The sequence below is a fragment of the Cibotium barometz genome, chromosome 8, assembly GCF_041138505.1.
Source record: "Cibotium barometz isolate CiBa-2024 chromosome 8, ASM4113850v1, whole genome shotgun sequence".
Classification (NCBI taxonomy): domain Eukaryota; kingdom Viridiplantae; phylum Streptophyta; class Polypodiopsida; order Cyatheales; family Cibotiaceae; genus Cibotium; species Cibotium barometz.
Window position 1 is genome coordinate 26,604,172 of NC_141053.1, and position 72,089 is coordinate 26,676,260.

A 72,089-nucleotide genomic window follows, 5' to 3' on the forward strand; every position below is an offset into this window, starting at 1 on the left:
CTTCAAAGGAGATACATAAGCTTCAGGGTAGAGGTTTCAGATTCATGCCAACCGAAAAAAAGATGGAATGGCCCAGCTACTTCTCTCTCTATAAGAGAGAAGCATGGTGTTGCTGCAATGGAGATGTGGTTAGTTACAAATTCAGTTGATGTAATAACAGTAATGCAATGGGAGCCTCTAGGATCAATTCCAAGATACTTAACACAAGAGCTCATCGCACTTTTGAGGACGCAAGGTCTTAAAAGAAGAGAAGGATGGCCAAACTAAGATAAGAACAATGATAAAAGAACTCATACACAATATGGTACTTAGCAGAGCAGACACGTTGCTTTTTAATTGATTACACAAGAATCAAGCTCTCTATTGCTTGTCAAGATGAGAGGACAATAATTACCACCACATTTTGGTTTAATGCTTGTGCTTGTTCTACCCACCTCCATGTTCCACCGTCGTCTATGAAGCTCTTACCCTTGCACCTGCTTTGATACTTTAGTGAAATGTTTAATTCCACCCTATCTTTTCTCACCTTGAAAACTGAGCTCTTTTCGGGATTGATTTGCACGCATGCTATAATTTTACATTGCAAGTTTTTGAACTACAGAGGGTGATTAATACTTAAAAAATTGTTTATTATAAGGGTCACAACATGAAACAAGTGGTGCTGACATTGTACCCTAGCTTACAAAATTGTAGGATTCCATAGCGCACTGAGCAATTGCCGGATGACCCTATCAGGGAGTGGCATACGAAAGCGAAAGTGTCCAACAATAAGCTCAATGCAAAACCCTACCAGAATATGTAATCTGATTTATTCTGTCGCCCACTAGCTCATTGCAAGGTTTAAGACCACACTTTGCAGCTATTGGAACAAAAATAACTTCTTGTTTGTAGGCTGTAGGAATAAGAAATCACACAAGCATAAGCTACTGCTCTCCAGGAAGCATAGTATCTTCTGGAAGATCACAGAAACCATTGTCCTGCAAATACAAAAACAGTTCATACATCAGAACACTACACAAAACCCAAAAATTGCTCCACTCTCCCTCTATCCCAACCAGCAAACAAATCACGTTGTATGGAGGAATTATGGAAGCAAACCTACATTTCAAGTGAGTTTAGAAAAACACTTGCATGTAACATAACGGTTCTGCAATAGCTGGCACAACTCTGGACAGAAAAACAGCAAAATGAACATTTCCAGACTAGGCATCCGTCTGGACAAGTAAGACAGGATGAGATGCGGGGCATGCATGATAACATTGGAACTAGGTAGTAAGAGTGGAGCAGAATGGGCAGGAAGCCTTCAAGCATGGTCACACCACAGGGCAGGCGAGGTGGCAACACAAGGTCAACAAGCAGCCTACATATCTACACACACTTATACTGCCAAACCGATCCACTTGGGCATTCAGCAAACATTGCTACCCCTCGGAGTCTTCAACGGCTATTTGTAGATTCAGCAAGGAATAGTGATGGCAGTTAATTGAACCATATCTATGATTAGGAGCACTGGTTACGCCTGGCATACACTAACTCCCTTTCACTGGTATCCCAATTCCTTAATCCCCCTCTATTCCCAAAGCTTCATTTCCCCTGCTTAATAAGGGCATTCTGACAAGCTTGCAGGGCTACTAAAGGTCATGCAACACCCACGAAAAATTGAAGAAACACAGACATTCCATATGTATCCATGTGTCTTCCACACATACGAGACTACAGAAGAGATAAATGATCCGACCCTTCCCCTAGCACACTTAAATGTACCACAAATATGTCGTGCCCATTGTAGTACACCAATTGAAGTCTGCTTTGAAATCTAAAGCCTACCTCACCAATCAAGTGAGCAACGCATCTTCGTTCAGCCAACAGTTCTTCCTCGGTCTGAAGGCAAAAAAATTAACAATTAGTGGTAAATGCTCAATGGCAAAACAAAGAGTTACAAAGCATGATGAATCCCACAGGTCACAATAAGATACCTTCTTAATGCGCTCAGCTAGCCAGTCATTAATTTGTAAATCTGGAACCACTTCATAGTCACCATCTCCCTGTAGAAAAAAAAGTCTCTCTCTCTCTCTCTCTCTCTCTCTCTCTCTCTGTGTGTGTGTGTGTGTGTGTGTGTGTGTGTGGAGAAAGATGCTGTAGCTTTTGTGAAACAAGGAAAAGCTTTATATTGTTGCTTTGTAGACTTTAAAAAGGCATTAGATACTGTCCCGTGAGACAATCTGTGGGAGAGAATGTAACACATAGGGGTGCCTTCAGATTTGAGAATAGCAATTGCTCAGTTATAAGAGAAGGCCATATGCCAACTTATTACTAGATCAGGCTTATTAGTTGATTTCCTCAATACTATGGGTGTCACGCAAGGTTGCCCACTATCTCCCACCCTCTTTGGCTTATGCATTGATTGCTTGGTAGACCTCACATGAAAAAACGGATCGAATGGGATTACATGGGCTGTCCGTAGGTGCCTTTTCCATCATGCTTCTATTGTATGCAAATGATGTTGTCCTCTTTGCACAAGAGGTGTAAGTACTACAGTATTTGCTGCACACATTACAAGAGTTTTGCAAAGTCAGTGGTCTCCCAGTAAACATAGCAAAGACCAAAATGATAGCTATTAGGACCATCCAGCCTCTGGAGCCTATTGAGTTTGTGCAGACTTTCAAATATCTTGGCATTGATATCCCATGTAATCATAGGTGGAGCAACGCCGTCTTGAGGCGGGACCAGAAAAATACTACCAGTTGGAGGATAACTGCAACAGAAGTGACACAAGAAGGCAAGTGCAAGCTATGCTTTTTAACGCATGTGTGACAAACAATACTATATGGAGTAGAAGTATGGGGAGGTAGCATTTCAGCATCCACTTGGAATGACATTAAAAATTCAAAAGATGTTCTTGCTGACTCGGAACAATAGACCAACACTTCAAATATACCAGACAGAGCATGAAAACACAGCAAAATAACCATAAACAACATAATAACACCGCACTGAGCCGGAACGGCCGGCCCCCCGTAGGAACTTCTTTATTGAGAGAGAAGCTTTTACAATAAACCAGGGTGCATAAAGCACCGGATTTTCCACAAAGCATAAAGCAAATCTCTTGCCTAGATCTCAGTCTAGAGCCAAGATACAAACATCTCCAGAAGTTGTCCAAAACTGTCCCAAAACAGTCCCAAAATCAGGCTAGGAAAAGTCCATAATAGTCCCAAAATAGAACCACAAATCAACCCTCAAGTACAGCTGTAAATCAGCCCCAGAAGAGTTCCAAAACAATTCCAAAAGAGCCCTCAGATGTGCTGCCGGATGGAGGGCAGTAGAGAGAGACAAAAAGCCTGATAAAGACAAATTGGCTAGCCTATAAATGATCAGAAGCAAACCAGCTAGCTTTGTATTAGCCCAAAAAGAAGTCGACCAACCCTATCAGGCTCTGGGAGAAAGCGACCAGCCACGTAGCTGCTCTGGAAGAAGATGACCAGTCTTGTAGAAGCTCTGGAAGAAAGTGACCAGCCTTGTAGGAGCTCTTGAAGAAAACGACCAGCCTTGTAGGAGCTCTGAAGCAAGTCGGTCTGCTGAAAAAAACAACAGCCTCGGGAGAGATGCACTAGCTTTTCCATAGAGTGTGTGGATCAAGCCAATTCCCACCAGAAATAACCCTGTCCCCTCAAAATATCAGTTCTAGCCTTGTTTAGCAACTCATGTAGCTTTTCTATGCATCAAGGCGCCCAAATTCTGGGTTTTGGCCGTTTATCATTAAAATAGTCAAGTTCTAGTGTGTACTCACTTATAAATTTGGCCAACCAACTTCAGTGAGTGTAGACACATGCTTATAAACCTTATAAATCCATATGAATGAATAACAATCCACAAAACTAATGTTCCGTGGTCCATCTTTGAACCTGAAAAAGTTGTATAAGCCTTCCAAACATATTGTGTGCGAAACCCTGGCCTAACATAGGTGTTTGCCACCCTATGTTCCTTAACAAAGCTTCCCTGCATCTATGGAAAAAGTATCACCATTTAGTCCCTTCACCAGTCTTGACCAGTGTTTCACACACTGAGCAGAACCAAGGTGTGAACGGGGATTTTCCCAAAGAAGAAAGCTGAAGCATTTGCTGACAAAGTTTGGTCTAAAAGATGGCCACACAGCATCAGTATCAAGGCATCAAAGTGACTTATAATGTTTATAAGTCTCTTTACATATCACTAAAGACGGGCTGGACATATTATTATTTTGGGCACCTACAGGTGGAAAAAGGAAGCTCCTACTTGAAACTTGGCCAACAGCCGTATATTTGCGCAACAGCCGTACAGAGGCTGTACAAGTTCACACGTGAAAATCAAGGGCTGTTTTTGGCTGTTTATGGGACAGTTTTTGAGACAATTTTTGGATGGCCTTTGGTGTCGTGTTTTGTCTTGTCTTGATGCTTTGTGGAAAATCCGGTGTTATATGCACCCGCACCCTGGTATCTTGTAAAAGCTTCTCTATCGGAATAAAGTTGTTCCTATTTAGGGCCGGCTGTTCCGGCTCAGTGCGGTGTTTTTATATTGTTTATGGTTCGTCCGATGTGTCTTCATGCAATGTCTGGTATTTGAAGTGTTGGTCTATCATTGTTCCAGGTGAATTCGTGGATATTTGGGACACAATTGGCTGTTGTGCCTGTGTCTACTTATTATCTGGCTTATGGACTTATGGATATTTGGGACACAGTTGGCTCTTGTGCTTGTGTCGGGTTATTACCAGAGTTGTTGACTACGGATATAGATAAAGTTTCTTTCTTGATACGGTTGGCTCTTGTGCCAGTATCTGACTTCGGATCGTGGATCTGGATTTATGGCTTTAATGCATGGATTATGAAATATTATGGATTGGCAGTGCATTTGCCATACTTGAAGGATATCTTAGTGGTATCAGATTTATACAATTGCGGACAACTACTTTATAAGACGGAGGGGATGCCACCATTTGGTCCCTTCACCAGTCTTGACCAATGTTTTACACACACTGAGCAGAACCAAGGCGTGAACGGGGATTTTTCCACAAAAGAAAGTTGAAGCATCTAACGACAAAGTTTGGCCTGAAAGATGGCCACATAGCATGAGTAGCATTGGTTTTCTTCATTAAAGTGACTTATAATGTTTATAAGTCGGTGTGTTCACATATCATAATTCATTAAAGACGGGCTGGACATAATATTATTTTGGGCATCTACAAGCGGACAAAAGGAGACACCTACTTGAAACTTGGCCAACAAGCTTGGGAAAAGTACAAAAGTTGATAGTTTGGACTAAAACTCGGAGTACAAGCCAAGAGAGCATAAAGTTGATATTTTGGGCTCAAACTTGGAGTCGTACAATGGTTTCTGGGCTGTTTTCAACAGGTCGACTCTTTCCATAGCTCCCATAAAGCTGGTCGGCTTATTCTAGAACTCCCACTTCTTCCAAGGCAGCCACATGGTTGGTCGCTTTCTCCCAAAGCCTGATAGGGCTGGTCGACTCATTTCTGGGCAGATATGGGATTGATTTGAGAGCTCTTCTGGGGCTGATTTGAGGCTCAGTTTTTGGGGCGGTTTTGGCATGGAATTCGGGACTGTTTTTGGCTGTGTACCAAGCTGATTGATGGATTGTTTATGAGCTGATTATGGGGCTGTTTTGAGACAATTTTTTCGGTTGTCTTTTTGTGGCGTGTTTGTATGTTGGCACTGGATGGTTATCTGGGCAAGATTTGTGCTAATGCTTTGTAGAAAACCTAGTGCTCACACCTTGGTATATTGTAAAAGCTTCTCGGTATATTGTAAAAGCTTCTGTGTGAATAAAGAAGTTCCTACAAGGGGCCAGCCGCGCCCGTCGTGCTACCATCACCGCCATTGGCTACAGGGGTAGCGCTAGTGCGTAGCCAACCGCTGCCGCTGGCTAGCCAGATGGCACGACTGCAACGCACACCACCTCTGATCTGCCTCCACCTAGTCTCACACTCTGCCTCCAGCCAGCCTCAAGGGTGGCACTACTGCCCGGATCCGCCAGCCTCAAGGGTGGCACTACTGCCCAGCCAACTGCCGCTGCTGGCTAGCCAGATGGCACAACTGCAACGCACACCACCTCTGATCTGCCTCCACCTAGTCTCACACTCTGCCTCCAGCCAGCTGGCGCCTGCGCCCTCTTTGCACTACTCAACCGGCTTTGAGGTCACCTCAGCTCACTGTCTGCCCACAGCTTCAACTCCAGCTCAGCCTTGTTCTCAGCTCACAGCTCAGCCTTGTTGTGCCTTGTGCGTTTAAGGAAAAGAGGGAAGAAGGTCAACTCACATCAGCATTCTGTTCACAAAGTACACAAATTTTTTGGGGCTTTCTTTTTCATACACTTTTCATCAAATTCAAAACCCTTGTGCTGAATATTTGGGATTCTTGTGTAAAGTGGAAGCATCCATAGGCACTCTTGTACCTGTGCATATCTAGGCACTGTTGTTTCTATGCTTCACTCCCAGAGTCTTGTGTTAGCTCATTCAAGTATACACCTTGTTTTTGGTATACTTCAGCGATCGCACCTTCAATCCCGTCATATCACGATGCCGTCTCTACACACTCTCGTAACTCTCTTTTTCTCTTATTTTCCCAAGAGCTCACATCAAGGGGGGGCTTTCCTGCTCCTAATTTCTCTTCAACTTCGGGAAATTCTGTACTACTGTAAGGATGTTGCAAAGAGCTACTTCCATTGAACTTTCCAGGTTTGGTGCATTCATGACAACTGAAGATCGGCTTGATGGTCCCAACTACTCATTATTGAGCTTCATGGTGAGGAGTTTATTGATTGCCAAGGGGCTATGGGAGATTGTCACGGAACAAGAGCCTTGTCCTGCAACACCAACTCATGGCACCTCCTCAACAGCATCAAAGGGGGACTCAAACTATGGCACAAGTTGTGTCAGGCATTGCACCACCACCTCTTGGACCCATTGAAGATCAAAGACGGTGGGATGCCTGTGATGCTCAAGCAATGGCTATGATTGCTCTTTCAGTCAAGCGATCAATTGTACCTCACATCCGATCTTGCAGTTCTGCAAGGGCTGCTTGGGTGGTCCTCGATTTTGAGTCCCATCCGAAGGATTTTGAGAGATCATGTTCCAGTCCTGTAATGAAGCACGAGTCAGGTCCTTGATACGGGAGCTGGACAACTTGACTATGAACGAAGGTGATTCCATTGCAGATCATCTTACCAAGGTAACAGACCTAAAAAAACAACTCCTAAATATAGACGAGGTAGTTGATAATAGAAAGTTAGGCACCACCACTCTTTACTCCTTGCTTGAGTCCTATCAGAGTTTCCAAACTTCTCTGAATCTCTCTATGAGAGGAGGAGGCAATCCTATATCCTTTGAGGAGCTGGTTGGATTACTTCTCCATGAGAAGCAGACAAATAAGATTAGATCCAGGGGTGATACAAGTAGAGGAGACCAAGCCTACTTCTCCAGGGACAAAGGCAAAGTGGACTTGTCACAGGGTGACACCAAGCAGAAGAAGGAAAGTGTCATGATTGCCACAAGCTAGGGCACTACATCGAAGAGTGTCGAAACAAGCTTGCAAAGCTGAAAGTTGATGAAGACTCTACAAACTCCGCTTCTTACCTCCGACGACAAGAAGCAGCAGCCAGAAGAAAAAGTAAACCTAGTCCAAGATGACTAGGCTTTGTAGCCACATTATTACTATGGGGGGGGAATGTTAAATATAAATAGTGATTAATGTGGGAACAAACATGTGGTAGGTAGTTGAGTAAACTAGCACTGAATGTAGGCCTTAAATAAAGTGGTTCCAATGTATGTCAACCACCACTAGTATGTATAAGTCTCTTGTGTGGGAACAACCTCTTAAAAGGCATATGCGGTGGCATTATATTTGGCATATGTGGCGGCATCATATTTGGCATATGTGGTGGCATCATCTCTAGCACATGCTTTAGAATATGTAATGGGGTCTCTCCTATAAAAGGACCTTATCTATAATAAATTTATGCTTTCCACTACATTGTTGTACTCTCTCAATCCCTTTGCCTTGTGCTGATTATCTTGTTGATCATCATCTCTCTCTCTCTCTCTCTCTTCTACCCACTAGCTGTGTGGTTGCACTCTAGGCATTTTTCAACATCAGAGGACATGACGGTCACCCACTCAGCCCCTGGGGACGAAAATGGCCTTCTACAAAGAACACCTTCTTCACTTGATGGAGAATAGCTTTATCACACACCCACGCTACTGGACACACATCTGTCATTTGGAGTGAGATGTACAATTGGCCATATCCGCACCTCATCCCACTAGTTGAGAGTAGAGACAACCAAATATGGGCCAGGGACGGCTACAACAAAGGATAGGATATATATACCTAGAAGAATCCAGGAACATATCTAAATTCACCTTATAAGAAAGTGCAATTTATAACCTCATGGTAGTCATCCACAAGACAATAAACCATCAACTCCATCATGCAAAGTATGGCAACATCCCCACTAATGTCATCAGTGCCCAATAGTGGGTGTAGAACTTGGTATCAATATATACTCCCACACACACACCCCACGCGCGCACGCACACACACACAAGAGCGAGCATACATTAATACAAAGGTTTGTGTACTGAGTTTCTGTCACAGCTTTGGAGATACAGGGCAGACTCAGCCATAATGAAGCCTAGTACAAAGGATCATATAAATAGAAAGAATTATTACAACCAAAAGGTAGTTGATAGGAAATATGAACCACTAAAGATAATGTCAGCTTTGCCATACAGAGGCCAAGGCGGAGCACTACATATGCCGATGTCCAGCATTTACTATGAGATCACGGGGGAGGTTCCATTGCCTATTCCAAGAAGGGTTTGGACCACTCTCCAGGACCATGGACTTCCCAGATCAAAGATTCCTCGGGCTCTTCCATCCGGAGCTTTGCAGACACGCGGAGAGTGCACACCACCTGGAAACACTCTTGGAAGCTTGGAAAATACACGAGCAAGCTTGGATGTAGAGTTGGAAAGGAGAGTGCAAAAAATATAGCCAAAAGGCCTCGTGAAGAGGGGCGCCTACCTCTAGAGAAGTGTTGCTAGGCGTTTCTGAAACGGCAGGCATTAAACAGGTTTCATGCTTGAAACGTTTCATAAAAGGTAAGAAACGGGTACAAAAAGGTTTCATACAAAATAGAAAAAGCATGTATATTTTTTACTTGAAATATACAAAAGAAAAAACTGTTGACATAACTTATAAGAGACCACATTGAATTCATTTCAATAAAAACAAATACATGTAAGATATGATGATATCACAAATCACGTGGGTGATGACTAAACAGAAATCAAAAGGATCACCACGTGGGTGATGAGTCATGACTCGAAATCCAAGATCAAAATAAATAACATGTCCAAAGTTCAAACTAAATAACATGTCCAAAGTAATGATGCTGGCAGATGCTAGCTGCTATCTGCATCCTCGTCCTCATCCTCATTTGCATCCTCATGCTCATCCTCATCTGCATCTTCTGCCTTTGCAGCCTCATCCTTAGGGTCACTGCCGGTAGCCGAGTCCTCAAATGCCTCATTCTCTAGAGGTACAGGTGCACCACTAGTACTAGCCTCTCGAGAAGATCGTGTAGTGCGAGCCGGAGCCATGATCTCCTAGAATAGATATCTCTCTCCTCTAGAGGAATGTCCGGAATCTCCTTGCACTTCATGATATCAATTTTATCTGGATTCACTTGGCGAGGTTGAATGGGATGACCCTTTTGCTCTAGCAATCGAAGATTGCAATGACAAAAGACAAGCCTCTCCAATTGTGTTGTGGAGAGTCTGTTTCTCTTTTTCGTGTCAAAAAGAGCCCATGTACTCCAATTCCTCTCACAAGGCCCTGAACTGCAATCCTGGGAGAGAACTCTCAATGCAATCCATCTCTACATTGTACAAAAAAGAATGTTAAGTTAGAGTCAAAAAGAGAGTAGCATTTGAATGTAGATTTTGAAAGAATAGGAGACAAAGATACAAGATTCAAGAATCAAGAACCTTACCAAGTTGGGTGTCCCAATACCGTATTTCTCCCACCAAGACACTTGCTCCAACTGTGTCTCCCTGAGCAATGCAGTAGCTCACCCAAACATATGGCTACCATTGCGGTAAATGAGAAGCTCATCCTTGAGCTTTCTCATAAGCTGTATATCACCTCCCAGTCCCACCAACTTGGTAATGTACTCGGTCCATCCTAACCCTAGCTCCTCATTCCTCCAAAGGGGATGCAAAATGTGAGCAACAGCATGGATTGGCCTATGAAACCAATCCCAACGCCGATTCCATATCTCCTTAATATCTTGAACTCTACATGTGACATACATAAGAGATCAAGATTTATAAAATAACTTATAGGAAGACTCAAGAGAAAGACTCAAAGACTAAAGTTAAAGCCCAAGGGTGAGCACCTGTCAGGCGACAAGGTAGTGCAATCATTGAGAGCTTCACCAATTCTGTCCATGAACTCATAAAGCAGCCCAATGGTACTCCCCTCCATGTCTGTGAGTCGAAGGACACTATACATGGGCTCAAGTGCCTTCACAAGTCCCTCTGCATCCTGCCACCAAGTATCTCTCATGACCATACGAGAGAATGCTATAGACTTGGGCTCATCCTTGTCCTCCCATGCTGTCCATTCACGACACACAACAGTGCGCAATAAGCCATGTCGCACTCTCACTAGTCTCTCCATCACAATAAACATATATGCAAACCGAGTTTTGGAGGGCTTTAGAAGCTCAAGATCACTATTGGCCCTGTACATGCTCAAAACCTTTGGCCTCTTTGTGACAAAGTTCACCATCCTAGATGCAGCTGAAAATACATGGCTCACCCAATCAAGTCTCCCCACATCCTCAATCATCAAGTCAAGGCTGTGCGCCGCACAAGGTGTCCACACAATCTTGGGGAACTCCTCCTCTAACATCTTGCCCATGGATACACAGTTGGACCCATTGTCCGTGATCACCTGCACAATGTTATCAGGGCCAATTTCATTGATTGCCCGGCACATGTGGGACATAATGAACTCCCTTGTAACCACTGTCCCTAGCACTGATGCATCTATGACACGAATGAACATTATGCCTTTGCAAGAGGACACAAGAATGTTGTACACATTTCTCTTCCGCACATCTATCCATCCATCACAAAGTAAAGTACAACCATACTTTGCCCAAGTGGCCTTGAGAGGCTCCATCTCCATCTCCACAGCCAGTTGCTCCTTGCGAAGCCTAGTAGTGCGCAATGTTTCGTAGGAGGGGCCATCCCACTCACACCCAATGCGGGAGATAGCTCTCGTTGCCTTCTTCCATTGAGGAGTCCTGACAATAAGGAAGGATAATCCACATTGAATAAACAACTTCATCAACTCCCTCGTTGCCTCTTTCATGGCAACCTTCTGCATCCCAGCCTGCACATGTCCTTTCTTGAACACTGGAAGACTAGTTCTTTTGGCTCGAGGTGCTGAGCTAGAACCACTTGCAACCTTACCACTGGTATCTTCCTCTCTGATACGGCAAGTCCTCTTGAAGGCACTTTGACGTGCTTCAGGCTCTCCCAGATTGCGGATATCCTCGAGGGGGATACCTAGCTGCATGGCCTTCCAAGCCTTTGGGCTATCATAGATTTCTTGTGGCACATGCTTACATGGCCCGATGCCAAAACCCTTTGTTTGTGACAAATGTGCCTTCAGCTTGGTGACACTGCGATGGTGCTTATCAGCACAAAAGTTGCATTTCCACTTTCTGGAGCCCGATCCACCATATCTAGACTCGAAGGTGACATTGTTGCAAAGAGAATCACCTGTTCGAGGCATCCTACAAGGCGGGGATAAATGTAGATTGTTGGCCTTGCAAGTGTGACACATAAAATAAAGTAATCTCATTTTATGATTCATGATTTTAAATGTCATCTTGGCCAACAATAGAGTAAGGGGAAGAGAAGGTAGATAGCCTTAGGCCTCAATAGAGCAAGGGGAGGAAGATATGCCATAAATATTGATGGAAGAGAAAAAAATGTGTTGCTTCGTGAGTTGTGCAGAGAAAACCAACATGAAGCAAAACATGACATTACCTCTTTAGAACACCTCCACAAGGCCCAAGGACACCAAGGAGCAAGCGGGCTGACACGAGCGTTGATTCGATGGCAAGTTGGTACACAAAACGGCGAAAAAGTACAGGCGGCCGCTACTGGGAAACGTGCACAGAAAAGGTACGAAACAATTCGATGTGACGGATTGTAGGATATTAAAATATTCATGATGAATAAAAAACACGTTTCGTACAGGACGAAACGTTTCGTACGTTTCAAACCTGTACGAAACGCGTTTCTATACAACACTGCTCTAGAGAGAGGGAAGAGAGAGATGGTGAGATGTCCACCCTAGGTGTCATGTAGAGAGGACAAGTGGTGCAAGCTAGGATGGACACATGCCCTTTGTACAAAGGGGATAAGGTACTCGGCATTGGGTTTTATCTACCTCGGGACATCAGTGTGTGCAAACACAAGGCCGATCATAATTTATAAGTGAGTTTTGGTCGCCCAAAATTTAATGAAGTGTATACACACTTACTTATAAATTAATGCTAATTCCCAAGGCTAGGTTTATGACCAATACTTACCACCTGTCACATGTCACATAACCATATCAGCAAACAGTTTCACACGCATGGCTCACAGGCGGACGTTTCCTTACTCAGAACTACAAAGCAAGCATGAAAACAATATGTAAATTCAATTGCAAGCAAGCACATAAAGATGCTATGCAATGGAGCATTGGTATCGACAATCCCCATTCATGAGACTATACCAAAAAAGACGTGCTCGAAGCAAGTACACGAGGTACCAGACCCAATGGAACACCAATCCTCCAGGCATCAGGCACAAGTCCCAACGGAAAAAGTCCACAGTATCACATGAGTGGCATCAATCTCCGGCATATGTAACTACCATGGATGCCAATCCATGTAAATAAGAAAGCACGGGTGGACCAATTGGATGGCCATATGGTAACACCCCCCAGCTTCTAAATAATTGTCCACAAACTGAAAAGCATCCAAATACGTCTGAAGCAAATGTGGGCAGTCTCTAAAGAAATCTTCATCTACCCATTTAGCATGAATTGAAAGATAGCTCTTAAACTTCACAAGCTAACGCCTAACAACTTTGCCTTCAAGAAGCTTGCCTTCCTTGAGATACACAATTTGCTTTGGCTACAAAATCTCCTAAAGCTCATCCACTTCTGGTGGATCCTCAATGACCAATTCACTGGGGTCCGGCCCTATATATTTGCAAAGGAGACTCACATGAAAAGCATTGTGTATATGCCAAATTCTAGGCAATGCCAACCTGAAAGCCACTTCATTGATTTTCTCGATCACTCGAAAGGCCCATAGTACCTAGTTGCAAGCTTAGGGTATGTACCCTCTTTGCCATGCCTCTTTACAAGTCTTTGCTTTCTCAAATTTCAACAATACCCAATCACTCTCTTTAACAACGAATTGCCTTCTATGCTTGTCGGTAGCCTTTTTATGCTCATCTTGTGACCTTGCAATGATTGTCCGTACCTAAGCAAAAAAGCAATATCTAAGTCTCTTACATACTCATCGGCTATAAATATCTCATCCTTTGTGTGAACGATGGGTGGCAAAACCACCTTATGATAGAGAATCTCAAACGGGGGCTTTCCCGTAGATGCATGTACCGTGTTGTATGCAAATTCCACAAGCGGTAAGTACTTCTCCCAAGAAGACTTCTCATCCGCCACATAAGTTTATAACACTTCAAGAGATCCAACATGGATGAATTTGAAGTCTCACTTTGCCCATCTGATTAAGGGTGATAAGCTGATGAGAAGTCCAATTTAGTGCCTATATTATCAAATAAGGCCCGCCAAAAGAGACTCGTAGTCCTAGGATCTCTATTCCCCACAATGGACTTCGGCATTCCATGATGCTTGAACAATTGTGTAAGATATATATTTAACCATATGCTCAGCTTTGATATGGTCTTTTTGACCAGCAAGAAGTGAGCTTGTTTGCTAAACCTGTTCAAAATTGTCCAAATAGCATCATTACCCTATTGGGTCCGTGGCAAGCCCATAAAGAAATCCATTGTATTACTTTCCCATGGCTGCATAAGAATAGGCAATGGCTGAAGCAAACCTGGTACCTTTTGCCTGTCAAATTTCACCTTTTGATAGGTGATACATGCACGTACATGTGCCTCTATGTTCTTCTGCATACCTGGCCAAAAGAAATACCACTCAATCATGTGCGTAGTAGGCATTATGCCTCTATGACCAGCATATGGAGAAGTATGGCACTCATCCAAATATGAGACATGTGCATGACCAGCCATTAAATCAGCCCAAATAGTGACAAAATCAACATCCGTATGATACAAATCATGCATGGCAGACAAGTCTCCATGAGAGGCAACCGAGATAGCTGCTACATACGGCTTTCGTGACAATGCATCTGCCACTACAGTCTTCTTTCCTGGGGTGTGCAAGATCTAAAAATGAAACATAGAGAGGAAATTGGCCATCCTCATATGCTTCTCTGACAATTTAGTTTGGGTAAGAAAACACCTCAAACTCTGGTGATCTATCTTCACAATGAAATCAGCCCAAAGAAGATAAGGTTTCCATATCGTAAGTGCATGAATTACAACCAAGAGCTCTTTCTCATAAATGCCAAGAGAGACATCTGCATCATGTAATCTACAGCTCTCATAAGCCACGGCATGTCCCTCTTGATTTAGGACAGCTCTCATGCAATTTCCATATGCATCACATTCCACACTAAAAGGCTTTTGCAAACCCGGAATGATCAACACTGGACCATGTGTAGTTATATCTTTCAATTTGAGGAATGCATCCTTCTCTACATTAGTCCATTTGGATGTAGCCTTCTTCTTTGTCAAGTCATGCAAGGGAGAAGTAATCCATGCAAAGTGCCGAATGAACCTGCGGTAGTAAGAGCATAATCCAAGAAAACTATGGATCTCATGCACTGATCTCAATTCGGGCCAATTCCAAACTGCATCAATCTTTGCAGGATCCATTCGCACTCCACCTTTGGACACAATATGCCCAAGATAATGTATCTCTGACAAGAAGAACTCGCACTTCATTGCATTTATGAAGAGTTTATGCCTACGGAGTTCTTCAAAAACAATAGCCAAATGAGCTCTATGCTCTTCTTCAGTCGTCGAGAAGACTAGGATCTTCAAGAAGACTACGACGATCTTACGGTCGTACGGATGGCAACTCATTAGCAAAACAGTCATTGTACCTATCACCACTAAGAGTGTTTACATGCACATTATTTTCTTCAACATGATCCCGTATAAAAATCAAGTACGCAAGAACACTCTTTTTCATTACTTTCTTAATTTTTACATGAGATACAAGGAGAATAGTATCACCCTCTTTACCAGCATCAATCACATGTTCTCGGCCTTTACGCATGAGGATGATGCAATTGGTCTTGTAAGCCTTGCACGGATTAAAGCGTGTGTGCCAAGACTTTGCAAGCAATACATCACAGCCATTCAAAGATGCTACAAGAAAGTCCTCATGATCCACATAGCCTTGAATGTGTATACGCAACTTGCCAATAACAGACATAACCTGCACTTCTCTACCAACAAAGGCAACCCTGCTTCAATTTGAGGACCCTTGTCCTCCACTTCAATACCAAAAGCAACTGCCATCTGTGTAGATATGAAGTTCTCAATTGCACAATCATCAAACATGAACAAAGAGGACTGATCCTTAAGCTATCCCCAAGCCTTACATACAACCCTGTCTTTGCTATCATGTGAAGTCTTTCCCTCCACATCCGGAACCATATGCACATTGGGCTTTGATACATTCACATTATCACGCTTCTTCTTCTTTGGGAATGCATTTGCAATATGCTCAATGCTACCACAAGTAAAGCATTTTTCCTCGCTTATATACTGCTTTTTATGCTTTGGAGTGAGACCATAGTCTCTCACTTGGAAGGGATGCTTTTTAGTAGACTTGTTTTTAGCCCATGTTGCATGTGTTGTGCATGCACATTTTCAGCCGGCAATGGCATTTGACATACATTTTGACCACTACCATAAACATTGCATCCTTCACAGGCTACATAAGGCACTCTGCATGGCGTGAAGTCATCGATGGTTCCTCTCCAATAGCATGAGGATTCATCCTCTTAGACATAAGTCCTTGTTCGAGCACCTGTGGTGATACCAAGACATGTGGGATGCCTTTTTGCATAGGCATTCTTGATACGAGTCAAGTACACACGTGTTGCATCCCTCGGTTACATGTGCAACTCTTGAGCAATCATTGCCATTGCATGATCCATATAAGGTTCAACTTTCTTCGCCTTTAAACGATCTTGTACCAATGGTTTCTCATAGCGGTAGTGCTTTAATTCTTCTTGTTGTGCTTAAAGAAGAGCCTACATATGAGTAAGACTTAAGTACAACCCTTAAGGCTATGGACTCTTCTTCCTACATTTTCTCTTTGCCACGGGACAGCTATCCCACATGTTCATGTTTTCCTAATATGCACCACATGAGTTTGCTCTTCCTGTAAAGCATTGGAAGCATGCATTTCATTGTCCCCGCCTCTTGTGTTAACACACCTCCAACATTCATTGCATGGCTGTCCATAGTATTCTAAGTGTAGAGATAGCTAGTGTTCGCAATGATTGTCGTTCAGATAGAAGTGAAAGAGAACTGTATGCTCTGATACCAATGTAACTTGGTTGAACACAATGCTAATCAATACACCGTAAAGCTAATGCTCGCTGAAGCTTCCGCTCCCCCCCCCCTTGCTCGCGCTATAGCCAGCACGCCCTCCCCCCTTCCCATCCTCGCGTCTGTTCCCCCCACCTGCCCTGTGTTTTTGCGCACACTATGTACGTTATCGTGGTTGCTTAAGGCAGGAGCTTCAGAGATGCCTGGTTGGGGGCAGTATTGACATTCTGATGATGCAGGAGCACCATTTGGGTGAGAGCAGGATCCGGAGATACGGTTCGGTGATGCCTGGTAGATGGGACACATTTTGGTCTGCAGGGTTTTGCCCCTTGGTGGGTGGGCAGGGAGGAGTATGTATGGTCATTGCGGATGTATGGCGGCAGGCCATTGTGGATCGCGGGATCATTGTGCCTGGTAGAGCACAGTATGTCATTCTGAGGATGCATGATGAGCTCTTTGGCGTGCTCAATGTCTATGCGCCCAACCATGCTAGTGCCAGAGCAGAGTTCTGGACCCAGGTTACGGATGCATTGCCAGAGGCCGCACATTGGTGTGTCGGGGGAGACTTCAACATGCTTGAGGACCCGGCCGATAGGGTGGGAGGCAGTCATGTTACAGTGCACGGCACGGAGCTTGCAGCTTGGGAGCGATTTTGCATGACACTAAGGATCACTGATGCATGGCAGCATGAGGCTTTCCCCCGCTCTCAGGACAGTCTTAGTTTTTCTCGGTCGGATCGCCGGCAGGGAGGGACTAATCTATCACGGATTGATCGCTTCTATGTGGGCGACAGGTTAGGGGAGCGTGGGGGCTCCGTTGGCATTCTCGCTGGCACCTCTTTTTCAGACCATGCATGCGCCAGTTATTTTGACACTTGAGGAGAGGACACGGGAGACCAGCTTGCAGTTGAGGATCCCAGAGAGGGTACTTACAGATCCTAGTCTTTCTGAGGACATTGAGAGGATATGGCATGATAGCCAGAGCTCTGACCAGGATGCAGCAGGCCAGTGTGCCCAGGGACTCATTGAGCTCAGCTCTTTTTTTGCATGCTGTAGCCTTGACACGGCTGGGAGAGACTCGCGAGCGGGAGCGTGGTTGAGACGTAGCCTTGCTACGCTCCAGCGCCTTCAGGAGCAGCAGCCTACATGTGAGTGGGTGGCGTCCCAGCTGAGCCAGGCACGCCAGGAGGTTAGAGAGGCAGTTCTACTATCGTCGCCAAGCCTCTCAGTGGACGCAGCTTGGTGATAGAGTGACTGGGGAGTTTTTTGAGATTACTGGACCCCGCCATGCTCGAGCAGGAGTTCGCCAACTCAGGAGGCAGGACGGATCGTTAGCCACTGAGCCCGAGGAGATCAGAACCATTGCCACTGAGTTCTATAGAGACTTGCTTTCAGCGGAGCTAGCCATTGAGGCTCGGGATGCTTGCAGACAGACTGTGTGGGCCCATGTGCAGAGGAGGGTCACATATCGTATGCGCACAGTTCTGGGTGAGCCTCTTTCAGAGGTTGAGCTTGCTGAGGCCTTGAGGGTCCTTCCGCGCCATAGTTGCCCTGGGGAGGATGGATTGACGCCTGCCTTTTTTATGCGCTATTGGGACCTTTTGGGGCCAGGCCTCCGCAGGGGCCTTCAGTATGTTTTGGACACTGGGGTGATGCCACAGAGCTTTTCAGAGGGCTTGATCTTTCTTATCCCCAAGGGGGAGGGAGTATCAGATGATATTCGGCATTGGAGACCTATTACGATCCTCAATACTGTCTACAAGGTCTTAGCAAAGGCCTTGAGTTTGAGGATCCAGCCCTTCCTGGGGGAGTTGATTCATGCTACCCAGACAGGATTCATCAAGGAGCGCAGTATCCTTAACAACATTTTCACCTTCTAGGAGGCGACGGCCTGAGCTAGATTTCTCGGTGAGGACCTGGTCGTGATGCTTCTCGATTTTGAGAAGGCATACGATAGAGTCGATTGGGGTTTCTTAGAGGGCGCTATGCTTCGCCTGGGCTTTGAGCCAGTTTGGATTCGAGGAGTGGCGGCTCTATATTCCACAGCTCGTAGCCAGGTGCTGATGGCAGGAGGACGGGGGCCGAGTTTTGAGTTGACTAGATCGGTCTGTCAAGGGTGTCCTCTCGCCCCGTTTCTTTTTCTCTTCTTTGCTGAAGCTATGAGCATGTATCTGACAGCAGAGGAGGTTGGTTTGAGAGGACTCCAGCTCCCAGTCCGGGTGGAGGACCTGCTCGATGCTGAGTTTGCTGATGACACGGGTTTGTTTTTGCATGGCCAGGAGGCCAATCTTCAGCGGGCAGAGCAATTGCTTCAGGTTTTTAGTGCAGCTTCAGGAGCATTGATCAATTGGCGCAAGACAGTGGCCTTTTGGATCAGTAGCGCTCCCACTCCGGCATGGAGCCCAAACCCGGGTCTTAAATGGATTCCTCCTGGCACAGCAGTGCGGTATTTGGGATGCCAGATTGGACTAGATTTGTCACCTGAGCAGCAAATTGCCCCGCTTCTTCTGAGCATTCGGAAGAAGCTTTTGTATTGGAGTACAGCTCGGCTATCCTTGGCTGGGAGGGTGGTGGTGGCAAATCAGGTGCTTTTAGCGACCATGTGGTACATCACGTCTTGCTGGATCTTCTTGAGCTCTTGCATCACCCAGGTACAGAGGCTGATCAGGAACTTTCTTTAGTCTGGGCGGAATGGTCAGCCAGCCCGGGCTAAGGTTGCTTGGGCAGTTATTACACTTCCGCTGGCCGAGGGGGGCTTGGGCATTATAGATCAGAGTAGAGCCTTATTGGGGAAGCTTATTGTTCGGGGGCTGCTTCCAGGCGCTGAGCCTTGGAAAGAGCTACTTTTTCAGCGGCTGCAGGCTAGGGCTCCCCCAGCAGGGGGCACTTGGGCACCAGAGATACGATGGATCTTCATAGAGATGAGGAGGACAAGCCTCAGTAGAGGATGGGAGGACAGATTTGCCTTGAGCATCCTGCGAGCTTGGGAGTTGCTGAGACCGGGGCTCTCTCAGAGACCTCATTGTGATGAGGAGCGGGCCAGATAGCCGCTCATTTGGAGCCCAGCGGTACGCACAAAGCAGGGTCATATGCTGGGTTCTCGGCCTCGTCTAGCCTGGGGACCATTGGCCGCAAGCCCAGCACGTAGTTTTGGAGACTGGCAGGCCTTCTGCAGTCTCCCAGAGGAGATCCAGGTGGAGAGGCTGAGTCACTTCAGAGGGGGGCTGATTATGAGGAATTACATTCAGGAGGCAATCACAGAGGAGTGGTTCACGTCTCTCGAGCCAGTGGCCCCACGGTGGATGGGAGCCTTTACACAGTTGGAGATCCTGATTGCTGTCAGAGCTTGCACTGAGGATGGTAGATGCCTCTACTATGAGATCCAGGATGAGGGCAGACTTCAGAGAGTGGAGGCGGAGTCGCCTTTGGTTGCAGAGTGCATCTTTCAGAGGATACGGGTAGTGGCCGCCGCTACCTAGAAGTGGCATATTGATCCAGACCCTGTAGAGGTGGACTCTGATTGGCGCATATGGGCATATGCAGCGCGCCCCTTGGCCCGGCTCCAGTGGGACCCTGGCGAGTACGAGTGGCATGATCCTTATGCATCCCCCGAGGCCACAGAGATCACCTTTTACCAGTACACTGTTCGGTTGGGGGGAGATATTTTGACGGCGAGGATGGTCTCTCCAGCTGCATCGGAGCATTGGCGGCTACAGGGAGACTCACAGGAGTTCCTGGAGGATTTTTGGACCAGGCTCTGGGCTAGTCGACAGGCACGCAGGATCTCGACTTTCCAGTGGTGGCTGGTCGCCCACAGGGGCTCTGCAGTTGGCACCTGGCTTGTCTCTTTCTCGAAAAAAAAATGCTAATCAATACACCAAGATTTAATTGACAACATGCTCAATACAAGAAGCAATTTGTTGAATTGACAAGAGACACACAATGAGCCGAAAGAGCCAGCTCCTCCCTCAAATAAAGTATATTGACCTTGGGAGAATCAAGTACATAGAGCCATGGGCATTTCTTACTAGATTTCCATACCAGTGCATATGAATACAGTATTACAAACAATGTGGTTATCAGTGTAGACTTGTAACTCACACTACCCTCTCAAGTGTCTATGGTCCCTACCATCTGCTCTCTATTGTTCCACCAACACATGGTAGCAACAATCTACAAGAGAGCACATAGGACAAGAGAACACTGCACAGGGTAAGTGAACATGGAGTCCTGCTCCTCCCTCCTGCTACTTGCTTCCATATTTAAGTATCAAAGCTTACCAATTGCAAGTAGAGTCGATGACAACGGAAGTCTTCTCAATGGAAGCGTTTGGAGTGTTGAAATCTTCAATCTATCGCAATCCTTCATGATAAAAGTCTTCAAGAGGATGAAGGGAACCCTAGAAAAGCTTCCCCTATGGTTCAACTTGAGAAAGGAAGGCTGAAATGAGGGTTTTCAGCAAAAAGACCAAAAGTTATGGCAGATATAAGAGCTGTTTTGCTGAATTTCTGGTGGAGAACTGTACAAATTATGTGAAAAAGTGTACCAAGTGTTAATGGGGGTGTGCTACATCCACTTGAAATTCTTTCAAGTAAGTGGGAAGGGATTTTGTGGTTCTTTACCACAAGCATAATCCAAGTGGGTTGTAGGTGGGCAGGACAACACGCTGACCTAGAACTAATGGCAACTAGCGACCTGTCCATGGACCAGGGCTCACAACATGCTCAATGTTTATCCAAAAATAACTTGGCAGTGTACTCCATAGAAGTATGTTCACACGGCACCCTAGTACAGTGGGTGCACATGACACAAGGACTACTCCGTGCAACGACATCTATGGTTAACCATAGGTGCTCTTGCAAGCTGTGGACCTTACATTAACTCTCCTTACTCCCCACGTGATATCTATGGCACCTCTGTTATCATGCTCTTATGAAGAAAATGAGCACCACATAAATAGCCCCTCCCTCCTTACTGTTATGTCATCATGAGAGGATAACAAAAGGCACAGAAAATCATACGAGCAGCAAACTAAGGTTGTGTAAAGAGAAAGAAAAAGAGAGTTTGACATTCTTGCCGCTGGTTTACACATGGTAGGTATGGAAGAAAACAATGGCAGAGGCAGGGAAAGGACCGGAGAGAGAGAGAGAGAGAGAGAGAGAGAGAGAGAGAGAGAGAGAGAGGAAGAAGAAGAAGATTCTATTACCATCCTTTGGAAACCAAAATAAGATCTGTGGGACCTGTACAGTATTACCATTCTATTACCATCCTTTGGAAACCAAAATAAGATCTGTGGGACCTGTACAGTATTACAAAAGCTTGTGGTTGTAATACACAAGACCAGCCATGCATGCACGTGCGTGGCTAGTCAAATTTCATGGCTAATCCAAGCCATGGTTTCATATATTATCTCACTGGTAGAGCACTTGAGTAACATAGAAGCCCTTACCCGCTACGCGATTTTGGTAGGAAGTGGGAGAGAGAGAGAGAGAGAGAGAGAGAGAGAGAGAACTTAATCCTTAAATGCCGTGCCGATCACATATATCTGTATGAGGGCACCAAAGTGCAGGGAATGGGACTTGAGACCACTACGCCAGTACCAAACACACACATACACACACATACACACACAATGTGTAAAGAGTCTATCTTGATTAAGGAATCGTCGTATATAAAAATCACCATCTCACTCACATTACAAATGAGCAGGCACTTAAGGGTGCAAACCCTAAACCTGAATTGGCAACTTTTTAAACCATTAACTCACTTTCGACCGGCAAGGCATGCTGAAAACCAGATCATTTGCGATTCCATAAGGATTTCCATTTGTGTATACCTATCAGAAAGAAACCATGATATTAGAAATGATGGCAGAGCTGTATACCAATAGGCAACAGTATAAACCAAAGCCTTCTTAGCGAACACCATAACCATATGGCCTTCCCAAATGTAATGATCAAGCAGTAGCAATCTATAGCTGAACTGAAGCATAAGTACCGCTAACAACAAAACAAAGCGCAAGCCTCACCCCACTTGAAAACCAGTCTCCCTCTCTTGTGGGTGTAACTAGGGACTTCATTGCATCTGCTATGGAAACGGCTGTTGATGCTGCGGAAGATCTACCCCACTTTTTGATCAGCACACCTCCCCTCTGAGATGAGATTAAAAAGTCAAGTTCATGCAATTAAAAAAAAAAACAAGAAGTATTGTGTTTACACCCCAAGCAGAAAAGCATATAAATGCTTGCCTTTTGCACTGTCTGGGTGAACTCTTCCTCCAGCCATTTCTGATCTGTGATAACTTCTGTCACAGGCCGCCCATTAATTTTAGCATTTACAAAGTCTGGCACCTGGTGTTTGAGACAAGGAGCCTTTTAAGACTTGTACATGCGCTCATGAGCACCTGAAGGTATGCATCCAAGTGTAACAACAAAAATGATTTCCAATCCATAGCAACAAATGACTCAATCACCTGAGTAGTGGAGTGATTGCCCCAAATAGTTACATTGGAGACTTTGTCATAGAACACTCCTGCTTTTAGAGCAAGCTGTGCATGGTAAATTCGAACCAAACAACTAAATGACAAAGTAGAGGAGCAGTTGGTGTATCCTTTCACCAAGCAACATTATAAACCATCCATTTATCAAAGTATGATACCTGACATTTTGCTCTATTCTCATCCAGCCTAGTCAAGGCATGAAAATTCTTCTTTGAAATTCTAGGTGCATTTCTCATGCAAATCAGGGCACTGCACAGTGTATTCGGCATTAGAGAATTAGACCGCTCTCTACAAGATCGCAAACAAAACGCAGCTGCTGAAATGGATGTATAAATCCATACTTGGTGTTACAAGGGTTCCCAACAACAACGACCTTCACATTTTCACTAGCCACTGCATTAAGAGCCTTGCCCTGCGAGATTAAACCATGATCTAAGAATAAAAAGATGAAGTCACCCCAATAGTTACAAATCACCTAAATAACCAGGTAAAATGTGAATGCAGCAGTTATTGAAATACCACATTTCACTTGAAAGAAAAAAGAATGAAGTCTAGATGCCCTGAGAAAAAATATACCCCTGTCATCTCTAGGAGCCACTTATCCTTGGACGACTTGAGAATTGTTCAGCAAAAGGGACCATTCAACAAGCAAGATTATTTCCAGGGGCTAAGTTTTCCATCTTGAACTCTCAAAGTAAGAACTGATCGTGGCTTGCCTGTCCCTACTCCTAGTTCCTACAAGCTCATATTAAATACAGAAAACCACCACTTTCTGCAGCTTTTGAGAAGCTTAAAGAAAGGAAATCAGGAACACAAGTAACACTGATAATAGACTGCACCATGCATGTATACAGCTTTCCATACTACTGTGATGGAAAGTCCAAAAAAATTCCCAAACTTACAAGGAGAGAAGACAACAAGCTTAACTTTAGTGATTCTTCTCTCAGAGCTTCACACTACCAACTTCATAGCACAAAGCTTTACACAATCAATTGTACGTCCCAGTGCTATGATCAGACTAGCAATTAAGAGAAAGCCATAAGCTGTGAGCGAGGCTGGCAGCAAAGAGCAGAGCTTCACACAATTAACTTAATTTCGCAGGTGCAGTGCTAGAGCCGACTTCATTACCCTTGACAAGCAGGAATAATTATCACTTCAGCTTCCACTACTAGAAGCAAGTTAAGAGAGGTACAAAAGAAGTTCTTGAGACTTGCAGTCCATGCTAATAATTGCATTCATGACTTATAAGGCAACATCCCTGTGATATTTAATGTCCTCAAATAAAAAGATTGATAAACGTTTAGATAATCCATGCCCAGATTTTATTCCATGACATGCTACAGAGAAAAGAAAAAGCAATGCTACTTTCAAAATTTTACTGCAAAGAAGGCCAAGGTTATAACACAACCTGACAGAATGACACCAGCCAATTACAAAAGTAAGATCTAGAAAGCGAATGCTAAAAATTCATAGAAGTGATATCAAAGACTCTGCAGTCATAGAGCTATGTACCTGCTCCGCAAATATTTTGCCATTGATATCAAGTAGATCTGCTCGTTCCATGCCTGGTCCGCGGGGCTTGGCACCAATGAGGAGAGCCCACCCAGCATCACGAAATACCTCATATGGATCAGTACCTAGATTGACCTCCCTTAGCAAGGGATATAATGAGTCCTCTAATTCCATCGCAACACCTACAAAAAATTTTCAGAACCTCTTAAAACTTACGATACCACAGTTCCAATTTTTCAATCTTCATACCTCAACTTTTTATCAGACACAAAATCCAACCATGTATTAAAATGCTTAATGTAGAAGAGTAATGCATTCAGATGGAAGTTGGCAACATAGAGTTTCAATCAGCTAGACCCTGCATTTAACTTTAATGAAATACCAATGGTTCTCCTTCCAGCAACTTCCCTCCTGGAAACCAGCATTTCATTGCTAAGCAGAGCAAAAAAATTGTCATTGGGGAAACAACGCTGCTTTTTACAAAGCATATAACCCACCTTCCAGTGCATTCCTTGACCTGTCAGACCCCAAAAGACTGAGTGCTACAGGTTGATCTGGTCCAAAGACTTCCCCTGAAGCAATCTGTCAGTGGAAGAGACGATGAATTACCCAGCTGGTAGTGCCACTTACGACAAGTGTTAGTTGATTGGCAAAGGTACCTTAAACAGCAGATGGTTGGAAATTGTCCCAGCAGCCCCCGATACAGCTATTCTCAAGAGTTTCTTCCAGGTTTTAGGCTTCTCATCCTAAACAGGTCAGAAAAGAAGTATCACTTTGGAAGTAGTCAAAAGCACGAAGCCATGTCACAATTACAAATACATCGAATGATTTTTGAGTGGCTGGTAAAATTACCTAGCTTAAAACCCCCTAGAAAGAAGGATACCACTGAAATTCATATGAATTCTATACTTGATAGTGCTTACACATAAACACATTTAACTTGCCGAGTTGCAGTCACTCCACAAAAACACACTCGAATAAGCAGAGATGCAGTCACTCTTACAAACAAGACTTCATTTGGACAAATACAAACTTAAGATTTTTTGAACCTGTTTCAAGTCATAGGTGACACAAAAGACACCAAAACACTCCACCCTCTTGCCATCTGGAGTAACTGTAACTGATTCCGGAACCTGCGTCTGACTGCACTCGAGAAACAACAAAAGAAAGCCTCAAAAAGCATGACACAGTAGTCAATTACATGCATTCCCACAAGTCGAAATGGCAGTAAAAACATAGGTATCCCATCACCTTTATGAAAGATGGAGCCAGTGCAATTCATTCTTGATTCCAAGGCACGCAAGTTAAAACTTTCATGGTAAAAAAAGCAGGCATTTACTGGAAGAACAAATCTGAAGCATTCAAAATTACGGCAATCCTAAACATATGTATAGCACCAATTCACGAAATGAGCACAAACTGTTCAACAGCCTCCCTTCCGTGTAGAAGACCTTTCAATATTAAGTTCATACAAATTCTACTTATCTGGTTCTGGATTAAAAAAAGATGTTCTGAACTTTATATGTTTCTTGCAATTATCCAAAACCTTAAATTGAGTGCTGCTAGAATTTTTATATTATTAATATTATAAGCTGTAGGTTTGCTTATGGGTCAAACTCAAAGTTGAGGGTCACATCTATCCACATTAACATGGCTTCATCATCAAAAGTGATTCACAATGTTTGGCAGCTGGCTGGCAAAGCCTGAAGTAAATCCATCTATAAAGTAGGAACCAAAGCAGCTGAAAGGTAATTGAGTTCCAACTTCAGTGCTTGGAGCTAGTGACCGCGAGTCCAATCCAAATGTTAAAAGTTTAGATGCTGCAAATGTTATTTCCCCTAATAGGAGAACTCCATCCTCTGTCACATGCACCCATGCATTGGGGAGCTATGTGACACTCGCTCTGATAGAATGTGCAACGGAAGAAGGGAAAGTGGCAAAACACGAGTGAGGGTGAGAGAGAGAGATGGAGAGGAAACACAGGTGAGAACCTGCTCTCAATAACATCACCAAAAGGAATACATGTCCCGAGCAAGAGGGGAGAACCTCGTATGTGAGGGACTGCAGCTAGACAAGCTAGGCAAGCAATGAAATATGAGGGAGGCATGCCGGCTATATATACACCTTCATGTAGGCAGCCGACTGGTGATAAATATCTCCACAATTGGGAAAAATACCTAGGACCATAAATGGGGAATAAATATGGGTAAAATACATGTGAGGGGTGACCAGCCCCTCAGACTAACATGGTCAGCCCTAGAGGCTAAAATAGGACACCAAATAGGAAGCCAGCAAGTAGGGGATGATGTCTAACACCCCCTCTAACACCGGATGCTGAGCAAACTCCAAGAAGCCAGAGACACCGTCCTCGATCAAAGATGAAAGACTGCAGAAACAGGTACCAAGAAAGCTCCACAAGCAATCTCCTTAGCAACTCAGCTACAAAAGCAACAGAACAGGCTGCCAGGTACACCGCTCCTCTGGAAGAAAACAACCATATAGGCTCCGACGTGCTGCTCCAAACAATGGTTCCAAACCCAAGTGTAAGAACACTCCCCAAAGTCGAATGTCGTGCATCCAGCCTGGAGAAGGTGTGAAAAACCTCAAAACCAACCAAGATCAGATCTTGTATATAACCAATCCTGGGAGAAGCAAGTTGCTCCTCACTGGAACCCTCAAAAGAAATAGAGTCAATCTGCTCCAACTCTGTACAAAGAGTAGCCAAATGCTGTACAAAAGCATCCTCTGAAAAGGTCGGCATCGCAAGATGCAAAGACTCTGTAGAAAAGATAGGGCGTGGGCATCGCAAGATGAAAGGACTCCACATCCCCCTCTGAAAAAAGATATCGTCGGACTAGTACAAGCCCAACCTGATTCTGATCCAAATCCAGAAGACTCTGAAAGTACCACTGTGCCCCAGGCACGGTTAGCAACCATAGATCCAAAGCATCCCACCGTGTCCAAAAAACCATCCTCCAAAACAACAAGCCTGCAGAACTGGCAAGGGGAGGGGCATCCTCAGAAGCATCACAAAGAGATGCAGAGATAGACTCCTTACAGTGAGGAAGGGAACCAGGAATATAAACTACAGTGGTAACAAAGTCCTCAAAAGCATCATGGATAGCAGAAGACTGTTCCAGAAGTAGAACCAGATCCCAAGAATCAGCAACAAATAAAGGATCCATGTGAAAGGATCACACTGCAAAGGGCAAAACACCCTCCTTGTTCTACAAATACTGCAAAGAACACAAGCTCGGACGAAATAATCTCTGCTCAGGATCTCTGAAAAGATCACTCCTCTCCTCCAAAAAATTGGAAACTCCTATCACAGAAGAAAGTCTCCGTAGATACAAAGCAGCTCCCGAAACTAATCCTCAAGTAGAAAGGTCCCCTCTGAGTGTAGAAAACTCCTGTGGGAAGCAAAACGCAGCCAAAACACTGCTATCCAGCAAAATAAGCACTCCACCACCAACAGAAGGCAAGGAACATGTAGAAACTGGAAAGCCGTGTAGGCCAGGAACAAAACACAGGTATAGATGCTCCAAAATCAGCAAAACGCTGACTGAAATCTGAAATTCAGAATCCTCCTCAAGTACCAAACTGTCTCCAAAGCCACAATCCAAACAAGAAACTCCCTCTGCAAGTGGTCTGTGTCCACTAGAGAAGAAAACGCAGCCAAACAAGGGGCTACATACCTGAAAATTCAGGTCAACCGGTGTCCACACCTCCTATGAGGAAAAACGCTGAAGAGAAGGTACCTTCAGGTTCACCAGATGAAGCCCAAAGTGAAGGTAGAGCTACCAGCAAGATCGGTTTAGAAAAACACGGCAACCATGGCTGCAAATCTGAAAACGCAGAGGTATAAGGGGCTGTAGAACGGGCTGAATATGGAAACGTTGAAGCCACAGATCAAGAACTGCTGCAGAGAACAATCGGGGGGGGGGGGGGGGGGGGGGGGGGGGGGGGGGGGGGGGATGGCACAAGATAACCAGAAGGTACAGGCAAAAGGGAGCCCAAGGAGCTCCAAGATCAAGGCTAGGGAAAGACAGCCCAAACAGGCCAAAAACGTAGTCTGTTTGGGACAGCTATGTTGCTGTCCAGACCTGAAAAAAAAACCGCATGAGAACCCTAGAAGGTGCCGCCAAGAAAGGCAGGTATGCGGTCCAGAAAAACGCCCCTGTCAGGCTACCTAGAAGGCTGAAAACTGACACCCTGAAGAGAAGGAACTGCAGCCCACTGAGAGAGGGATGAATCAGCCCTTGAAAATCTGAAACACAAGCTTCATCTGGTGAAAAAACGCAGATCTGTCCAAGGGTAGAAAAATGCGGATCTGAAGACGTAGAGGAGGGAGCATCCAACGCTGACAATCACCGGCGCTCTGATACCATGATAGAAGAATGTGCAGCGGAAGAAGGGAAAGAGGAAACACAGGAGAGAGAGAGAGAGAGAGAGAGAGAGAGAGAGGGAGGGAACACAGGTGAGAACCTGCTCTCAATAACATCACCAAAAGGAATACATGTCCCGAGCAAGAGAGGAGAACCTCGTATGTGAGGGACTGCAGCTAGACAAGCTAGGCAAGTAATGAAATATGAGGGAGGCATGCCGGCTATATATACACCTTCATGTAGGCAGCCAACTGGTGATAAATATCTCCACGACTGGGAAAAATACCCAGGACCATAAATGGGGAATAAATATGGGTAAAATACATGTGAGGGGTGATCAGCCCCTCAGACTAACATGGTCAGCCCTAGAGGCTAAAATAGGACACCGAATAGGAAGCCAACAAGTAGGGGATGATGTCTAACACGCTCATCATCAGTGCTACACTTGTACATCAATAGTACCTTTTAAGGATTTATTTGTCGTATGCCACGACCCCATTGTGAGGCCTAGTCCAGGGACATGTCAGGCTTGAGCTATGTAAGTCACATCTGAAGACTTGGGTGTCGGTATGTGTCACTTAACCTACTTGGAGAACATAGCATTTAGGTTATCCTAGGGTAGATGCATCGTAGAAGCATATAGATCTCATAGGCTTTGGCTAGCCTTAGGGGCAGCCATAGTAGGGCACCCATAGGGGTTGCCCAGAGGCCACAAGGGGGGCTAGCTTGAGGCTTTAGCATGGTGGCCAGCCCTTAGCCTAGCCCATAGGCATGTCGCCCAGAAATAGAAGCCCTATGGGCCTATCAGCCAACTGACAAAAGATCCCAGCAACACCATACACCCAATCTCCTTCTTTATAATTGACATCTCTTCAAAACTTGTTGGCTTGCCTGGTATAAGCTTCCTGAGCTTTGGCGAGGCACTCCATTGCTGAATCAATGATTTCTAAAAATGTTTGTGGTCTTGTTCGCCTCCAAGGAAGGCGACACCATCCTCGTAAGAAGTGACGAGAAGCCGCACCCAAATGCTACTTTATAAGGAGCCCGACCGATACTAGATGAGTGAGTATCACTCAGGATTGCTCGTTCCAAAGGAACATAATGTTCCCACTTCGACTGCTAATCATGGCAATATCAGAAACGTGGAGAGCTGCCTAGGAGCACCACTAGCAGTGCAGAAGAGGATGGACTGAAGGCCTAGCCTGGCCAAATGGTCTCCCCACCCCCGAATCCCGGTTCTCCACTATAAATGGGGGATGAGGGAGACCACGGGGCAGAATGCCTCTTATGTAAGGGCCGTGAAGACCGGAACCCACAATGTGGGATTGCCTGCCGCATGGCAGCATAGGAGAGGAAGGCAACGAAATCCAACGCCAATAGACAATACAACTTGAGAACATCAAATGCCAGCTGATTATATATTTATGTCTAGCCATCTGACTGAGGATGGGATGCGCTATCTGTAACTTGGTTCTCTCAAAAATGTAAAGTAAACTTTGGATCCCTATCAAATGTAAATGTCCTTGGCAAACCAAATATGGGTACCAAAGACAAAGATACAAGCAAGTGATGTCTTCTCTTGTGGCCATTTGTTTGCACGGAATGAGCATGCAAAACTTACTAAATCGGTCAACAATAGTCATGCATTGTGTGTTTCTAGATCCAAATACTGCTGGAAGGGTCCCTACAAAATCCATGTTGATGGAACTAGCAAAGGGGTGCATGGCAACTCAACTTCATTGATTTGACGTGGCCAACATACTTTGGAATGAATGTTGAATTTGATGGACATCGGATTTCTTTGTCCAAGATTGCTCTCACTAGGAGGCCATTGGCCGATGGAAGCCTAGTGGTGTGGGTTTGGATCTCAGACACGAAGATCCTGAGTTCAATTCCCACTGGCCACCCGTTCATGTTGTGGCCATAACCACAAGTTAAAAACCGCTTTCAGGCGGGCAACATCATGCCCCTACACGCTGAGGGAAATCGCTACTACAGGTGGATCTACCTCAAGATTACAAACAGGAGTATTGACCATCATAGCAACCACGCAGGTAAATGCTAGGAAGGGTGTTGCTCTGCGAGTGAAATGCATGGTGGGAATGGCAACCAAACCCACACTTCACAGATATGTAGCCTACACTGACAAAAACAGCTTCGACAACACCTCTCAATTTTTGAAGAAGTATTTGAATGGCACCTACACCTCATCACCTTCAATTGTGGTTTGGTGAGGACCAAATCTCAAAGTCAAGATTGTTGACTAACCAGCCACTCGAGGCATGGAACCTCATTACACAAAGTGGGCAAATACTTTGAAAGGGTGGTACCCCCTTGAACTTGGCTGGGTGCATTTCAGTAATTTCCAGCAAAACGCTACTGTGAGACAAAAATCACAACAAAATTTTCCAAAAAAAATACATCACATTCATAAGAGGCATGATTCCACAGAGATAACACAGGTAATGATGAGCTTCATTAAGTGCATGTGACATAGGAGGATGGGTAGAGAGAAAGACAGAGAGAGAGCGAGAGATGGATCCAAGTACTTCAAAAGTCCACTACTACAGAGTTTAAATTCAAAGCCCTGGAAAAAGGGGCTTCGAAACAGCTTCACACAATAAGAAAAATCTTGAGGACAATTCTCTTTGCTTTCTACCCTTAAACCCACCCTGCACATAAATAATTTATCTCCCACACCTCAAACCCTCACCTGGAAAGTGTTCAAAAAAGAGCAACAAAAGCCCTTTAGGAGCACTAGCCTAGATGAAGTACACGGGACATCTACACACACCACCCAAAGCAGAGTAATTTCCTTTCTTATTCACCAAAATGAGAACATTGCTCAAGCCTTGCTTGATCTGAAGTACCTTTGTTCAACAACTGAGCAGAGGATGCTGCATGATTGCTGCCTTGGCAAAATCTTGGAGGGTGCAGACTGCAGGGATATTTGCAAAGCAGTTGACTTGCGACCAAGGAATGCACTTCTTAGATTAATTGACCGCTCTCGCTTCCCAAGATCAACATTCGATATCGAACTACTGTCAAGAAGAGAGCTAGTAGATATGGACAAAGCTGCCACCTCAGCCATAACTTGTCAAAGGAATCAAGTTTATCTGCCTGACAAGCAGCCAAACCAATACTATCAACTTTGTAACTTCATGTTGCTAACACAGCTATCAACTTGAATGCAAGAAAGCAGGAAAAATGCATTTCAACACAATCAAAATTCCATTGAGTTGTGCATGTAACTCCAAATCTTCATTAGATTTGCAAGCAATATTAGCAGGTGGCGCTATATTGCCTCTCAAAAACTCGTCAAATCAACTACTGTGGGCACCTCCAATAAACTCTAGCACAACGGCTTGCAAAACAGTGGAAAAGGTAACAGCAAAAGGAATTCTTGGAACTAGCTTCTCTTCAAAAATGACTTCCTTATCCCAAACTATGTAGAAACCAATCGTGGATAGAACTTTTATCTTCCTTACGCTGTGCCTACCTTAGTTGATAGGGAGTTAATAACTCTTCAAAATGATGAGGAAGCTATCGTACAAAAAGGTATGCTGAGATTGAGCATCCCATATGGCATTTAGCTGCACAAGAAGCTGCAAACTAGATAGGGCTACTGTCCTCAATTTCAATGCACTTCAGTCTAGTCTAAGGAACTCACTCACACAGAAACTACCAGGAAATGGTTTTGCTATTAGCACTTCGGCTTCTGCTCAATTTTCCCTAAGGCAGTTGAGTAGCTTCTGCACAGATTTGAATGTGCGCTACTCCTCTGCACAGTCCGCAGTGATAACTTGTTGCCATCAAGACAAAAATGAACTGTCAAACTAGGGCAGAACCTGAATTGAGGCAGAGCACCAAATAAGCAAGAAGCTTCAGCCAAGAGACAGGAGAAACCTCTGTGAAATTGATTGGAACACATACCAGTAAGACCAGAGCTAGGGTTTTGTAGGTCTTAAGATGCAAGGGAAAAAGGCAGGATGAGAAAACTAGGATTTCGCAATATTCTCTGTTAGGAGTATAAAGGAGCAGTGTTTTTCCCAGACCGCTAGGATTTTATCGTTTCGTTCTGTCAGTGATTGAGCTGCTCAGTGAAAGAATCAAACAGCGAGGGTATAATCAATTGCAGATACTACGGTTTTACAGGTTGCTTGCTATCAAAAAAGATCAAAACTTAAAGCTTCCATATCTGTCAGAAGATGAGGTATACAAGGCAAAAATGCGAAAATTAGGGTTTCTGAAGGGCATACCTGAGAGACAGAGGAAGAGAAAAAGGCTGCAGAAGTTAAAACAGAAGCTTCATGCTATATGTGTTCAATATAACTCCAGAGTCCACATGATGCTTCTTCTGGAACTGCCCTGCGCTCCTTTTGACGGTGGGTGATGATGAAGAGCTTTTTTGTCGCCATCGCTCTTTTCTGCTGTCATGGAGCCCTGTTGAGCTTGATTGTCGTTGGTCTTCAAGCCTCCCAGCCACTCTCCTCTTGCCACGTGGTGCATCTCCTCACCACTGCAAACTTCAAAGAGATGAGTCTCTTCTGAACAACTTCAGGCCCAAAATGTCCCCCTTATCCTCAAGAGCACCTTCTTGTTGTACGAACCACTGCAAATATTTTAAGGGGCTGTTCCTGCGCGCTGTTCATTAGAGCCCCCAATTACTCACTTTCTTAACGTAGACAAATGCCTCCTCATCTAGGCCTCTCCCATGGTGGTGACAAAGAATTAAACGGCTACAACATCCAAGGAAGGCAATGGGCATCAAGCTTTAAAACTCCCCCCCCCCCTCCCCCCCCCCCACCTTAAGGCCATTGAGTGCATTTATTGCATCTTTATTACAATTGGAATCTCTTTAATATATGTGCAAAATGGGTCCTTTCTTCCTAAAAACACATGGATATGATAGATAGGCACATCATGAATTGTTTAAGTTGTAAATTGAGTAACTTGAGTCTTGCCTTATTTATGGTTCTAAAGCATCAAATGATTGTAAATGGAAAAAAATTTAAGCCAAGCGAGTTTGCATATAGGTGGACGGGCAAAATCAATACAGTGTATGGATAGTAGATGTAGACCTTTTTTATTGGTGGTTGATGAAAACTATACATTAATGCATTGAGCAAGAAGTGTATAGTGGTTGACCAATCAACATTTTGGCATTTGGAAAAGTAGGGTGACACATGCTCTTATCCTACCTTGCACTTAATTTCAACTTAGAGTGTGCGTAATCATTTGCCCAAGCTTCACTTAACCTTAATGGACAAATGAGGTAACAAAATTATTTGGGATGCTTATCAAAGGTCACTTGAAATTTTGTGGGCATAAAATCAATACAGCGCATGGATAGTAGGTGTAGACCTTTTTTATTGGTTGATGAAAACTATACATTAATGCATTGAGCAAGGAGTGTATAGTGGTTGACCAATTAACATTTTGGTGATTTGGAAAGGTAGGGTAACACATGCTCTTATCCTACCTTGTACCTAATTTCAACTTATAGTGTGCGTAATCATTTGCCCAAGCTTCACTTAACCTTAATGGACAAATGAGGCAACAAAATTATTTCGTATGCTTATCGAAGGTCACTTGAAATTTTGTGGGCATAGTTGCACCGCTAACTTGTCTCTCAGACATGAGACACCATTCTGATCCCCCCTCCAAAAAAAAAAACAAGTCCATAGCGTGGAATATTCCGTGTGCTCAAAAAGCCCGCCAATTTTATTGCTTTAGCCGCGCCGGGGAGGGGGCTGGGGGGGAGGGAAGCAATAAAGACATCTTAAAATAGAGAAGCTTGTAATTTAATCTCTGCCAAAAATAGTGGTAATAGGCATAACTCTCTCTCTCTCTCGATTTGCACCATCACTAAACCTTCTCTGATTCTCCCTCGGTTGTGCACCATCTCACTGGACCTTTTCCTTCTCCATTCCCTCTCCCTCTTCTTTGCTTCCCCTTCTCAAGCTTTGCAACACTTTGTTCTCTTCTCTCATAGCAATGTTTTCCACCATCATCTTTTGTCCTTTTCATTCTCCCTCTTCTTTGCTTCCCCTTCTCAAGCTTTGCAACACTTTGTTCTCTTCCTCTCATAGCAATGTTTTCCACCATCACCCCCATATGTGGCTCCCTCTCCCCCACTAGTTCATGCTGTTGACACATACATGCTAAGATATGGTAGCTCCGCACCAATGGAACCCCCAAGATATAGTAATTCCGCACACCAAGGGAACCTCTAAGAAGGGCAAGGCTAGTAATTTACTATAGGTGTGGAGAATATGGTCACAGGTGTAGTCTACTAAAAGAAGCACCCCAATGCAAAAACTACTCGGACTCCAAGGATCATTACACCAAGGATTGCCCACATAACAAATTATATCATCTCTTAAAGGCAAGGAACCTATGTCATAGGTTGCTACACACATTGTAGACTTTCTTTTGCCCCCATCCTCCCATTTTGTTGGTGTCATAGCTCCTCATGATCAAATATGAACCCATAGCCAGCCTACTGCATAGCTCTCCAGTAGGAATAGAGAGATTCACATGTTCCCTGGTGGGAAATCCACCCCCATACCCCCACTGCTAAGTGTTCACCTAACAAACTTACCCCCACTCCTACCCATACCTAAACGATGGTAGTAGTAGTTACTAGGTCACAAGGCAAAGTAAGGGCACCTACCTACACCAAAGGAGCTAGCACTAATAAACAAGATCAAGTGCATGTACCAACCCAAGTGCACTCCCAGCCATCTTACACCAATGTACCAAGGCCCATACCCTAGCAACATGTGATAAACAGAGCCTTCTTGAATGCCATGGAGGACCTACAATGTACACCACCATTGGACCTTCCCTCTCCATCAAGGGAAATGTGAAATGAGATACTAAAAGGATGGCAGGTTAGGTTAGGCCTATGCTGGTGTAGTTCAAGTTCCAAACTTATAATTTTTTGGCCATATCTAACCCTAGAAATGGAGATGGTTTCTTCCACATGCTCTTCAAATATAACTGGGATACAAAGTGTCTTGTCACCCTTCAAATATAACTGGGATACAAAGTGTCTTGTCACCCTTATAAAAGATAAGTTGTATTGCTTGTCATCATCGAAGTGGAACTGGAGCGGCATCATCATATCTCTTATGATAATGGGTTACATGCAACCTCTCTTTTATGTAAAATGTTTATTTATGAAAATATATTAGCTCTTTTACTAGTTGCTAGTCTCTAGGGAAACAAATGATTTCCACTTCAACTTCAAAGGAAAGGGCTACATGGATTACTAGAAGTTTCGCATGTATACATGGAAGGAGACCTACTGGGGCTTTATGTTAGAGGAGGGGAGGATGATCATTAAAGTGTTAGAGGATCAAATAGATGATGAGCTACCCACAGGCTTTGAGGTATACCTTAAAGAGGAAAGGTGTATACATATCCATGATGCCTTCTGAGACCTATGGAAGGACATGAAGAGCTCTCTCAAAGTCGACAAGCTCTCATGCCTATGGAAGGATATGAAGATCTCTCTCAAAGTTGACAAGCTCCAAGACCTATGGAAGGGCATGAAGACACGTGGTGCAAACAAAAATTAGACTTTAACAATATTGAACACATGACAAAGGTACCCTCATCCTCTAAGAGGCCTACTTCATGCCAAACAGGGGACCTTTGCTATGTAGTATCTCAATTATCCTAGTGGGCTATCTTTGTGGGCTATCTCAATCATCCTATTGGGCTATCTTATGTTGCAATGTTAGACTCATGATGGATGTTGTTTGTAAAATTAGGCACAACATGCCACACTTTTATGGATGTGCTATTGGTAGATACTGAGAATACAGAAGTCACAACGTTGTGACAGGTACGTGCATTCCTCCCCACCTTGTGTACCTTATGTTCATGTTAATTTGGTGAGAACTTTTGAATGTTTATATGATGGATGTACTTATAAGATTTTTTAGCTCTTTGGCAAGATAAGTGCTAATGATCTCTCGTACAAGAAAATCCTCGTATAGACGTAGGTAGCCAAGGTGGTTTGGGTAGATTTTCTCACCTTGTTAAGTGGAACATCTTCACTCTGAGCCTATTAAAAACTGCAGCTAGGTTCATAGCTAGCTTTGTAGAATACGAGGGCTTCTACATCACATCTAGCCTTTTGACTGAGCATTGTGTGATGATCCATTGCATGCAATCAGGGAAGGATTCAAGTATACCATGGTTGTTTGGCTATGCTAGGTACTTTTACCAGGATACAAGAGAGGAGGTAATACATGCAACTTTAACATGAAATTTTATCCAAGAATTCATGCTACCCTTTACATGGCCGGTACTCTAAGCTATGGGATTTACAAGTTGTTGGACATCTATGAGAGATTGGCACATAATGCTTGTTCAGTTTTACTACCACATGTGCTATGAATGACACGGAGCTATGGCATGCCCACATTAGTCACTTAAATTTTCGTAGTTTATCATGTCTTAAAAGGCAAGAGATGGCGCCAGAGTTACCAAAGCTTGGCCCGTTGTAAAACATGTATGTGAGGGGTGCATTTTGGGCAAGATGCAACGAGCAACATTTCTAAAAGATAAAGATGGATCAGTAAGGGCTATGCAAAAATTACAGCTTATACATAGTGATGTATGTGGTCCTATGAGGACACCATCGATCGGGGGACATCTCTACTTTGTGACTTTTATTGATGAGCACTCCAGGCACACTTGGGTGTATCCATTGAAAGCAAAGTCAGAGGTTTTTACATGCTTTAAACACTTTGTTTCTATGGCTGAAAATGTGTCTACATGTAAATTTGGCACCCTTTCGTACAGATTGAGGGGGAGAGTAAATGTCAAAGGAATTTCATGCACATATGGTTGTGAAAGAGGCATAAAACATCAATGTATGGTGCCTTACACACCTTGGCAAAATGGTGTGGTTGAGAGGAAGAATAGATCTCATAAAGATGGCATGCTACATAGTAAAAGGCCAAGATTTGCATCATGTTTTTGGTTGGATGTAGTTACGTGTGCGACCTATATGCTAAACAAATGCCCCACCAAGGCCATGTAGATAATTACCCCTTATTTAGCTTGGAATGGTAGGAAGCCCTTTGTTACTCATTTGCATGTTTTTGGTTATCTTGCTTCTACTCTTTATGCTTGAGTAACAATGAAATAAGCTGGATGATAAGGCAATAAAATGCATTTTTATGGGATATAACTCAAAAAACAAAGGGTATAGACTCTACCATCCATCCGCCGCCATAAGGTAGATTTTGGTGAGTATAGATGAGTACACCTACTAGATGCTACACACATGTGCAAGCTTTAATTCCTTTTAATTGAAGACAACATTGAGCTCGAGTGCCAAGCTGTTTCCTTGCTTATAATTTTACGCATGCCAAAAGCTTCAAGACTAATATCCATTGGCTAGCGTCAAGATTGATATACATTGGCTAGCTATTACTAAATTGCCCTTAGATGAAATATTAAATCGCAGAAAAACTCTAATGTTGAGTGTATGTATATGTATGGACCAACGGAATCAGCCGCAAAATATTTGGGACACAATAGAGAAGATATCCTTGATATAAGGATACATGTATGTGGGCCAGTTTGTGAACAACAAGGCACACATCTAGAATAGATATATGTTTATATGGGTGTCTATATGGGTCATTGTAGTTAACTAGACATAGAAAGCTCGACTTTGTGACTTGTACATGATATGAACCAATGTAGTGGTGGACTAGACACATGAGAAACCCTAACAAAACATTGGACTCCAGTAATGAGAGCTATGCACACAAATTACCCTGGACTGATGATACCACCGTTAAAAGGTTATCTTTGGATTTAGATGTTATTTATAGGCCTCCATCTTATTTGTAGGAAAATGTAGTGAAAGGCTTAATGGGTAGCATTGAGAGATCTACATTTTCTTAATAAAATGGAGCTAATTGTGGCTATTGATTAATGAACGAAATGTACTAATAAGCTAAGAGATTGTATTCTATGGATTTGTGCCCTAGGAATCTAACCTCAATTTAACTAATCACTTGAGAGAGGGGTGCATAGGCATTAATAATTGAAAGTGGACCTAAGATTCCACAACCAGCTTGAATATTCTACTACTAGTATAAACCAAAACTAGCTAGTTGGCTTAACAAGCCAACTAGCTTGAATATTCTACTAGTACAAACCAAAACCAACTAGTTGGCTTTTAAAGCCATGCTAACCTACTTATTACCAAGGTAGAAGAAAGAATTCTAGTCATGTGTGGATCTAGATCTACACTATCAGGTAGGGCATGGTTTGCCACCCTTTCTAGGCTGGTACCATGCATGGATTAGACTTGTCTGCAAGGTGGTCTAGGGATCAACTAGCCTTATGCTAGCCTACTTAGCAAGATAGTTGACTTAATTAGCATGCTAGCCTACTTACTGGGCAAGCTAGAAGGTGGAAGTCTCATCCGAACTTTATTTTTTGTGTGGGAAAAATATGCATGAGATAATTAAAAGCAGGAGAACTTTCCTTTGGATATGCATATTAATTACTTTAAAAAAAATAAAGCATAATAATACAAGTTATTGAGTTTTATGTCAAGTTTTTTTTAGAGAAAACCGATATAAACTACCCCCAGATTACACTCTGAGATCGTAGGTCGTACCTCCGAGGAGATCTAGCCCCACTCCAATACTCGCAAGCCCCATAGCGATGGGTGACGCGCTGCCCAATGATATTCCCCATCCTCTTTCTTAGGGGGGGAGACGTGTATCTGCCCCTCATCTGAGTGATCTCGGCCTCGTTGCATTCATGATCTCGTAATAGGATCCATCGTGGGTCGACCAGTATCTGTTCTCGTACTTGTACTGACCTCCTAGCTCTAGCTGCTTCCTCGATATGTCCTGCAGATCGCTCGCTCTCTTTATCGGCCTCGAGCAGCGACACACAGAGCAGATGGGCTTGGAACTGCAAAGCCTCTTCGTCCAGGTATCTGTTGCCTTTTACCTGCTCGTACAGGGTGTTCCACCTCCTCCCGAAAGGGATGAGCTCGCGTATCTTGGGAGGGTCTTCCCCTCGTGGTGCAGGGAGCAGATAGGGAGGGAAAGGCCTAAGCTGCGCGAGGATGGTATGGGACCTATAAAAAAGATTTTGAATTAAAAAAAAAAAGAAATTCAACACAAACCCGAAGACCATAGCAAGTTTTTTTTAGAGAAAACCGATATAAACATTTCTCTTTAAAGTGTGGTACCGTTTTCTTGTATGTCAAAACCTCAAGCTAAAAATGCATTACTTCTAGTCTTTAATCATAGTTTTGTTAGCGAAACTAGGTTTGTAAAATTTTCAAAGTAGTCATGACTCCTCCATCTAGTGTATAACTCCTCCATCTAGTGTATAAATGTAGCCATTCAACCACCCAAATAGAAGGAAAAAAATCAATTGAAAACATTAAAAGGGTTAAATTTAATAGAGTTATTTAAAAGGGTTAATAGAGTTATTTAAAATAAAAATTTAGATATTTTTTATAAAGGCATAAACCTTATATTAGTCAAACTTTATGTAAGCTTTATCTCACAAATCAATTATAGTCATAAATCCTCTCTTAATTATTTTAAAAATAGATAATCATGTGGTCTTTTAATAAAAAATGTTTGTGTTTTATTATTTATTTTTCAATGATGGAGATATGAAGATTATTATTTAGCACAAAAAAAATCATATAAAAATACTAAAAGTTTTATTTAATCTACTTAAATAAGACATACTTTCTTTTTTATATGTTCTTTATCTTTTTCATAATAAGGTATGTATTTAAACAATATTCATTTACTTGGAACACTCTAACACTTCTTTTATTCATTGCTCTAGTATCAATCAGATAAAATTTTCTTAGTTAGGTCATATATGTACTTAAATCTTATTAAGGAATCTAGGTAGATTTGTTTATTTTATCATTATAAATGTATAAACTAAACATGTGTTTATTATAAATTAGGTAACTTATGATGCTAGATTTATTATGAATATAAGTTAAATATTGGTAATATTTTAAGAAATTAAGTTTTTAAATTTATTTAAATCAATTATTAAAAATTAAAAATGAATAAATCATGTGTCATTCCTCGATGCTTACTTTTAAAGACTAGGGTCCCGTCCCAGCGTCTCTAGATTCGGTCACGTTGCCATCTCGGTTCGGGAATATTAACCCGATTCCCTTTTGATTTGTGGCACGTAGTGCACCCTTGACACATGACTGCACTAGAGCTATATTTCTCTGAGAAAATAATTTTTTGATAAGTCTAAAAATAAGTTGATTGGAACAAATTACTTGGAGATTTTCACTCAAACTATGAATGCATCCTATCAATATACCAAATATGCTGATTTGTCATTTTCACATGAAGGTTCATACTTGTTGTAGTGCATTATGAATGCCCAATCATCCTGTGTATAATTTGTTGACTCCTTCTTTATAGCACTTAAGGAAGGCTGATACATCAGCCAGCCACATGCCTGACTCTTTCTTCTTCTCATTCTCCAGCCTTGTTTGCGTTCATTGATATAATGGAATGACTTTTGACAATAGTAGCATTTACCTTTCTTCTTAGGCTTTTCACCCCCCACACGACTAGGTTGATTCTGCCTTTAGCTTGTAGCCACCTTGAGACAAGGCTTTGCATATACCTTTTTGACTGGAAATGTGAATTCCTAATCTCTCACATGCATAGTAGTTTGATTGTTGCCAGGTTTGCTCTTATTGTAAGCCGCAGTCAACTCATCAATGTAAAGGCACTGTAACTAACTCATCAAATGTAAGGGCATTGGGGTACCCTTCATCATTATAAGCCAAAGTGTGAATACAAAATCCTTGTACGATTTTGGTAAAAAGATATGAGAATAATAGACCCCAATGAACTATTTGCAAGCTGCTCTCTAAGATCTTCCTCATTCATATGTGTGAGGTGAAAAAAAGAAAAAAAGACCATGCCTCTATAGCCCTTCACCTCCCAAACTTGGAAACACAAACACAACGGAGGCACCACCAGCCACCACCGGCTGGAACACTTCTCATGGTTCACCACCCACCCATGCCAGAAAGACAACACAAAACAGGGGCCCATAGACAAAGCAACACCCAGCAATATATTCCTAGAAAACACTTTATACAAGCTTCTCCTGACACAGAAGCCTTACTCACACAACCATCTCATATACACGACACTCAGGCCTGGATTTACTGCCAAGGGAAATCCACCACTGCCACACCACCTCAGGAATTACGACCTTGCGTCTGACGACCAAGCCTTTGCAACCACACGATCTCAACACTCTGACCTGTCACTGCCGAGGATACACCACATCCCCAATCACCACGAACCTCTTGCCTGCGTACTGTGCCAATCACACCAGAAAGAACCCGGCCACTTCTCTCTTCAGAGGGCGCCCCACCAGCTAACCCTCAACTCTCTGCAGCCCATCACTTCTGTATGTGGTACCAACAGCTATACCAAACACCTCTCTCTCTCTCTCTGTCTTTGTGCTGATCCTTTGTCAGTGACTTCCTCACTTCCTCTGCAATGCTACCGGCCCCACCAGCCAAGTAGCAACACCTCTGTCTTTCTCTCTTCTTCACTCGGCACCCGCTCACGCTGTCCACTGTCAGCTTCACCTACGCGGCCCACACCAGCCCACGCAAACCCAAAACAAACACTCTACATCCGCCGGTGCCCTTTGCGCTATCCACTTCAAAGGCTTCCCTCGACCTGTCTCTGTCACCTGTGTTCAGCAGCCCGTCGGCTTCCACCTTGCGCTGTCACCCCTTGCGCTGTCACCAGCCTGTCACCTTTGACTTCACAAAACCAGCCGTCTACAAGGCCTTCAGCCTGTGCCACGCTAGCTCCCACACGGTGGCCCTCCTGCGCCTGTGGCTGCCTTTCTTTGGCGGCTCCCCGTCGCTACACCAGCAGAGCAGCCACGCCTCTTCTCTGCGCCCCAGCGCCTCCCTTGGCTCTGTCCTGCGGCTATGCCAGAGAGCCCTAAAAACAAACAAGGCGGTCTCTACTTTTTCTTTCTGCAGCTGCGCATCACCCGCCGATTTCACACCTTCGCCAACCTTCTCTTCACGTGTATCGCCAACGCTGGTATCATCGTAAACAGCCATGTGGCCTTTCCTTTATTGGCCACATTAATATTATCATTTTTTTATTTTTTTTCTAAGGCCTACATCACCCTTTCCTTCCTCAATACTTTTGTGCCATCTTTCTTCTTACTATCCACATGTAGCCACTCTCTCTCTTCCATTTCACCATATACAAGGTAACACTGGCCCCATAATCTTTTAACTGCTCCCATGCTTTCACACATATTCAAACACAACCTGCTAGTGCCCATTGTACTTGGGACGCGCACACAACCAAACAAACACTCAGCTGATACCACATCCAATGGACCTCTAGTAGACCACTTCCGGACAGGCCTGCAAACAAGCTCAACACAAAACCGTCCACCCTGTACACCTGGCAACGCATTCCATAGCAAAACTCTTCACACACGCCATGCATCCATATGTACACAAGCCCAAAACACCTCTCAGAAAAACGCCTGACATACTTTGCCAACCCCCCATCTGCTAGAGCATTCATGCTCAGTAGCAAAGACAAAGTCCAATAGCTATCCACCAGGATCAAAAGGAAACAACAACTCACCATCCCATTCCCCAGCATCTGTAAAAAACAATGGCTGCATCACTGCATACCAAACATCCACCATATGCATCACAAAATCATTTACATCCACTTCACCCACAACAAACCTCCTCGTCTTCAAAATCTGTGGCATTGCAGCATTTAGCATCCCATTCATCAACACCTGTGAAGGCCAGGTTCCAGCATTTTGACCTTTCTGCACACAAAAATCCACATCCTTTCCATCAGCAGTGTCTACAAGCACTTCCAGCTCTTGTACTTCAGGCATCTCTTCACAACCGTACAGCTCATCTGGTTCAGGACCCTTGTCATCCAAGCACTTTGCCTTTAGCATTTCAGCAACCCGCAAAGAAGCCTTAGTAACGCTCTCGACCATATCAGGATCCATCTCCACCTCTGGCTCCTGTTCATCAAGGCTAGCAACTTCCCACATATCATCCTCAGGCACAATACTCACCTCACAACGCTCTTCATCAGCCAAATCTACATGCATACCTTCCTGAGTGTTGCCAACCCCCCTGGTATCATCGTCCAAAGACTCCCCAGCACATAATGCATCAAATAGAAAAACATCCACATCATTCATTGCAGGAACCATATCATCATCAAGCTGTCCAAGAAAATCCATAATAATAGGATCTTCCTCCATGCTCTCCACATCCGCATTGCAAACCATCTTCACTTCATCAACAAGTCTCTACCCCATCCTCCTCCCTTGTAGAATCTGTCAAAGAATCGTCCTTTAAGCATCCTGTATCCAGCTCCTTTTTCTTCTCATCAGCCAATCCCAAGGCATCATCCTCTTTGCTTCCATGTGCATGCATATCATCCAAATCCGAATGCAAATGATCTCCAATAGAGCATTCCAAATCACTGTCATGAGCAGCTATCTATGACGTCCAAATCCAAAGAAGAATCCACTGGCAACTTCTCATCTTCACTTTGCTCCTTCACATGCTTCTCATCCATCTTCACCTGCATTAAAGACTTTGGAAAAAAATCAGAAGGCATATAAAACATTCCCCTTTGTACCTGTATCGGCCTTTGAGGCTCCTGTCTAATCAAACTTTGCATAGGACTCTTATCCACCTCAACCAAATTCACATGCATATCCCTTGCAGATACAACACCTTCATACGGATAAATACCCATCTCCATCTGCTTCAAAATCTTGCCTTCCTTTTCCCTAGCAACCCTAACTGCATCATCAAATGACTTGGGATTCTTCAACTCAACCCTAACCTTCAAATGGGGTAGCAAACCATCCATAAACAAGCTTTTTTTCAGAAACATAGGAGGAACTTCCTGCTTCAATGTCATACACCACTTACCCCACAAACATGTAAATACCTTCACAAAATCATCCAGTGATTGCCCATGGACCTGCTTCAAGATGCTCAACTCCTGCCAAAGCACACTAGAATCCTCCGCTTGCTGAAAATGCTCCAAAAGGCCTTCTTTCAACCTGTCTAAAGTCAAAACACCATGTAGCTCACATGCCGCATCCTGTACTTCAAAATCCTTAAGCCAGCTTCGGGCATCTCCCTTCAAAAAAATCTTTATCAGCTTCAGAACCTGCTCTTCATCTGTCACATGATTGCTAATGCATGCCAACGCCATTTGCTCCAAAAAGTCAACCACATCTTCACCCTTCCTGCCATGAAATTCTGGATAAGACCACATCATGACAACCTGTAACAATCCTTGAGCTCTCCTCAGTGGAACATACACCCTTCTAGGCAAAGAGCAACACCAGAGCTCTCCTCAGTGGGGGCACCAGAAGAATGTGAGGTGAAAAAAAGAAAAAAAGACCACGCCTCTATAGCCCTTCACCTCCCAAACTTAGAAACATAAACACAACGGAGGCACCACCAGCCACCCACCGGCTGGAACACTTCTCACGGTTCACCACCCACCCACGCCAGAAAGACAGCACAAAACAGGGGCACCATAGACAAAGCAACACCCAACAATATATTCCCAGAAAACACTTCATACAAGCTTCTCCTGACATAGAAGCCTTACTCACACAACCATCTCATATACACGACACTCAGGCCTGGATTTACTGCCAAGGAAATTCCACCACGGCCACACCACCTCAGGAATTGCAACCTTGCGTCTGACGACCAAGCCTTTGCAACCACAAACACATCAACACTCTGACCTGTCTCACTACCGAGGATACACCACATCCTTAATCACCGCGAACCTCTCGCCTGCGTGCTGTGCCAACCACACCAGAAAGAACCCGGCCACTCTCACTCCTCAGAGGGCGCCCCACCAGCTAACCCTCAACTCTCTTTGCAACCCATCACTTCTGTGTGTGTCGTCAGTAGCTACACCAACACCTCTCTCTCTATGTCTCTGTGCTGATCCTCTGCCAGTCACTTCCTCACTTCCTCTGCAGCTACACCAACACCTCTCTCTCTCTGTCTCTGTGTGTCGTCAGCAGCTACACCAACACCTCTCTCTCTCTGTCTCTGTGCTGATCCTCTGCCAGTCACTTCCTCACTTCCTCTGCAATGCTACCGGCCCCACCAGCCAAGCAGCAACACCTCTGTCTTTCTCTCTGCTTCACTCGGCACTCGCTCACGATGTCCACTGTCAGCTTCACCTACGCGGCCCACACCAGCCCACGCAAACCCAAAACAAACACTCTACATCCGGTGCCCTCTACGCTATCCACTTCAAAGGCTTCCCTCGACCTGCCTCTGTCACCTGTGTTCAGCAGCCTGTCGGCTTCCACCTTGCGCTGTCACCCCTTGCGCTGTCACCTTTGACTTCACAAAACCAGCCGTCTACAAGGCCTTCAGCCTGTGCCACACTAGCTCCCACCACACGCGGCCCTCCTGCGCCTGTGGGGCTGCCTTTCTTTGGCGGCTCCCCGTCGCTACACCAGCAGCAGCCACGCCTCTGCTCTGTCGTCCTGCGGCTACGCCAGAGAGGCCCAAAAACAAACAAGGCGGTCTCTACTTTTTCTTTCTGCAGCTGCACATCACCCGCCGATTTCACACCTTCGCCAACCTTCTCTTCACGTGTATCGCCAACGCTGGTATCATCGTAAACAGCCATGTGGCCTTTGCTTTATTGGCCACATTAATATTATCATTTTTTTATTTTTTTTTCTAAGGCCTACATCACCCTTTCCTTCCTCAATACTTTTGTGCCATCTTTCTTCTTACTATCCACATGTAGCCACTCTCTCTCTTCCATTTCACCATATACAAGGTAACACTGGCCCCATAATCTTTTAACTGCTCCCATGCTTTCACACATATTCAAACACAACCTGCTAGTGCCCATTGTACTTGGGACGCGCACACAACCAAACAAACACTCAGCTGATACCAGTAGACCACTTCCGGACAGCCTGCAACAAGCTCAACACAAAACCGTCCACCCTGTACACCTGGCAACGCATTCCATAGCAAAACTCTTCACACACGCCATGCATCCATATGTACACAAGCCCAAAACACCTCTCAGAAAAACGCCTGACAATATGCTTAGACTTTAACTACTTGCATAAGTAGGCCATGCGTGCCTCATTTACTACACGCTTGGTAATGCATAGCAAGCAGACCCCAAGCTTGCTTGGCAATTTTACATGAGTGAATATGAGGAATAATGCTCCTTTCATGGAAAGTTTTACCATATACATGTGCATCCCTACCATCCTACCTAGCTTGTTTCATTGTGGAGGTGTAGAGATGGATGCCACAGTTACATCTAAACTAGTATAACCATCCAAAGTACTTATACTATCCTGCGCTGGTGAGCTAGGGTATTCTTTGATGCTAATAACAACATTTCATAAATTTTTGGCAACCAATACACAATGCATTATATAGGACCATAATGGACAGTTGGTCTTGTTATCCTTAGTGAAAAGCATCCTAAATACATTATTGCTACCATTTTAGCTTTCAAATAACAAATCTTTGACACGAAATGTAAATATCCTTAAGTATTGTTAATGCCCATGCTCAACTTATCCAAGATGGCTACTTTGCTAGCATACCATTGATGATGACAAAGAGACTTGAAAGTGTATAGAGTAGAGTGTAGAAATGTCACTAGCAAGGATGCAAAAGTTAAGGAAAACGATGACGATACTGATGATGCTATTTTGATGATGAGCTCGAAGAAGATGCGATGTTGATGATGATGGAGAACTAATGATGAAGGCCAAATTTATGCTACACAGTGCAAAAAACCTAAAATTGAACAAAGGCAATTCGGACTAACACTCTCCTGAGATGTTTGCATAAACCTTACAACATGCGAATGACCCTTGAAACATGCCTAAAATGACTCGAAAGTGGTAAATGGCACCATAAACAAAGTTAGCAACACTTTAGGGCACACTATAGGGTTTACCCTCTCCTCCTAAGAGGATAGCTCAATCTAAGATAGTCAGAAGAGTAGCCCGAGGAGGTGATAACTAGAGCAAACAACAGAGGTAAGATCCAAGAAAACCTACTCTGATACCATTATTGGAGTGAAGACAAAGGTCGTAATACACAACACAAATGTAGCAAGGAAGCAGAGATAGAGAAAAGCAGAACACTCAAAAGTAGATTGATAAGAATGAGTGAAGTATAAGTGAAGTGATGTTGATAGGATTTTTTGTGCCCAAGGGGTATGCCCAATGGAGGTGTCCATCCCAACCCCAAGAGAAAGAAAAAACACATCGGGTATGGTTAGGAACCTTAGAAGATAGGATATTGTTGCATGGTTATCTACACATTAGTGTTAACCCATTCCTAGGTTCAACAAGAATTACCACCATTATCTTACATCAAGGAGTCAAGTTAGATACAACAAAGGGTCATACATTCAAGATATGAAGCAATGGTGTCCAAATCTACAATTTGGACAGGCGCCCGTAATGGTGTGATGGAATACTTACGGGCGATTCCCACTTCAAAAGCATGTGGTAGCATGTAGGATGAAGTCCCACAAGTGATTTACTTTATGGATATATTATGAGAGGAATCATTGTAATAGCATTAGGCCTCTTATAAGCCTAAACTGATCGACCGGTCACAATTTAACGTTAGCCGAGTGTATTGGTACCTTCATTTGGTGTTTGCACTGGGTTGTGGTGGTGTAGTAGGTGATAGTTCCTCATCACGATGGTGTGCTTTGGACAGGGCTATAGAAGCAGGTTCTCCCGGACACATCATTGTTTTGGTGCCTCCACTAAGGAGGGCTTCTAAGGAACCCTGTAATCTATTGGCAGAACTAATAAGTGTCAACTATTGAGAGATGGCTGCAATGATGACTTATCTTGTGTTCCACAGTCATGCTAATGAGGATCCAAAGGACATTTTGGCGGGGATGGAGTTGGTAGATTTCACCTTTGAGAAGGATAGAGATTAGGACAAATTGGCATTGCTATCTATGTTGTTGAAGGGAGATGCCAAAAGGTGGTTTCAGACTTGGAGAGGTCAGGAAAATTAGGGTCAGGCATATGAAGATGTCAAAGGGGCTCTAGTGCAGCATTATAAGAAGGGTGAATCCCTAGATGTTATATGGCAGGATGCTAAAGAATAAAGCATAATTTATCTGATGTTTTTGATAGATTCATAGTATAGAGAGGGGTCATATCTCTCCTCAATGTCCTTACCCCCAAGAGAATGGGAGGAGATGTGTATCCTCTGGCACCTAGGAGGGAGGAAAGACAAGATGTCAGGAGGGAAGAGGAGATTTCAAATCTGCAAGGACCTTTGGTTTAGTAGCCAGTAAATGGGTCTAGACAAGGTGAAGTAAACCTGATTAGTATGGATGAAGAAGCTGACATTTTAGCCAACAAAAGAAATCGAGGTGCAGAGTTTGAAGATGAAGCAGGACCATCCAGGAGGAAAGCAAGTGGAGTATCACTTGAAAGAGGGTAAGAGGAAAACCAGGCCCCCAGAAGGCATATTGGAATGCAAGATTTTCCTTAAGGGGATCAGGAGGAAGAGTATGATTTGATGCGGGATCTCTAGCAGAAGAAGGGACCGAGTCTTGCAGTTCTGCCCTAAACTCAAAAGGACATGGAGTAAGTTGGTCAGCACAAGGGTTTCCATGAAAGAAAAAAAGGGGGTCAGCTTAATGTAGTGCATGTAAAAGGAGATGCCTGGGTGAACAAATATAGATTTCCCAAAGTATATATTGATGGTGGTGCCCAGGTCTACATAATGACCCAGCAAACAATAGAGGCTTTAAGGCTGAAGGTAAGTGCACCTTCTGAGTTTAGAGTTAGAATGGCAAATAATGCAAAAGTCAAATGTTTAGGAGTGGTAAAGAAGTTACAAGTGACCATTCTTGGACAAGAAGCTGAGCTAGACGTTCATGTGATGCCAGCAAGGACATAAGCTTAATCATTAATTTTGGGGAGGTCATGGCTAATAACAATGAAAGCAGGACAAGATTGGTGGAGAGGTCACCTTATCTTGGGGTTGGATCTGCCTGCTAGAAGACAAGTCAGATATGACATGGCCAAGGGGAGAGAGCTAATTCTAGAGAGTAGTACTTCATATTGGAGCCAGGTCCTGACCTCATGTGTACGTCTATACAGCTATGTGCAAAGGAAGGGGAGAAGCTGAAGACTAAAGTTGAAGTACAGCCAAGTAGGGAAGAAGTTTTACAGAAAATGCTTGCCAAGGATCTTATTGAGGGCCGAGAGGAAAGAGTATCTAACTATGTTGCAAAAATTTACAGAACTTTTCATTTCCTCTTATACACAAGTTAGGGGAGTGTTAGCAGTGTAGCATGAGATCCAGAGGCAAAACCAATTGTGCAGAGGTTGAGAAGATTGGGAGTTGAACAGCACAGCAAGTGTTGAGAGAGGAGGTGAATAACTATTGAAAGCACGGTTTATCTTCCCAATCGCCAATTCTGAATGGGCTTCTCCAGTAGTAATCACTCCAAAAAGAAGAATGGAAAATGGAGAGTCTATGTGGATTTTAAGTCTCTAAATGCTGTAACCAAGAGAGATCATTATCCACTGCCTTTCCAAGAAGAGATCCTGGATAGTGTGGCTAGGCATGAAAGATATAGTGTCTGTGATGGATATTCAGGATACTTTCAAATTTCAATTGCTCCAAAGGATCAGAGGAAAAGCACTTTTATTACCCCATGGGGGTGTTTTGCTTACAGGGTTATGCCCTTTGGGTTTACAAATGCTCCTACTACCTTTCAAAGGTTTATAATCATGTATGCACGTGATTGCTTAAGTACACGTTTGGCCTAGGTATGTGATGATAATGGGTACATCTCAAGAGAGAACGATCACCAACTAATTTCGTGAGAGTACCATCATGTGTGAAGTCCATAGTATGCATGGAATAATCAATATGTGGATTAAATTCATGTCTAAATAGCATACCAAGGATGATGTCACTAGAATGCAAAGGTGCAATGAGAAAGTTTCGTTTTTGTTTATAAGGTTCAATTTGTATCTCAAGGTCACAGACTTCATGAGTACCCATGTATTGTGTGCCTTGAAATGTAGATTTAAGCTTATAACATGAAAGATGAGTCTCTAAATGCAACCTACGAACATCCTTTTCAGAAATAAAATCATGCATACTATCATCGGGCAGTAGCTCAGTTGTTAAGGTGTTTCGATGTCAAAACCCAGGTTATGGGTTCGAACCCTGCTGGCTACCCAATTGATGTGCCTTGCCCTTGATTTGTGGGATAAGGGGGGTCCCATGGGTACTAAGCCCGTCTCTTCTCTAACGCCAAACTTTTACAAAAAAAAATCATGCGTACTACTATCATCATGCAAAATAGTAATATCTTTTCCATTAATAAATCCTTTCATACGAAGCAAAGAGTGAGGAGTGATTGAAGTACTTGCTGATTTGCTTTGCATAACCACTTCTTCATTGTTGAGTTGTGATCTTCCATCCAATCCGGAGCCGAATCACCATCACCATCACCATCATCGTATGCATCTTCTTCTATATTGTGCAGTTGAGCCACTTGAGTAGGACAAGAAGTACACTTGTCAGCACGATGTCCCACTTGATGGCACTTGAAGCATGTAGGCACATTACCTCCTTGACTAGGTCGGGAAGGGGTAGGACGAGGAGTGGGTGCCTTACTAGTGTGACTAGAATTGGGTTTGGGGGGTACATTGCTTGGGATGGTAGCATTAAAATTGGTCTTTACATTTAAATTTGAGAAAGTGCGTGTATTTCTACTAGCATTACCAAAGTTACCATTATTACCATTCCATGGACGTTGTTGTTGAGAAGGAGATTGATAAAATTGAGGGCGTCAAAATGAAGATCTAAAACTTTAATTCCCCACGAAAGAAGATTGCAGATTAGGTGGAGAAGCATACTGACCATTGTGAGAAAATTGATGGAGGCAAACCTTTCTTGTGCTTGGAATCATGAGCAAGAGAGATTGCATCATTAAGAGAAGTTGGCTTGAATGGTTCACATCTGCTTGAATGGTTGTCTCAAGGCCATCTTCATACTTTTGTTGGAGTGACTCTTTAGGAACATCCTCGAGCATACGAAGCATAAGAAGTGATTGCCAAAATCTCTCCATGTACTGAGAAACAATATCATGATCCATCATGCGGAGAAGATTCCATGCTCGACGAGTGTTGAGGTGGAATTGTGGAGGAAGAAAAGCAGATTTAAATTTGTCTTGGAATTGATCCCACGTCAAAGGCTTGGTAGGACCCATCCAAAGTGCGTTCCACCACAATGAAGCTCAGTCACTCAAATGATTAGTAGCACACTTTATTTTATCTTCCTCAGAGAAGCGTTCACCAACAAAATAATCATCAAATTGAGTCAACCAAGAAAGAACTAAACGACCATCTTTTTTACCGTCAAATTTGGAGAATGTGAATGCATGACATCTGATCTTGGACTCCTTGTGAGTCCATGTGAGTCAAAAATAGACTTGAGTATCTTGCTCAAGCGATCATCTTTGGGAGGCATGTCGTCGGAAGATACTTCTTAAACGCGCTTGTGTTTGCACTGTTCTTCAAGTTCCATCTCGAGTAAAAGAATGCGCTCCTCCAAAGTAGGAGCGGAAGAGGTGACACATTCAAGGTCGTCGGATGTTGAGTGCCGTCATCAGAATCCATGGCTAAAAATGTAGATGCTAAAATTTTGAAATGCTTGAAGAAGAGGCTCCAAAGCAAACCTTGAGTAGGAGGGGAAACCTTTGAAGAAATCTTATATGAGGTACAAAACAAAGGTTTGAAAAATCTTTGAAAAAGACCCCTTCAAATATATATATATATCTTTTCGCTCATTCCTTCTTCTCTTTTCTCTCTTCTTCTTCTCTTCTCCATGGCTTCTCAGAAGCTACCAGACAGCAGCAAATTATCCCACATAGTGCCTTTCAAGTTGACCAAAAGGGGTACAAAGGGCAAAATGGCCATACGTTTTCTCTTGTCTCTTAGGAGACATGGGCGCTATTGAACGATGGTGTTGCTTTGCTGCCATTGCCATCAACCGATAGGGAGGCCGACGTTATCTCTAACGGACGGGGGTGTCGGCATCGTTGTTATGCCGGTCAGTCCAGTTGCTTTAAAGCCAAGTTGGTTGGTTTGCACAGTCAGATGGCTGACGTGTTCGTGTGTGTACATCTGATTGTTGTTCGATTGCTCAGGCGTGTGTCTCTCTCTTGTTGGGACATGCGCCCGCACGAGTGTTGTTGGCTGCATTTCGTGCCTGCGCTGAAGTACTGTGCACTTGTCCGAGGCTGTCTAAGTGCCCAAACACAAAAACTTTTTTTTTGACAGAGAGAACGGTGGCGAGAGTACGGTGGCTCTAATACCAATACTGGAAGCTCATGGTAGACCCTTCATAAAAATAAACATGAGAAGAACTCACAAAGCTTAAAATAGATGAAAGCTCTTGCACGTGACACAAGAATGGGTTAAATCTCCCCCACCATGAGAGTGGCTCACGTCCTCTTCATGGTGTATTTAAATATATTTCCCTTGTATAAAAAGCAAGAGCCAAAAATACATGATGCCAAAAATATGTATCTCCACTTTGGGCTTGCATAAATCTAAATACAAAAGTGTGAACACTCTAAGGTTCATCCCTGGAATTGAACTAATGTATATAAAATATTGCACACTAATGTGCATATAAAATATCAGTCATTACCGATCATAAATAATCGCCATGCACCACATGTCAATAAATATATGTTGATGCAAGCCTAGTGGATCTATGCACACCCCGTACACTAGCCTTGCCACCACTGATTTGCACTGACATTCACAATATAAGCTCAAAATATGTGACAAGTTAGAGGTGATCAATCTCGCTTGCACATAAAATAAATATCCATCACATAAATCCATAAATGTCAAATAATTCCAACATGTTGTGAACGTATGTTCACAAGTCTAACTCTGTCGAGACCTAGCCACGCATGTTCCCAACTCACTTAGCCAGGCATGTACCTACTTGAAATGCACGTACTCAACTTGTACCTACTTGAAATGCACGTACTCAACTTGTGAATGCACATTGACAAGTCTAATAGGAACAAAAACTTTAAAAATTTAGCTAAATCTAGAATATCTAGGACCACTGTTGGACTTTTGTCTTAGTAGGAGGAGTGCTCTTAGCTGATCACCCTTACATGAACAGGAGGTTAGGGAGTATTTTTAAACTTAATTTCATGTTAGAGGAGAGTGTCTTGAATAACACTAGATCAAGAGCACCTTCTCAAGAGGAATCTTTGGATGCTTCACAATCCCTAGAACCCCACAGGAGAGTGCCTTGAATAATGCCGGATCAAGAGCACCTTCTCAAGAGGAATCTCTATGATGCATCACAATCCCTAAACCCCATAGGAGCCAAGCAACCCTATAAACCGAGCATTCGAGTGATAGCAAGACACTAGTGTGAGTGAGGCCTATTCTTGGGAACCTATTTCTTGAGAGACACATATGGACCAAGAACTTGGAGTGCCCGACTCCCCCACAACTACTCAAAGGAGTTTTGTAGATGTTCACTAGGCGGTCCAACAATTGAGGAGTGGGAGTAAAAGACTCATCAAACAGTCTAGCAAGAGAGATACCTTTTGCTAGAAAGAAAATTGAAGTGTTTCCTAGAATGACAGATTCGTCTGCACTACGTAAATGTTCTTTGTTATATACATGGTGTAAGAAACTAGTGATGTGAATGAGTTAGTTTCACCATTTTTTACAAGTCCTAAATTGAACATGAACATTGGTGGAGTAGAGGCTTCCTTAACGAGGTATGTACGATGTGAAAATCTAGGGTTAATTTTTCATGTTGTGAAAAACATGAATTTTTACAGGGACAAAGCATAAGCTTTGTTATGACTTTAGCTCAGTAATGCATAATGTAACACTATGAGATTTGAGAACACTTTCAAACCATTTTGAGTTGCCGTGAAAAACCATGGTTAGCATTTCATGGCATTAGTTTTTCACGGTGAACATCTTTTTGATTTTAGTTGTTTGAAGCATGGGGAAGGGTTAATTGGCATTAGTGAAAGGGGAAGGGTTAGTTAGAATTAGTAAAAGGTTAGAGTTTCATGGTGGTGAAATTAGAAGTGTATTTTTGGATTTACGCATGATCTAGGGATTAGTATGATGTATTAGAGATAAGAAAAAGGGTTTTAGCTTCTTTTCCTCAAATGATAGCTGACATGAAAAACCAATTATTTTTCTTGGCATGAAAAACTTTGAGTTTTTCATGGCAAAGAAAATTTAAGGCTTTTGTAATTGACATGGGCAAAAAGATATATGTGCAAACAATTTTGAAGCTAGATCTTTTCTTGTGCTTTTATTGTGGTATGAAAAACTAGTTTGGTTTTTTATGGTGTGAAAAACCATAATGGTTTTTCATAGTGTAAGTAGTCAACTTAGCTTTTTGCTCTTTTTTTTAAGAAGATAAGGAGTATGTCACCCCCGTATGACATGCACGCATGCATGGACATAGGGGAAAAACAAACATAAGAAATAAGGATATGCAAAATTTTGGCAATAGAAAAAAATCATGTCACCAAGAAGGGCATATAGAGATGTTATGTGTCTTTGATTTAGGGCGCACGATTGACATTCAAGGAAGAATTTTTGAAGAAAAAAAAAACACAAGTTTTGGGTATGCTATTGGCGAAGTTAAGCATTATCAAAAGTGATGATGGAGATGGTGTGTGAAAGCAAGCATGGTATTCGTGATGGTGGAGATGGAGATTGCGATGGTGCTTGCAATATGATAGTGTAAAGGAGAACTTTGAGAGAGAGAGAGAGAGAGAGAGAGAGAGAGGCAAACAATGCAAGAATGGAAAATCTAGATTTAGGATTATGAAATGAACAAGGCGACATAAAATAAAAGCAAGGTAGGCATTTTTGAACTAGCCCCAACATGTGTGAAATTTTTACTAAACCTTAGGAACTATGTAGTTTCATGGCATGAAAAACTAGAGTTTTTCATGATGTGAAAAACTGCAATGACTTTTGCTTGTTTTTGGTTTTTGCTCTTTTTTTATGATCAGAGAATGCATTTATCACACAAACAAGCCAGAATGAATCATTTAAGAAATTGTGAAAATGTAGGGTAATTTTCACGACATGAAACCCGATAGTTTTTCAAGGCGTGAAAAATCTTTGATGTGATCTTGTTCTACCAATAAGTGATTAGTAAAATGTAGAGTAATTTTCACAGCATGAAAAACCAATAGTTTTTCACGATGTGAAAAACCCGTAGAAATATATGGTGGTGATGTGTGTGAACACACTTAGGACTCTTGGGGCACTTTTTCCCTCACTAGGAGGTTTTTTCCCCCGTGCATATGTACACCCTTTTATCTACTCATTTTGGGTTGTGTACTTATCTTTTGTATCTGGCACACATTTTATTAATCTAATCTAGTGAGTTTGTGTGCTCTCAAGCTTCTCTTTCTCGTGTGTGTGCATTGTTGTAACCCAAACCCTTATTCCAACAATTGGTATCAGAGCTAGCTTCCTTGACACTTAATCTAATAGTCTACCGCCCTCCTCATGACCTTGTTTTTCTATCTCTGATTGAGATACCCTCTTAAGAGAAGAAGGTATATACTGTAGTGTGATGTATATGAAGTATACAAAGTTTTCGTGTAAGCATCAAATTTTCATGATGTGAAAATCATCATATTTTCACGGCCGTGAAACTTCCTTTCATATTTTTCTCACATGTGAAACTTCCTTTTAGATTTTTCTCAAGTGATTTAGAGTTAATGGAGAGGTTGTGGGGGGTCTTCAAGCATTGTGCTCAACCTAGAGGCATAAAAGTCTCAAAGTTTTTCACGGCTTGAAAAACTTGACTATTTTTTTCACGTGTGAAACTTTTTAATCTTTCGAGGTTTTTGGCGTTCTATTAGCACCATCATGATGTTCCCAATTGATTATACCTAATGATACCAGGTTTTTGGCTTTCTATTGGCACCATCATGATGTTTTGAATTGATTATACCTAATAATACCTAGGTATTCCCTGGAGCTTGGTGATGGTAAGTGTTGGTGAAGATTCTCTAGCTCAATCTTGGAACATTGTAGCTCTTTTTCCATTTAGTGTATTAGGATGTCCATAGACACTACTAATAGGTTCTTGTGGATCCATGTCTTGTTAAGGTTGGGGCTCTTATGTCACTTTCTCTTTTCCTTTGGAGAGTAGGTGTATGGTAGCATTATTTGTTTTACTCCATTATCTAGTCCTCCCTATTGATTAGTGAATTTCTGGAAAGAAGGTTGTTTTGGCTTTGGTCTCCATACTTTTTGAGGAGGAGAGATGAAGGGAACCTATTTATGAGAGGGGTTTGTAGTCTTCTGCATGAGAAGGAGATGCTTTGTTTCATGCTAGAGCAATAAAGAGGATGCTCTATAAGGCTATTTATAAAGAAGAAACTCACGAATGAGAGGACCTCAAATTTTGAAAAGGTTATGAGTTTATGGTGGGGTGGTAGCGGGGGGCTAAAGGTTTTTACTTAATGCAATACAATAGCCACCCTAATGCTCTATAATATAAGGGTGGGATTTAAAGCCCTTAGAGGCATTCAACCCCACTAGCCATGGGAAGCTCAAAATAGGTTCCTTGTGAGCTAACCTTGGGCGTGACATGAAGGCAACTCTCCCATGGAGGATGGATGTGGAGGAGCCGTCTTAAATATTATGCTTGTAAAGAATTCCCTTTGAAATAGCAATTGAAATCACATGTTGAGGAATCTCTTCACCTCATTTGAGGCCCATTATTAGATGTAAGCGATGTATTTTTTGGTGCCTTTATATAAGTAGAATGCTATGGTGTATACATAATTGAGTATCAAGTTATCTTGTGTTATGAGACTGACAGGAAATAGTAAGGTAAGACTAGGAAATATTATTTATATGTAAAAGGTTGCATATAAATAAGGTTCAGGGGATTTTAAATAGGAAGTACCTAAGCAATGGTTAATAGGCATTAAAGTTAATGTAAAAAGGTAATAGATGGTGCACAATGGAAGCCCAAGGGACACAAAAGTAGGTGCCCCCTTCTAGAGTTAGTTGAAGAGGCATTGGACAAGGAAAAGGCAATGTCTAGCCAATGAAAAGGTCAAGGGGCTGAATTTGGAAGGTCATGCACCAATTAGGCCTATATAATCATGAGTTTAGGGGCTATTTGGGATATTGTTGGGTGGAGAATAAAATTACCTTCCTTACAAGTCCTCAAGGTTATATTGGAAGGAGCATTACATTTGTATGAGCCAAGTTCTTTCTCTTCCATGTTACCATTGAGCTACTCATTGCTAACTCTAATATCTATTTCTTAATATCTTTTTTATTAATTTCCATAAACTAATCTCTATATTTCTCAAATCTTCTCCATATAAAATACCTCTTGCCTAATAAATTGGGTATACCTCTTACCTAATAAATTGGGCATACTTTGGAGTTCTACATGGACCAAGTGGTGTACAAGACAACCTTGAAGGATATTTGAAGCAAATATCAACAAGGAGGAATCAATGAGATTGTTCTTCAAATCATTGGGAATAATTTATAATTACCCAACCAAGTAAGGTCATTGTGTTGCATTTTTTTTTTTGCTTTGTAAGAAATTTTCCATTTTGCTTAGTGTTAGAGTAAATGGCTTCTCATGGTAGGAAGGATAAAATTGGTGAGAAGGGGATAAACCCAATGTCATCTTTCCACATGAAAGAGGATATTACAAAACCAAATGAAAATAGATATACAAGATTTAGACCTTAATGATTATGAGGATATAGAAATGAAGGAAATGAAAGAAAAAATCTCTAATATAGAAAATAAACTTGGAAATAAAGATGTGGTCCATATTTTTCTACAAAAATGGTAAGATTTTCATCTTTTAAGAAATGTGCTTGATCATAAACGCCCCATTGAAGCTAGCCTATCCTTACAAGCCAAAGCTTATAAGTGGGATGAGTTTAGCGAAAGCTAGGCAGGTACCCGATTCTTGGGATTCATTCAAGGAATTATTCTCAAAGGAATATCTTCCTCTGAAATTGAAGAAGATTGAAGTTGGGAGGAGTGGGATAATTGTTCTATGGAAGAAAAGAATCTAAATCTCACTCAATATATAGCTTGCTATAGAGAAATTGTCTTAAAACTTAAGGGCATAGACAATTTTCAAAAAGTAAGAGGCTTCATTAAAGGCCTAAAAAGGGAGTACAAGAAGAAAGTTCGATCCAAAGAGCCAAAAAACTTAGATGAGGCTATAAAATTTGTAAATTTTTTTAATGATACCATGGGTAATGGTAATCGTAAAGAAAATGATAAAATTTTTTTATATCAACCTCATGAAGAAAAATTTGGCTCTAAAAAAAGAAAGGGCTTTTTCTTTAAAAAGGAAGAACCTCTAAAAAATCAAAAATCCAATCCTAGTAAGTTTATAAAAAAGTAAGAACCTCCAAAAAAAGATTTTTTTCTTTAAAAAGGAAGAACCTCCAAAAAAGAAAAAATCCAATCCTAGTAAGTTTCTAAAAAAGCAAGATTTTCTCTTGTCTTGAGCCGTGACAGAATAAAAGGAATTATCCTAAGTCCCAAGGACAAGAACTTACTGGGAATGGTAATGATAAGCCTAAAGGAAAAACAGTGCACTGAGAAGCTATTTGCATAATACACTAACATTTGAGCATAAAGGAAAATTTATTACATTACAAGGAGAGAACAGTGTACCATCTTCTCCTTTTATATGTAATATTGAGCTCCAAAAGCTTCATCAAAATAATGGAATAGAACAAATGTTTTTGTGTTATGCAATGACTCAATTTAAAAGCCATTGTGAAAAGTTTGATTAAAGTATTTGTGAAGTAGATAATTCTTCTTTGAACAATTTATTAGAAGAATGTAAAGATATTTTTTTGAAAACATTGCTAAAAGGTTTACCTCCAGATAGAGGAATAAATCATCCCATAGAGGTTTTAAAGGATTCAAAGCCAATTAGTAAGTCACCTTATAGAGTAATTTTGACTGAAAGACAAGAAGTTGGCTAAATATTTAGAACAAGGCTTTATTAGGCCAAGTAAGTCTTTCTAGACTTCACCACTATTATTGGTGAAGAAAAAAGATGAATCTATGTATTTGTGTATAGATTATTGTGGATTAAATGCAATCACAATAAAAAATGCATAGATTATTGTGGATCAAATACAATTATAATAAAAAATAATTTTCTTATTTCTAGGATAGATGAGTTGTTTGATTAACTCAAAGAGTTTTTTTTAAAATAATAATTGTTTTAAAACGGTTGAATTAAAAATGACCACCTTATTTAAGGGTGTTAATCACCATGTATTACTTGTGTACTTGGTACCTGTTGTGTCATTCTTTCTTGTTCTTGTGTACTTCTTTTTTGTTCCTCTTTACAATGAGTTATACAATCACATTTCCATCTTCTAAGAAGAATCTAAGTTTCAACAATGGACGAGTTCTCACGATTGCAAAGGTTTTACAAGAACAAGTAGCTCCCCACTCATTCTATGGATTGCAAGCCATAGTAAATATTGGGTCCTGAGAGTTGCATATCCCTCTCGTGGCAACCTTTAATCATGAGGGAGAGAGTTCTATATACTTGAGGACTCTCTTTTGGCCAATTACTCTGTAATAGTTGATGCTTCATTGAACTCAACCCTACAACCAATATAGCCATCTTAGACAGCCTACCTAGAGGACTTCCAACTCAGATTAATGTGATAGATTTATGTAGCCCCTTTCAAGATAACAATAAAACTGAGGCATCAGGCTCATCCATTGTTGTAAGAGGAGATGGTACGAGCATTTTGTAATACCTTTAGAGCATGAAGAAGGGAAACACATTAACAAAGATTTTGTTAAATGTCAAAGAGGTTGTCAAGGCCGTGGAGATTTCTAGGCAATATAATGGTGATATTGCATTTGAGTTCCCCACCAACCATGGGGAACATGCTCAGGAATGGACTCCATGGAGCATAAGTATGATCCCCAAGGTGTATCTCTAACATTGCCTTCCGTAGAGTATGTCGGAGAAGCCATTGCCTAGGTAGTTTGAAGTGTGTGAATGAACTTTGTCTACATTTAAAGAACCACATGGTGTCAAATACATCACATTTTAATGGAAGCATGCTAAAGTAACTAACCACCACTGGAGAGGAGTGTAGCAATACATCTGGAAAGCTCCTTTGTCATTACTTCTTAGTGTCGATGATGTGCATTATTACATGCAATTGATACATCTATTATGTGATGCCCTTCGACAAGACAATGGGTAGATTAATGATACACATTGGTTTCCATCAACATAATGTACAAGCAGGAACATCAAAGGTGAACTAATTGTTAGGACAAGGTAAATGGTGTCAAGGGTGCTAGGGGTAGATCGCAATGTTGGGGGAAGGAAGGTACAAAATGTGTGTGGCCTAAGAAATCGTAATGACAACAGTAGTGCAAGAAGGTGGTTCCTTACATTTCATTGGGGAGCAAGAGTTCATTAACATTTGCAGAGGAGATGGGACTAATGGTGGAAGACAGCTGGTAGGCTAATCTGGTTGGGCAAGTATGTTTTTGTAAAAGAGTTATTAAAATCTAGATAAGTAAAGTGTGAAATTTGAACAGTTTGATTTTTAGGTTTCGGAGGGCAAGGGCCTTCAAAGGAGAGCTTTGGCTTGGATGCACTTCTGAAGCTGAAGCAAGAGTGCACTTATGACTTCTTCCACAGAAGTAGGTTCCTGGGTCAAGGGTCCTTAGGTGAGAAGTGCTATGTTTTCAAGATGTCCAGCATTGGACCTGCTTTTTAGGGTTAGATTTGGTGAATTTAATTCGACAAAATAGCTCTGGCGACTTGCGACATGCGTGCATATAGTTCAACCACACTCGACAAACGTCAGATTGGGTGACCATGGCATGTGTATCTCCAAGGTAGCATATTACCAATGTAGAGTATTAAGGTAGCTGATCAATTGTGTTATCTCATAAATGACTAGAGTTTTCACACAGCATGCAAGATCTTCTAACAATTACGACACGTGAAATGAAAGAGGAGGATATGGAGGCCCAATGTCTGTTCTAAGAATGCATTAATGAAGTGATGGCCAACAATGGTTGTGAAAGGGAATATTTCTTTGGTTTCATGGCAGACGAGGCTCAGGCTAAGTAGAATGCAGTTTGACATGTGTTCAATGATGGAAAAAATAACGTCATGATAGATAGGGAGAGGTCTTGCCTATTTCACTGGGAGAGCGGAGCATGGTTTCCCACACAACAAAGTATGTGTGTGTTACGTCTCAAGGAGAGCACAAAGCAATGTGCGAGAAGTGACGTATGGCTCCTACTAGTGAAGTTGCATCAGTGGAGGCTCAATTGATACGTCAATGGTGGTGCAATCGTCATGTGATGGATAGGAATATGTCAGCAAATGGACTCTTGGTTGAGCTGGTGTGGGAGGTGTGCATAACACATTGGGGTTCACTCATGATAACATTAGAGAGAAGTAATGATGCTCCAAATACCCCAAGAACAAACCTAGCAAAAAGCAAGCATGGAAGTTGGCTGGCACGGGAAGGATATAGACACAAGATTTCTCTTTACGATGCACGCACTATCGATATGGCAAATGCAATTTTGTAAAGCACAAAGGCATTACTCTCAAGGCAAGGACATAGGGAGAGGACCAAGCTTGGAGAAACTAAAAGAATGGTGCTCTACAAGCCTATCTCAAGTGGTCTGAATAGTTAATCAGGTAACTGAAGGAACACCTATGTATAAGGCACCTACCCCTCTCACCGCCGCTGATAAAGAAAGTGCACGTCACAAGAGACCGCCCGTTGTTGAGGCCACACATCGACCAGAGTATAACGCACATGTAAGAGACCGCAAGTATGCTAGGAGGCCATTGGAAGATCATTTTTAAGGAGCATGATACAAGCAGTACTCCAGAAAGGACATCAAAAGTCATAGAGAGTAGTGTCATTGAGAGCGCAAGGTGAATGAAGCAATGTGGGCAATCCAAAGGACATGCATTGGCAGTAAGGTCACATGCAGCAGAATGCCTTGTGGGGGTAAGAGGTGTGGGAAACACATAGTCAGATTTGTGAAGGGTGTGCTTACACCTCTTTTGAAGGATATTACAAGCACCTTAATGGTCTCATTAGACAATAGATGTGGTTCTGCCTTGACCACATGCTTCATTACTATATTTTGGACACTAACATAGACCCAAAGCCCAATCCACCACCCAAGATATAGCCAGTTGCTATAGGAACTAACCTCATAGACGAGGAGGTATATTCACTATGGGAAGGTGGATACCAGGTGGAAAGCAAGAATGTAGAAGGTGTTATGCCCACCCCATCGTGTAGCAATGGGGCTTAAAGGTTCTTTACAACTGTAACTTCAAAATAACTGCCATATAGGTTCACTAATACCATAGAGACTGGTGGCTCAGGCATGCGAAATGGCATAAGAGTCAAGTATCGGTCATCAATATCAGAGGAAGTGGCCAAAAAAATAAAGGCCGCATTGAAAATGAAAGCTACGGTGGTAGAAGAAGTGCAGAGAGTGGAGTACAAGAATGCAGTTTTCAAGATTGAATCGTATAGGGGATGATGCACACGTGGGAAAATATGATGTGCGTGGGAAAATATGATGTGCATGTGAAAGATGAACCATGTTGTACATGTCTAGATTTTACAGATAGAGAATCCAAGAAGAAGCCGTATCTTGCATGCAAGCACTTGTACTTCATTCTGCGTGGGCTAGGCTTAAGCCAGAGTGAGAATATGTTCATCCACCAACCTATCCTATCGGACCTTGAGCTTTACAATGCCTTTTCTCGTAGGAGAACCTACCCTAATTTAGACAATTGAATGCATTAATCAGTTGACTTGTAATATTTTGGAACCTATGTAACCTTTGTGGAAGCAACCTCATTGTAGAGGGTTCAATTGTGCAATATCTTTCTGCCCCCCCTCCCTCCCTCCTTCCCCTCTTGCTATGGGTTTTACATTTTCAAGCAGGTGTCTGGTATTGTAGAACGTTGTCATGTATTGATGAATGGTATTCACGTTATGAGCATTCATTGGTTTGAAATCCTACAAAAATGACAAGGGAACAATGAGAAGAGGAGAGAAGAGAGAGGGTGAAGGTGCTCCAATACATACTTGCTCTTTCCCCCAAAAAAGTTCAAAAGATGTCTTTATTATTGTGGTGTAGAAATTCGAGGAAAGATGCCTTTATTATTAACATTAAAAAAGATAAAAAAATATTTTTTATTTTGTTTGTTGTAAAAGTAGAGTGCACCTCTCCCACTGCTATAAATATAGAGGTAAGCTCCAAAGCACTTTCTTAAACACCATTGCCACTAAGCCTTGTTAGTAGAGTACACTACCCTAAACCCTTCTTCGTTTTATTTATGATGGCCTCATTAAATATTAGCATTGAAGTTGTTTTCTATGCATATCTAGAGGAAGGCCACCAACAATGTGGAGGTCAAGCAGAAGGCCATAGATGGTGCATAAGCATGGAAAGGTCTCACATCCTTTCCACTTCCTGGTAATGATGATGCTTAGTTAAGACCAAAGTGGTTGTTAACCCAATTCTAGGGTTAACAAGATCTACCACCATTATTTTACATCAAGGAGTCATTGAAAGATACACCAAAGGGTCATACACTCAAGATATGAAACAATAGTGTCCAAAGCTATAACGTAATGGTATGACATAGTATTTACGGTGATTCTCTCACTTCAAGAGCATGTGGTAGCAAGTTAGGATGAATTTCTAAGTGATGTACTTCATGGATATATTATGAGAGTAGCCATTATAATAGCATTAGGCCTCTTATGAGGCTAAAGTGCTCGACCGACCATAGTTTAAGTGAGTGTGAATACTTATGGCCATGTATATAAGTGAATATCTCTCATAATATAACATACTCTCCCATTGTGCAATTTTGTCTTGCTCTTGCCAATCCTCTTGCTAATCTCTCTCCCTAATGCATGCTAGTGAGTGTGTGTGAGTGAAGTGAGGTGAGAGGAGGGACGAGTACCCATAGTGCAACGTGGTGGTGTGTCAACGCTCGCGGGAGGCGTGGTGGAATTGTTTCTCAAGGAGTTGTAGAGCTTGGAGACCTCAAGGGTTACGAGCTCAGCCGTTGGAGAGATCCTCACAACAGTTGCGGTTCACCAGATAATTTCTTTTTGGATGTGTTTCAAGGAGGGTTAGGGTGAGCCTTAACATTTTGGTGCAGTTGCCAGGGAGCCATCCCTTGGCTTTTTCCATTGTTTTTCCTCTAATCTAAGCATTACCCATTTCTCATTATCTTGATTAATGGTTTTACATGAAAAAGATGTGGATTTGATGGTGATTTGTATGTGATTTGGTGTAGAATAGCTCTCTTTTGTGTTTTTGAAAAGAATGCCTTTTGCTTAAGTTTTAGATTAATTTATTGTTTTGTTGTTGTTATTGTGGTTTTTCATGTTCTTAAGGCTTGCACATAGTTTTTATTAGGCTTAGTTTGCATCTATTGCATCAAACAATGTAATAGAATACAATTTTTTAGTGAATGTTAGCTCTCTTTAGTGTTAAACATAGAACTAAGATGATTAATTTCAGTTTAATTATGTGTTTGTTGTTGAAACTGTTTGGATTAGAGTGTTAGCAAGCATTAGGAGTAGCTTAATCTTTTAAAAAAATTCTTAAAACCATCAAAAAATCCTTGAATTTGACTAATTTCTCTTAATGGATTGGTTTTTATCATTAAGGGTGACTAATCTTGTTCAAGAGGTAAAAAAATTAGAAAATGTGTTAATCGGGGTCTAAATTGATCATATGAGTAGTCGAAATTGATCATATGAGTAGTCAAAATTGGTGTTTTTGAGTGTTTTGAGAGCATCTAGATGCATCAAAATGCTTAATTATATCAATTTGTTTCATTAATTGGAGAAGTTTGACTCTCTTTGCTTAATTTTACCTTAAAAGAGGAGACCACAATTAAGAGTCTAATCAAACTCTTATTTTAGATTGATTTACACATTTGTTGATGCACAAAGGTTAGCATTACCTTACTCTATCCAATGATGTGCTCAATTGTGTGAATTAATTAGAGATTAGTAGTTAATTAAAGACCTTGATTAGTATAAAAGAGGAAAAGATTAATGAAAGGATTAATCTTGGATTAATTATTAATCAATTTTTTACATAACGTATTAAGGCTAATGAGCATTCAATGAGTATATGCTCATGAGTTGTCAAAATTGTCCATTTTGGGAGTCATTTATGAAGGGTGTAAGGGGTGTCATAAAAAGGTTGACTTTTTTGATTCCCACTTATCTTTTTGGAAAAATGCCCATATCTCCTTAATTTTAAAATTAAAAAATATCCTTCCCCAAAAAAGAAAATTCGTATTTTCCATTAGACTAAAAAATAAAATCAAATTTAATTTTTTCGTGAAGTACGGTTCACGGTATGAACCATTTCTGCAACTTCATGGCCTAAGGGTTCACGCCCTAGGAGTCCATGCTACAAAAAAGAAAATCAAATTTAACTTTTATGTCAAGTCCGGTTCATGGCGTGAACCATTTCTGCAACTTCACGGCCTAAGGGTTCACGCCCTAGGAGCCCATGCCACTAAAAGAAAAAATCAAATTTAATTTTTCCGTGAAGTCCTATGCTTCACGACGTGAACCGATGAGGGTTCATGGCGTGAGACCCTTTGTTTACGCAACCAAAAAAAATGAATTTAATTTTTTCGTGAATTTCGATTCACGGCGTGAACCGATAAGCGTTCACGACATGAGACTCTTCGTTTACGACGTGAGACTCTTCGTTCACGTGATAAAAAAAAACAAATCTAATTTTTTCTGAAGTTCGGTTCAAGGTGTGAACTGATAAGGGTTCACGGCGTGAGACCCTTCGTTCACGCGATCGAACAAATAAAAAATAAAAAAATTATAAAATCCATGAAGTCCGTTTCACGGCGTGAAAAGGAGTCTGTCGGTAAAAAAAAAAAACTCTGGAAAACACCCTTGTTAGGAGACGCATATCTCCTAAACCGTATATTCGATGAAGGCGCTCTAGGGCTCATCAGAAAGCTGACATCGAGCTCTTCAACTTTGGACTTGGCCGTCCGAAGTCAAAATCGATCATTTTGGCCTTTGACCAGTAGTCTCAAAATCGATCATTTTGGCCTTTGACCAGTAGTTTCAAAATTCAACCCGAAAAACAAGGCAAAAATAGCCAAAAAACTATAAAAAATCATAAAAATAGCGCAAAAACGGGCTGTTTTTTGAGGGTCTACACGACAAAATCACAGACGACTCAGGGAAACAAATTTGTAGTATTCCAAAAATACTATAACTCTCTCATATAGAGTTTTTCAAAATTCATTTTGGAACACTCTAAAAAACATGCTGCGAAATAGGGAAAAAATTCTTGGAAATTTTTTTCGTCTTGAGAGTGATGGAAAATTGGTTTTAGGACCTCCTCTTCCATCTGGGAAGCTACTAACATACACTTTTCTGAAAAATTATCTCTTAAGAGGTCGTTCACATGTGTATAGCGCCTAAGCTATTTAGGGTGAACAGACACCCCGTTTGACCCAACGAAGAGTACGCCGCCAGGCCTCTTGAGGCTGGCTGTGAAAATATAAAAAGCAAAAAAAAAAAACTGTGCTTGCTCATTAAGGAGCAGTTACGTAATCAAACATGGCAATAATAGAGGAATTGCTAGGGATCACACAAGGACTGAACCCAATGGCTGACATCTTCGAGCCATTGAGATCTATGTGGCAAATGCACCTAGAATTTGGTCCTTTTGCAGTTGTGGGGTAACATAGAATTTGGTCCTTCTGTAGAGGAGTTTGCTAGATGAGTCACTAGCTACTCTAGGTTTGAGTTTGCTAGATGAGCCTAGCTACTCTAGGCTCGAGTTTGCTATTGGCTCCCAAGAGGGATGCTACACCAAGCATGAATAGGGAGGTGATTTCTATCCCATCCAATCGTGCAAACCTTGTGCAACATTTGCAGATGTTGACTGAAGTAGCTCGGATAGTTGTGTCAGACTTATTGGTGAGAATACATCAGCCCATGGGATGAGTCTTCCTTGTCTTTAGGTTTATCTTCAATTGGTCAATTCGTGCGATTGAAGAAATAAGATACGATTGTTTGATTGGGCTTCGATTTGGAGTACGATTTATGATGATATGGCACCTAGATCACCAAATTTTTTTAAAAAAATAATAATAATCATGGGCTTCGACTTGGATCTTTATCTATGATGACATGGCAAGGGATTGCCAAAATATATATATAATCGTACACACGGGTGTCGTCCATAGCGAAGTGGGGGAGGGATACACACCCCAGGGCCACCACTACATGTAGAGAGAGAATAGGTGGGTTGAGCGTGTAGAGAGGGAAGGGGCTTCCACGGTCCACTAAGCCTACATGCAGAGAGGGTAGTAGCCACCTGCTGATCAGGGCGACTTAGAGCAAAGGGGCAGAAGAGAAGGCCTACATGCAGAGACAGAATGGGAGGGGCCAGTGTGGCCTGTGTGTAGAGAGAGAAAGGGTTTCCATGGGTCCCCGCATTACCTACGTGCAGCAGAGAGGGGAAGGGAGTTGCCTCCACTCTTGCAAGCCTTGACTACAAGTAAGAAGAGAAGCATGCGATGTCTTGAGAGAAACCCACTACAGAGAGTGAAGGTGCTGACAGCTATAGAGAAGAAGGGAGGGGAGATTGTTGCTTGTGCCCAGCAGTAGAGAAGAGAGTGTGGAGAGAGTGCCCGGACGAGAGAGGGAGAGTTTGTGGCTTTGCCACCATTCTACCCTTGGGACAAAGAATGGGTGTGTCTCACAAAGAAAGCTGCATTTCTGCTTCCTTCTAATGTGTTGAAGTGTTTGATGCCATCACATGTGGTTTTCATTCTTCTCTTCTTTTATGTATGGAAAGGAAGAATGGTGTGTGTGAATAGAGAGCGTGCCAGTTTCTTTCACTGTTATTGAATAATCATGCTGGTGAGCTGCGTTTCTTCTATATTATGGTTGAGCATTTTATCTTGGGACTATTTTATCTTGGGACTCTGTACATGGAGACCTTGCACCTTTTGTTAGCTTTGGTGGGGGGGGGGGTTCATTTGTAAGAACAGCACGTGAGTTCAATGAAGGGTTTTTTAATTCAAAATTTTAAGGTAAATTTACATATATACATTTATAGAAGGGGTTTTTTAAATCGATTTTGGAAAAAAAAACCTATAAGTCATAAAGAAAAATGAGTCATTTTATTCATGAAAAATTCACAAGTAAGGGGCTTTTTAAACACCCCTTTAATGCACGTGATACATAAGGTTTCTAACTAGTGCACTCTCGAGTGTTCGCTATACTATTGTTACACTCTTTTTGGATGTCCACATAGTAAGCACATGCCTAGCTCCCTAATTTGTGTATGAGGCGAGACATTGCAAGGACAAAGAGAACACTTTCAAGAATATACACACATACACATGAACGCACGCACGCACGCATATATATATATATATATATATATATATATATATATATATATATATATATATATATATATATATATGCATATATATTGAAGGCAACAAAGGGAAACATGCCTCTATAGCACCCTCTACTCCCTCACTAAAAGGTAACAACTCGAATTGAGCACTCCCTTTACGCTCACCATAATGCTCAATACGAATAGCTCAAGCCTATCAAGCAAAACTCAAAAGACACCCATCAAAGCATACCAAGCTTGTAAACTAGGAATAGAGTGAGATAGACGAAGAGAAAAGAGATGAAACTCCATAGCATCAACGAATGTAAACAATACTCATGAAACGAGAAAAAACTACAATTATTATTCAATTTTACCTCAAAGAGAAACCCGTATAATCATGTCATGGGAGCTCCTTGCATACAAATCTAAAAATACTAGCATGATGATGTGAGAGAAACTTAAGGAGAGAGGAAACATTTGATATGAATCTCGACTCCTCTCCATGTTCGAATTGATGTAAAATTTTGCTTCTTATTCAAGCCCTACCTCTAACTCTCTTTTTCTTGAAATTAAACTCTACGCCCCTCTCTACCTCTCTTGAAATAAGGCTAAATGGTGTTTATATAGATTTTTTGGAATGGGCTAGTCCTCTCCTTTCTTCTAAAAAGGAATGGTTAAAAACTCATCTTCTCTCTTTACCTTCCTTCTTTATTTTAGCCACACGGCTACTTTCATACAAAAAAAGGAACTATTTTTAGGAGAAAAATGGGGGCTGCGTTTGTTAATTTTTGGAGTGATGGCAACCTTTTCACATGCATACGCGATGGTCGAAATCAGTGATTTCACACAGTCAAAGCAAGACACGTAGCCGAGAGGCAAGCACCACCATAGGGCACACTGGCCACATTGTCCAAGGCCAATGCCAATGGGAAAGGCCCAAAGGCCCTTCAATATAAAAAGTGGCAAAGTGCACAGAGTAGGACTTAAATGCAAACCAGCACCAATAGAGTCTAGCGATCAAACCACCACGCCAACACCTTCTTCGTGTCCTCCTTAGTGTTGTGAAGCAGTATATTCTTTTGTTGCTAGTTTGTAGAGTTGCCCCAATGCCACCAAATTCCATCGTCTATCCTCCCTCTCTTGCTCCTTTGGCTGGGCCAAGAATGGTCAAGATTCATCAAGAATTATATATATATATATATATATATATATATAATTTTATGTTATTGTCCAGGGGGAATAAATATGAACCATGAGACACAAATAAAACCGCATAGAGAGAGAGAGAGAGAGAGAGAGAGAGAGAGAGAGAGAGAGAGAGAGAGAGAGAGAGAATTATATGTTAATGTCCATGGGGAATAAATATGACCCACGAGACACAAATAAAAGAAAAGAGAGAAAGAGAGAGAGAGAAATATATGTTTATGTCCATGGGGAATAAATATGACCCAAGAGACACAAAAAATAAAAGCATAGGCCATGGTGGCCCCAAAGAAAGATCAAAAGCAAAAGAAGAGTCTAGTAATCAACTTTTATCCCTTTCTTGATTTGCATGATTTGGAGGTACATCCATTAAATCTATGTTAATGTACATGGAGAATAAATATTTCCCATGAGACAAATCACATAGGCCATGGTGGCCTCAAAAAAGGATCAAAAGCAAAAGAAATAGTCTAGTAATCAACTTTTATCACTTCATGATTTGCACAATTTGGAGGTACATCCTCTAAAGACTAAGGGTGCGCTCATTTAGGGATACAATGTTCCTAGATGAATGTTCCTAGATGGTATCTCATCTATCATAAAAATTTCTCACTTAGTACTTCAAATGCCTAAGTTTTCTCCCATGTGCTTCATTTCTACGAGATAACAATTAGAAAAGCACACCCAGCTGTAAAAACACAGTCATGAGAAAATTTTTGGCCTTGGTAGATGAAAAAAGAAGAAGTAAATCATGCTTGTGCAACCATGACAAATTTTCAAAAGAAAAGTTACATATCCTTGCACTTGAAAAAAAAAACTTTTTTATTTTGGGCCTTCCTGAAGAAAATCCATAGCATGATTTGATGTTTATTGAGTTGCATACTTGAGTTGTGCTTATTGAGCTTGAAGGAAATCTGTATGAAGTTGAGTTGAGCTGTGCTTATTGAGCTTGAAGGAAATCTGTACGAAGTTGATAAATAAGCATAGTTGAAATCAAAAAAC

The 72,089-nt window shown here is 42.2% G+C and overlaps 1 protein-coding gene across 3 annotated transcripts; it reads right to left on the reverse strand.

Annotated features, from left to right (window-relative positions):
- Positions 1 to 527: 527 nt before the first annotated feature.
- Positions 528 to 33,632, reverse strand: LOC147636102 (malate dehydrogenase [NADP] 1, chloroplastic-like). 3 transcript variants are annotated; one of them, XM_086801527.1, is made up of 16 exons: positions 33,455 to 33,521; positions 33,129 to 33,288; positions 32,066 to 32,315; positions 25,860 to 25,953; positions 25,470 to 25,556; positions 25,308 to 25,392; positions 24,811 to 24,992; positions 23,640 to 23,710; positions 23,457 to 23,547; positions 23,272 to 23,346; positions 23,048 to 23,149; positions 22,829 to 22,951; positions 22,568 to 22,636; positions 1,977 to 2,045; positions 1,828 to 1,881; positions 528 to 977 (listed from the first exon to the last, which is right to left on the reverse strand). In XM_086801527.1, exons 3-16 carry the CDS (start codon positions 32,284 to 32,286, stop codon positions 924 to 926), a joined length of 1,377 nt encoding a protein of 458 aa, XP_086657653.1. In that variant the 5' UTR covers positions 32,287 to 32,315; positions 33,129 to 33,288; positions 33,455 to 33,521; the 3' UTR covers positions 528 to 923. The 3 variants fall into 3 exon arrangements, with proteins under 3 accessions (XP_086657653.1, XP_086657652.1, XP_086657654.1); XM_086801526.1 differs by lacking the exon at positions 33,129 to 33,288 and having other exon boundaries at positions 33,455 to 33,632; XM_086801528.1 differs by lacking the exon at positions 33,129 to 33,288 and having other exon boundaries at positions 32,066 to 32,311; positions 33,455 to 33,631.
- Positions 33,633 to 72,089: the final 38,457 nt, after the last annotated feature.

Excerpts from the sequence above, each read along its gene's own strand:
- LOC147636102 (XM_086801526.1), bottom strand. The coding sequence starts at position 32,286 with ATGGCTGAGGTGGCAGCTTTGTCCATATCTACTAGCTCTCTTCTTGAC. Across the intron at positions 23,548-23,639 it reads GGGAACCCTTGTAACACCAA|TGCCCTGATTTGCATGAGAA; the intron begins GTATGGATTTAT and ends TACACTGTGCAG. Across the intron at positions 23,150-23,271 it reads GCAATCACTCCACTACTCAG|GTGCCAGACTTTGTAAATGC; the intron begins GTGATTGAGTCA and ends CTCAAACACCAG.